General features: G+C 36.1%; 1 protein-coding gene and 1 pseudogene across 3 annotated transcripts; one reads left to right on the top strand and one right to left on the bottom strand.

The window, feature by feature from the left end:
• Positions 1-1,536: 1,536 nt before the first annotated feature.
• On the bottom strand, positions 1,537-1,655 carry LOC122308541 (annotated as a pseudogene).
• A 20,829-nt stretch (positions 1,656-22,484) lies between these two features.
• LOC122307683 (anaphase-promoting complex subunit 5) lies at positions 22,485-54,251 on the top strand. Of its 3 annotated transcripts, XM_043120716.1 has the most exons (22): positions 22,485-23,389; positions 23,519-23,678; positions 23,800-23,921; positions 27,137-27,386; positions 31,700-31,741; positions 39,953-40,130; positions 40,218-40,296; positions 41,229-41,314; positions 42,420-42,549; positions 42,689-42,721; positions 43,216-43,464; positions 43,845-43,922; positions 44,038-44,300; positions 46,021-46,080; positions 46,190-46,257; positions 48,274-48,379; positions 48,515-48,656; positions 49,153-49,251; positions 49,952-50,216; positions 53,088-53,155; positions 53,913-54,036; positions 54,068-54,251. In XM_043120716.1, exons 1-22 carry the CDS (start codon positions 23,219-23,221, stop codon positions 54,097-54,099), a joined length of 2,805 nt encoding a protein of 934 aa, XP_042976650.1. In that variant the 5' UTR covers positions 22,485-23,218; the 3' UTR covers positions 54,100-54,251. The 3 variants fall into 3 exon arrangements, with proteins under 3 accessions (XP_042976650.1, XP_042976649.1, XP_042976651.1); XM_043120715.1 differs by having other exon boundaries at positions 22,486-23,389; positions 53,913-54,251; XM_043120717.1 differs by lacking the exon at positions 31,700-31,741 and having other exon boundaries at positions 22,487-23,389; positions 53,913-54,251.
• The last annotated feature ends 17,838 nt before the right edge of the window (positions 54,252-72,089 follow it).

The following is a 72,089-nucleotide window of genomic DNA, read 5'->3' as shown; positions in this document are numbered from 1 at the left end:
GCCAAGTTACTCTAAGTTTGGCTTAAAGAGGTGGATGGCACAACTAGTGAGGTGGTTCACAGGGAAAGTGATGGTGGGGTTAGGCTTCACAATGGTTTATGCTTGAGGATAAACCAGCAACAAAAATTTGGATGGTTTAGGAAAATTCACGGTGGAGAAAGATACTTCATTTCGGTTGGTGGCTAGGTCACAATGGCTTGGACCATGCTAAGAAGGTGTTGTGTTACAGTTGAAGAGGATGCCGATTGGGTGAATTTCTTCATGGTGGCTAAGATGTAGGCTATGCTGCTGGACTTCAAATGAGTGGTGCTCAACTTAAGGAGGAGTTGTTGTGGCCAGTGCAGATGATGGACGTGCAAAGCTAGACATTGCTTTGGGATGTTATTTACTGTGGTTTTGATTTTTCTGGTGGCAGTTGCTGCTTGTGTAGGTGACTGGTCCCTGGGTGGCAATGGCTAGATCTCACAACAGTAGGCTTAGCAATGGCTGACAGTGATGGGGATTAAGAAATGGAAGAAATAGAGAAACAAGGAGAGAGAGGCTTGGGGTGAGCGCATGACGATGGGTACTAGGCTAAGCTTCCATCAGTTATTACATGTACATATGGCATTCATCCCCAGGAGCACCGAGTGCATGCATGTTGATAGGGTGGACCAAGGTTGATGTGCCAAACCAAGGCTCCCACGTGCATCCATGTTGGTCGAGTGGGCTAAGGTTGATGCGCCAAACTAAGGCACATGTGTGTACGCAACCGGGTTCATGGCCAAGCAACATGCCATGCAGTGATTTTGGACAAGTGCCTGCTACTAACCTCACTTAGGAAACTATGGAAAGTGATGTAGTTTGAGGAGGAGGGATGAACCGAAGTGACACAGGGCTGAATCTCAGTGGACCGTGGCAAGAAGGGCACTCTACAAGGCCAACTGCTTAAAATACTGCATCCCATATTTAATTCATCTCTAAAGGATTCTACCTGATGGTTAATGAGAATTGTACTTCAAGGCAACTCGCACAACTCATCCACCACGAGGGCTTCACCAACGACAGGTGCCTATGGGGGCCATAAGGCCCCTACTACATGTCAACAATTGGGCGTTGGGAATACTCTTCGCTTTTAACCCAGGTTCTAACTTACAAGCGTTCAGTCATAATTTAGTGCACAGTAGTTTCGTGCCATTGCCTTTCCAACCCAGTGTAATGAGAAATTGTGCGAATCAACAGCTCCTCTCATACTAGACTAAATTACTATTGCAACACTATTATCATTAGGGTAAAACTAACCTATCTCACGACAATCTAAACCTAGCTCACATTTCCTGTTAGTGTCTTCAATGCTTGGTAAATTTTGTTTCACAATGATATGAAAAGCTGACATTGAAGGATTAAAAAGAAATGTCTAATCTTCCAGTGATTCGATGTTCTTATCAATACCCATAGCTACGTGATGGGGTCGGTGCAATTTTTCTAAGATTCTAGTCCTAAATCATTGTTTTTCTTAAATCTCACCACAATCTTGTAAGAACAACAACGAAAAAAAGGGTGCAACATGAGGACTTCCGAGGAGGTCACCAATCATTGTACTACTCTCACCCTAGCATGCTTAACTGTAAAGCTCTTATGGGATCTGGGGCATTAGTGCTGGTATGATCACACCCGTCAAGGTTATTGTAGAAAATTCTTTTCCTTTTTTCCCTTCGTCATGTCGCTTCCAATCCCCCTGTGATTTAGAATTCTGATGATGCCCATTGATAATCAATGGGGTTAGTGTATTTTTCTAAACTTCCCTGCCTAGGGTATCATTCTATTAAATTTCACTTGCAAACCTGTGATAATAAAAATGAGGTGTGCATCATGAGAACTTCCTAAGAGGCCTCCAATCCTAGTACTACTCTCACCCAAGCACTTTTAATTGTGAAGTTTATATGAGATTTGATGCAATAGTGCTAGTAGGTTTGCACATGTAAGGGTTGTTACGGACATTTCTTAGAATTGTCATTCTCCTTTATTGCGTCACTTTCGATCCCTCTAGGATTCGGCTTTCTATTTGATACCTATCGTTATGCAATGGAATCAACGTCGTGATTGTTCTAAAATTCCCCTCCTAGGTTGTCCTTTTTTTAAATTTCACTCACAAACCTGTAAAAATAAAAATGAGAGGTTCATCATTTGGACTTTGTAAGAGGTCACCCATCCTACTACTACTCTCATCCTAGCATGCTCAACTGCAAACTTCTAACCAGATCTGATGCATTAGTGTTGGTATGTTAGTACCTGTTAAGATTGTTGCAGACAGTTTTTATAATCCATAATCCTCATTCCCCTTCATTGTGTCCCTTTTGCTACCCTTGTAATTCGAAGTTTTGACCAATACCCATCGATATGTGATGGGGTCAAACTTCGCCTCCTATGTCTCTTTTTTTAAATTTCACTGGTAAACCTTTGAAAATAAAAACAAAGAGTGCAACACAAGGACTTCCTAGTAGGTTACCTATCTTAGTACTTTTCTCACCTAAGCATGCTTAATTGTGGAGTTTTGATGGGATCAGGTGCATTGGTGCTGGTATGATGGCACACATCATGGTTCTTGCAAACAATTCTTATAATCCACATTTTACTTCATCGCATCACTTTTGATCCCCTCTGTGACTCAACATTCTAATCAATACCCATCGCTTTAGGATGGGGCCAATGCAATTTTTTTAAGATTCATCTCCTAAGTCATTTTTGTAAATTCCACTCACAACCTTAGAAAAATCAAAATGAGGAGAGCAATGCAAGATGGGGTTGGGGCATTTGTTCCGAAATTTCCCTTCCAAGTCATCTTTTTTTAAATTTCACTCTCAAACTTATATAAACAAAAATGAGGGGTGCAATACAAGAACTTCCAAAGAGGTCACCTATCGTAAAACTACTCTCCGCCAAGCATGCTTAACCGTGGAATTATGTCAATAGTCAGTGCATTAGTCTTGGTATGATCGCATCCATCAGGGTTGTTCTAGAAAATTCATATAATCTCTGTTCCCGGCCTTCGTCATGTTGCTTCCAATCCCACCGTGATTCAACGTCCTAATCGATACCCATCTCTATATGACGGTGTCAGTGCAATTTTTCTAAAGGTCTCCTCCTAAATTGTTGTTTTAAAAAAAAAATTCATTTGCAAATCTGTAAAAATAAATGGGGTGTAATAAAAAGACTTCTCAGGACATCACCCATCATGTTACTATTCATGCCCAAGAATACTTAACTGTGGAGTTCTGATGGAGTTCTGATTGGATCCGTTGCATTAGTATTGGTATGATTACACTCAACACGGTTATTGCTGACAATTCTTATAATCATTATTCCCCTTCGCCAAGTCACTTCTAAGTCCCTTATGACTCTACATTTTAATTGATATCCATGTGATCGATACCTATTTGTAAAATCATCAACATAAACATGTTATAAGATTAAAACAGAACCTGCATCTATCATTTTCTAGTAAACTCATCACTTACAAGTTAGGAAACACAAGTTACACAACAAACTCACAAATTAACTACTCGAGACCTACATTTTCAAGGATGGACTTCCAACAAATTTCTCCACGAATTCATTATGAAAATTACTAACCATTTTTTATGCCAAAACCAAAATAAGAAAGAGAACAATGTCACTTACAAGTGCAAGGTTTGATGCAAAAAAGAGTTCTCCAACTCTGGCTTTGATTTTCTCTCAAGTGGGTTCACTAACTATAGTGGTGTTTGAGTTATTGAGTGAGTGAGATGAGAGAAAGCAAGAAGGAAGCCCTTAAGGAAGATGAAAATGTGAACCTAAGAGGCTACTGGTTGGAGATCTCACTCTCTCTCTCTCTCTCTCTCTCTCTCTCTCTCTCTCTCCAAGTTGTTTGTGTGTATGGTAGATAGCAAAAAGGTGGTGTGCTGTCAAAATAGTTCTCTCTCTCTCTCTCTCTCTCTCTCCAAGTTGTTTGTGTGTATGGTAGATAGCAAAAAGGTGGTGTGCTGTCAAAATAGTTAAAAGAAAGTGGCTTGCATAAGTTGACCGACCTCTAGGTATATTTTGTGTGGGGTCCTCTAACATGTAGTTTGGGTGGTAAACACTTGGTTTCCAAAATGGTGACCTAACGCACATGCATGCCATGTGTCACATGCTCATTGATCCATTTGGTGTCATATCACCTCAAAATTTTAAGTTATTTGGCCAAAAATTACTAACTAAGACAAGGGTATCATCTAATTATACTGATGTGTCATTCGGGGTAATGAGTTGAGATGAAAGTTGGATAAAATATCGTTAAAATATTATTTTTTATATTATTATTGTTTTGGAATTTGAAAAAGTTAAATTGTATATCATATTTTGTATGGAAATTTTAGAAAATTGTAATGATGCGATAAAATGAAATGAAAAACTATCCAAACGGGGCCTAAATATGCTCCTAAGTTCCTCTAATAGTTCTTTGGGACTACTAGTCCTTATGAACATTCTTGGTCAGTACATTATCCTTCCTTAATAAAAGATTTCAGTCTTTAAAACTCAGAGACTGTATAAGTGGATCAAACTAGCATGCCTATTTACTTACCTTCATACTCACAACCTACTGGGTAGACATCATCAGGCCAGGGTCTACAAACACAGACCCCATCTTCCCAAACAACAAGCTAGCTCACAGGGACAAATGTTGGCTATCCTGGAGGACTTTGGTTTGAACCACTTGGGTGGGGAATTGGTTCTCCTAAGAAGATCAAGGAGTTAAGGACAAAAGTCATCAAGAATGGGAGGTTGGCAATGTTGGCTGTGATGGGTGTGTGATTCCAACACATAATTTACACTAGCAAAGGCCCCATTGACAACCAACCTCTTTTCCCACCTTGTTAATCCTTGGAATGCCACTAATTTTGCTATAAGTGTAGCACTAGATATGACTCCTACATCAACATTAATAAATTTGCATGAAAATAGTTTCGATTGTTTGAGCTAATCACTTATACGATTTGTTGTTGCAGGCTTTCACCCCCCAAGTAAGGAAGAATGCTATATATGACTGTAAGCTGCATGAGATAGACAAGGAGTGATCAATTTGTACCTAAGTAGGTGTTTTAAAAGATGTGTGCTTTTTAGAAGGAATGTTTATATTAGTGGAAATTGTGTTTGATCATGCCTTCCTATAGAATTATCTAACATACAAGAAGTTAATTTCTAGATATCATGTGGCTACTGAAGTTTTCATTGCATTAAACAAATTAAAGCAAATATGGAATTGGATCATTCAGAGAGTATGATTAACAGACATTAATTGTTGTTGTTCATGTAACAAAAATAAAACTGATATATTGTTTGGTATTGTGAAAAGTAATGCACTATTCTAAGAAGAACCTGGCCTACTGGAAGTACCAATTTTCTTTTTGCTTCTAATATTGGCTTAGATCCTAAAGCTAAATATTTGCCAGGCTTCTTTTGAATCAAAATTGGCAAAGTGTTAATTAGCTGAGTTTGGGTTTTGTTGGAAGCATCTCTTTTTGTTTTTTTCTATATTATGTTTGTTGACTTCCTAGAACTTTTGAAGATGCCCATTTATCCATACCATCTAGTAATCATGCTTAATCTTGTAGGCCCAATATGGCATGCCCCGTTGAACAACAAATTGTACAAAATACACAAATGATAGTCTTTAATCATCAATAGAATAATATATTTGCAAAATCTATTTAAATTCAATAGAAGGTCATAACAGTACGTATAGTATACACTTATCAAAAAAATATTAAGCCAAATATCTCTTAAATCAATAGCCCAAGTCAATATTTAAATATTTATGCCACACACTTGTTAAGATCATCAATATGAATCCATGATCCTAGCAAAACCCAAATCTTGTTTTACAATGTTAATACTTCTTCACATAGCTAAAATACATTCATATGCAATAACCACTATTCTTGCTCTCGAGATTGCAAATTGTCAATTCTTCTTGAAGTTTTCAGTACCATAGATGCAAACAAAATTACATGACAATTTATATGGTTATGCTTAAGTGGAAAGTCATGCAACCAGAACATTTGAATTAAGAATCTACCAATTTACAACTGCTATATCTAGAGTAGAAATACAAAGGACAGACTGATCTTGCTCTTGCACCTAATCTGGAATCAGCTTTGTGTTCATGTTGCTAATGGCACATGACTTTTTGTTGTTGAGAAAAACTATCAATGCTTGTATCTTAGGGTGATATATTAGTCTTTAGTATTAATACTTGTAATTCATTGTCAAAGATACATTTTTACTATTGGTAATTTTGTGATTCTGGGAAATACAAGAAGCTTCTAGGTTTCTTTGTTCTGTTATGATATCAGTCACTTTCTACTTTACTCTTCCATGGCGCTGACTACTCTCCCTCAAGATCTAGGAAGTCCTTTAGTCCTTCATATTAGTGATAATCCCGACATTGTTCTCATCATGCAACTCCATATTGGAGACAACTATTGCATGTGGTCCCTATCCATGACCATGGCACTCTCGGCAAAGAACAAATTAAGGTTTGTGGATGGTTCAATTCTCAAACCAGCGGATTCAACTGATCATCTCTTTTCTCCATGGCTATGCTGCAACAACATGGTGATTTCTTGGAATTTTAATTCCGTTTCTCCTAAAATTTCTGCTAGTGTATTATATGTTAGCACTGCCTTTAAGATATGGACCGATCTGAAGGAACGATTCTCTCAAATGAATGGTCCTAGGATTTTCCAACTATAGAAATCAATCTCCATTCTTTCTCAAGGTAAGCTTTTGGTGAGTCCTTATTTCAATCGCTAGAAAGTCTTTTGAGATGAGTTAGTCAATTACAAGCCTAATCTTGTATGTTCGTGTGGTATTGTGAACTTGTTAATAGGAACATATTTTATAGTTCTTTATGGGACTAAATTAGTCCTTTTTAGGGCTCAAATTTTGTTGATGGAGCCTTTACCGCCACTAAACAAGGTTTTTTTCCCTTATTCTTCAAGAAGAGAAACAAAGAGAAATTTCTGTTACTCCTCTGCCTTCTGCTGATGCTCATCCCTCTGTTGCTAAGACTGATAATCCAAGATCTGTCAAATCCTTCTCCAAGAAGAATTGATCAGTATGTCAACATTATAGAATTACTAGTCATGTGGTTGAGAAATGCTATAAGTTTCATGAATTTCCACTGGGATACATGCCAAAGCCACAGCTACAATCCATGGCTAATCAAGTTGTCCTCAGTGATAACTCTTCCTCAACTACATCTCCATTCTCTCTAACTAAGGCTCAATATCAACAACTTTTGGCTATGCTTCATTCTCTCTAATTGGGGCTCAATATGAACAATATATCTCCATTCTCCATTTATTATCTTGTATTTCTTCATTTCTTCACTCCATTTTTTCCTCTGCTAGGCATAATTCCTTTGATCCTCATCGTTCAAACTGGATTCTCAATACGGGGACAGCTGATCATATGTTTCCTTCGATTGATTTTTTCACATCTATTACTTCTATTGTAGACATTTATATCAAACTTCCTAATGGCCAATCTATTTTTGTCACACATATTGGCACAATTCATCTTTCTGAACATCTTGTTCTTCATGATGTTCTCTATGTACCCTCATTTACATTCAAATTAATTTTCATCAGCAAGTTTACCAAATCACTCACTTGTTATTTTCGATTTTCTTCTGACTTGAGCCTTATTTAGGACCTGACCACCTCAAAACTAATTAGAGTAGGTAGACAATAAGGACTCTACATTCTACATCAACCAGGCTCTTCTCTTTATCCTCTATTGCCATTGTTTTCTCATAATAAAGTCTCTAGTTTCAATAATGCCTTATTATCACCTGCTTGTTTTACTTGCAAAAGTTCCTCATTTGATCTTTGTCATAATCTAATAGGTCATCGTTCTGTTTCAAGAATGTTTTTCTTAAATAAATTTATACCTGATTTGGTTATGTCTAATAATCCATGTACTATTTGTCCATTAGCCAAACAAAAAAAGTTATCCTTTCCTAATAATAATCACTTCTCTACGTTGCCTTTTGATCTCATTCATTGTGATGTTGGGGGACCTTTTTCCATTCCCACTGTTGAAGGTTACTAGTTTTGTTTTTAACAATTGTTGATGATTGTTCTCGGGCAACTTGGATATATCTTTTCTAGTATAAATATAAAGTTCTAGTCCTCATTCAAAATTATTTTAAGATGGCTAAAACTCAATTAAAAAAAATCGCACTGATTATGGTACATAATTTTTTATCACATCATTTCTTAACTCCAAAGGAATAATTCATCAACATAGCTGTGTTGAAACTCCACAACAAAACTCTGTTGTAGAGAGAAAATATCAACATATTCTTAATATTGCTTGTGCCTTATGGTTTTAGTCTCACATGCCTCTTAAGTTATGGGCTGGTGCTATCTTAATAACTACCTACTTACTTAATAGGTTGCCTAATTCTTTCTTACAAAATAAATCTTCTTTTGAGATACCATTTCATACTTTTCCTTCATATGAAACACATGAGAACCTTTGTTTGCTTGTGTTTTGCTCCTAGCTTACAAAAATCTCGCACTAAATTCGATCCTAGATCTCATACTTGTATTCCCTTTTGGTATCAAGGGTTACAAACTCTTCGATGACAAAAGAGTGTTTTGTGTCAAGACATGTTATCTTTCATAAACATGTTTTTCTTTTCAAATCTCCTAATTTATTCTTTCATCAATCTGATTTGTCTCCCTCTTTAGAAGTTTCTCTTTCATGTTCTATTCAATCTTCAACACTTGAATCATTTATTGTGCCTTCAACATTACAATCACCTAATGTCTCTTCTCCTTCTAATCATACCTCTTTTCCTATCTCTATTTCTGAACCTGAAGCTTCCTCACCCTTACCCCCAAGAAGATCAACCAAAATCCAAGGAGCTCCTGGTTACCTCCAACATTTTTATTACAACTCCTCTATTGCACACTCTAAATCAGTTTCTCCAACAAGTTCTATCTCTCATTGCTTTCCTTCAGGCGCTAAGTATGATATCCTTAATTTTCTTTCTTATAATCGTTTTTCTTCTCCTTATAAGTCATTTGCTCTAGCCATTATTACTAATATTGAACCTGATTTCTATTATCGACTAGTCAAGCACTCTCATTGGAGAGATGCTATAGTTGTCGAGATTACAGCTCTGGAACTAAATAATACATGGACTGTTGTCTCTTTGCCTCTTGATTAACAGCCCATAGGATCTAAATAGGTCTATAAAATAAAGTATCATGCTGATGGTTCTATTGAATGATACAAAGCAAGATTGGTTACAAAGCATTCTACCCAAAAAGAAGATTTGGATTATTCTGAACTTTTTCACCTATTGCAAAAATGACTAATGTTAGAACTTTGCTAGCTATTGGAATTGGCATCTCATTCAACTTGATGTGAATAATGCGTTTTTACATGGAGACCTATTAGAAAAAGTGTCGATGAAATTAGCTCCTAGTTTTCATATTAAAGAGGGTTGGGTCCAAAGTACACAAACTGAATAAGTTTTTTGATGGTCTAAAATAGGCCTTATGGTTGTGGGTTTCTAAGTTTTCTAAGACTCCCCTTGATTTGAGTTTTGTACTATCACTAGCTGATTATTCTCTTTTCACTAAGTCTAAAGGTCTCTCCTTCATTGTCCTCCTTGTTTATGTCGATGGCATCTTGATAGCTAGTAATGATTTACAATTTGTGGACTCTTTGAAATGCTTGCTTGATGCTAAGTTCAAGCTAAAAATCTTGGTCAACTCAAGTACTTCCTTGGCTTGGAAGTAGCTAGATCCTCACATGGCATATCTTTATGTCAGAGGAAACATGCCCTTGAGATTTTACAAGATGTTAGTCTTTTGGCTTCTAAACTAGCATCTTTTCCATGGAGAAAAATCTGAAACTCAGCAAGGATGACGAAGACTTGTTACCAAATCCAACAGTATTTTTTAGGCTCACTGGCAGGCTTTTATACCTTACTCTTACAAGACCAGGCTTGTCTTACTCAATTCAAAGACTTAGTAAATGGATCAACCTAGACATCCTCACTAGCAGTAGCATATCAGATTTTGCAATATGTTAAGAATACTTTTGGTTATGGTCTATTATTTCCAGCTAATAACTCACCAAGTATTAAGGCATTTGCAAATTCAGATTAGGCATCTTGTCCTGACAGCAGAAGATCAACAAGTAGATATTGTATTTTCTTTGGTGATTATTTAGTTACAAATAAAACTAAGAAGCAACAGACTATTTTTCAGTCTTCAACTGAGGCTAAATATCGATCCATGACCTCGACTACTTGTAAAATTGTTTGGCTTCTTACATTTCTTTCTGATTTTCACATATCTCACACTCATAGTGCTAAATTGTTTTGTGATAGTCAGTGATAGTCAAGCTACTTTACACATTGCTGCCAACCCAATTTTTCGGACCAAGCACATTGAATTGGATTTCCATTTCATACATGACAAGATTCAAGCTTGAGTAATCAAAGACTTTTCATCTTGCTTCCCAACACCAACTTGCTGGTGTATTCCCCAAAGCTCTTGGATATCAACAATTTTAGAAATTAGTAACCAATATGGAGGTTTATTCCATTTACTCTCCTTCTTGAAGGGGGTATCAAGTTGTAAAAATGTATTTTTAACATGTATAAGTTATACATATTAAGATATATATTATGTTTGCTTGTATCTTAGGATTAATTATTAGTCTTTAGTATAAATACATATAATTCATTACTAGAGGTGTTTTTTTACTACTAGTATTTTCGTGATTCTGGAAATATAAGAAACTTCTAGGTTTCTTTGTTCTATTAATGGGTCTATTAGATTGTGGAAAAACTGGGGAATCAGGTGACCACTAAGGACCAATTCCATGCATCATCCCATACTATTTGTAGAGGGGAGTAATTTCAAAATGTTACTGCCTTTGTTGGTTGAACTTGGAGATGAACAACAAATTATCTACTATGAAAAGAGATATATAGTAAAATCAGTGAGTGACGCTGAATTTATATCATGCAGCCCACTATGAAATTATTCAAGTCAGGACAATTGTTTCAAGAACAACAAGAAACAAAGTGACTCAAACATAATGATATAAATATTGAGATGATCAATTTGTTGTTAAACTAAGATTAGAGTTTAGTGGATCAAACCATATTTGACTAACTCTACTATGCTAATTATTGTTGTTAACAGAGTACGAAGATGTGTTGCAAGAAAATATCAACTCTCCATGTGTATGAGTTGGATCTATTTTATCACCTCTCCATGTAACAGCTTTAATATACATAGTACACAAAAATGTCTTACATCCAGTTTAAGATTGATAAGAAAAATACAAGGTACACGTTACAATGTATCTAACATGTAAAATCCGTAATAGATCAGCATAATGGCCCTATTATATATCTCCAATGGTGTTCTGTTCACCCACCTTATCGCCAGTGTTCATCATTTTCAAGTGTGTAATAGAACATAAGAATCTTCTTGGTTTTTCTTCAATTGATCAAAATTTTGAGAAAGTTTGGAGCAAAACAGCCTAAACCACTCCGTTCATATGGTTGAGTTGTGCCAACTATTTGTTCTCACCCAAATCTTTCTAATGTTGTTTGTGAAGGCTGAGTGAATCAAAGCTCTTCACTTCCTCCAATTGGATGCCAAGGATGGATCTTAATCAACCCAAGGCTGATAGATGGAAACAGGAATGGATCTTAATGTAATGCCTGTCCTTCTAGTAGAACCTTTTAGAAAAAGATTTTAAGAAAGACAACGAGAATCACTATTTGTTTTAAAACTCTTTCATTTCCTTCCCAGGATACGAAAGACTCCGTATTTATAAAATAAAACATTTTTATTAATTTAAAAACATATACAATGGAAAATATTAAACTTTATAATTAAAAGTCTTTTATACAAAACATTGTGCCTAGGCTTCCATACTCTTCCCCTTGGGTTGTGTCCGCCCTGACGTGTTCTGCTCATCTTGTCCCTAGGAGGGCACAAATAAAAACTAAAATGAGTCGAAGACTTATAAGCATTACTTCACATAGTTAATATATATTAACATAGGTTTTCGGTCATGCAATCACATACTTCAAAAGTTCTTTCTAAATCTCCGACCCACTTTCCAGCCGTAGTGGATCTTCTTCTCCCGTGAAGGGTGGAGTTCTATGCGCTAGAAAGCGCTCATAGGTGCATCCAGCTTGCACCACTCCACTAGGCCCTCCTTGTAGCCAAGGCCCTCCTTGTTGTGGCCTAAAATTCTACTGTATGAACTCAATCATTTGTCTTAGTGCTTGGGCTATGGCATCATCTCTCGGCGTATTGTCTCGAGACCCTTGAGTAGACTTTCTTGGCCTAACCATCTTCCTGTCACAACACAACCTTTGACCCCCTTTAAGAAAAACAAATAAAACCAACAACATAAAACCAAAAACCAAAACCAAATCACATAACAAGAAACAAAAAGAAACCAGCATGCAATAACACAACCAAATAAATAAATACAAGCAAACTAGCTCAAATAAATTCAAATCAAATAAAACAAATCAAATAGCAACTTACTTAAAATAAATTTTAAAACACAACTTTAAAAATATTCTGATACTATCTACGAGACATGTGGTTTTACCCAGAGCCAAACCGCTCTGATACCACCTGTGACGCCCCCAAATCCCCACATACGGATACGGGAAAATCGAGACGTCCGGATGATGACAACAGGGGTCACCACCCTATCGACGAGTGCCAAGTGTGTGTATAAACAACAAATGTGCAAAACGAAACACAAAGCAGATAGCAAAAGTCTCATAACTAAGTACCAGAATTTTTTTTGGTTTAATACAAAGCTGTTCAAAACATACATAATAAAATATTACAAACTACAAATATCGTTTCAAACCCAACAACAAGGCATAAACTCCAACTCAAAACTCCGGCGGAGCTGCCTCCTCAAGCTCAGCCTCCTCCTCCTCTTCGATCTCTACACCAAAATCTACGGTACCAAAATGGTGCCGCAGGTAAGTAAAGATCCAAATGCTACAAGATAAAAACATATTAAAACTCAAACAATATGTTTGAAAGAATGCCAATGCACATAACCCATAAAAAAACATATTTTTTTCCACGCACGCCAAAAAACCCATTTGGCCCCAAAAATGTATTACTTTCCAACTCACGCCAAAAGTCTCATTTGGCCCAAAACATATCTTTTAAACATAACCTCGCCATTATCCCCGATAATGGCTCAAAAACCAGACCGTTAGAGCACTGTAGGTAGGAATCACAGGCGGGACTCTACCACCATCCCTACGCATGCACCGTAGGTGGGAATCATAGGCTGGATTCTACCACTGTCCCTGCTTACCACCATCCTTACGCGTGCACCGTAGGCGGGAATCACAGGCGATATTCTACCACCGTCCCTACTTACCACCATCCTTACACGTGCCTCTGACTCGAACCAGCCAGTCCAACCGTTCACATATACCATAAATCATTTCTCGCTTACAAGCCCAGTTTCCATTTTACAAATACATGTACATGCATGCAACTACACGAAAACCCGATTTTTCCTTTTTTAAACATGAACATGCGTGCACTACACAATGTAAACATCAAGGCACAAGTATCTCAAACAAATATCAACATCAACCGAACAACTCCGTCCTCAATTCATCCGACCCTCGAACTCCTCAGACTCAGTCTGGAATCAACCAACCAGTCCAATAATTTATTGTAAGAGTAAAATATATTTAAATCTAAAAGTAGAGTTTGAAAAATACTTACAGCGCTATAAGGTATTTTTTGAAAGCTTACGACGTTGCAAACGGCGGAGAAAAAGCAACGTAACAGTGTATTTTACACTGTGACCGTGGGTAGTAAATTACTCACTTTCAAACGGGGGCAAATCAAGACATGAAATTGATAGGAAATGGCCTTGAGATATTTATGAAGTTAAAGGAAGTGAGCTTTGGCCGTGGGTGGCGGTGAAAGCGGAAAAAGACCAAATCGGAGTTGAGCTTGTGGGAGCTGCTCCGGCAACGGATCGGGGCCGAAATGGGTGGGTTAGGATGGCAAGAGGTAGGGGAAGAAGTGGTGAAGAGAAGGTGGCCGGAGGTGGAGCGACGGCGCTGAAAACGGCTCAAAACCATTCGGAAAGAAGAGGCTTTAGGGGGTTAACAGCGGCTCGGATGGAGGTGGTGATTTTTGGTGGGCGTGTTCACCGGCCGGAGGGGAGTCGGAGGGTGGTGGCTGTGTCTGCCACGTCAGCAGGCGGTGGCAGGTCTGGGTGAAGAACCGATTGGCGACGGGAGATAGGAGGGAGAGCTGGGCGTACGCGGGGAGAGAGAAGGAAAAAGAAGAAGAAGAAAAAGAAAGAAAAGGAAAGAAAAAGAAAAGAGAAAAAGAAAAAAGGGAAAAAGAAAAGATGAAGGAAAAGAAATAAGGTCCAGTCCCCATCTCCGGAGTCCAAAAATGGACCCGACGAAAACGATTTTAAAAACCATAATATGACTAAAATAAATTAAACACCACATCAAATAAAATAAAATCAATTTAAAATACAATAATTTAAAATAAAAAAACCAATATATTAATTAAATTAAAAACAACTCCTTCAGTGAAAATACACGTAGAAACGGGGTATTATACATCATTTAAAAGTATAGGTTTAAACCTTGACATTTAAAACATTTTTTAAGAGCGTAAACATGAGCATCATCTTAAACATCAGTTTATAGAATCCTTAAACATCAATTCATTGCATCATTTAAAACATTAGTCTATGGGAACATTTAAAACACTTTCTTCGCAGCATTTACATTATAAAGCATAAGCCTTACATTTCATTTCATGAGAATATATACAATACTTACTATGTATATGATGAGTGTGCGAAAGTGCACTCTAAATACCCTATTATTGGACTAAAATGCTAAAATGTGAATAGAAATAATAGGAATTAATGTGTATTCTTAAATTGAATTTCTATTTACGTTAGGATACTCCTAAGTAGTTTTTTTTATGTCTAATTTCATAGTTTATAAAAGAGCAAGTCAAGTCCAGTCAAATTCAAAGGAAGACATTCATGGGGTTTGAGAGCAATTTAGAATAAAAAAAAAAAAGAAAAAAAATCACAAAATGAAACCACAAGAAGTCCAAGTCTGAAATTCTCTAGGAAATAGTCTGGACATACTTTAGTCTTTTGACTGTATCTTTTTACTCACATATCGGATTGATGCGATTCTTGATGCATTAAAAAGCTATCTTAAAGGACTATAACTTTATCTCTAATAAGGATTTCCAAATTCAAAATCCTGAAGGGCATACCTGGCTGCTAAGATAAATCCTAAAATTTAGGCGATTTTGTTTATGCGGAAATTAAGAGAACATTAGGGTTTCTTTCTTACCCTAGATAAGCATATCATTAGCACGAAATGGAGGAGGGGGTAGAGGCACAAGAGGCAGATCTAAAGAGATGAGAAAATCACTTTCATGGCCACCGTTTGTTTCAGTTTTTTCTAAAAATTTTTGTTGTCCATTATATTTATGGGTAACTAAATTCTCAAGTAGGACTAGGGATGAACTTGCACATTAAATGGTATTTATAATTTATTATTAATTCATGTATTTGATTTTCAATTGCTAAAACTCTTTTGTTTTATCATTCTCAATTCATCGTTGATGTTTTCTTCTCCGAATAATAATAGAATTTATTCTGTTTATGAATTCAGTCATGCTTTTTCTATTGAATGGATTGGTTCTTTGATTATATTTAGATCAATTATTTATCTGTATTGATTTAGTTTTTTGCTGCAATATTGCTCTCTGAGTATATTGTCGTCATCAGATTTTATCAATAGGGGTAGTAATTTACGTATTTTAAAAGTGGTGAATGTTTTTTCAAAGGGTTAAATTTGATTTAATTTTGGTTTATAAATCTATACCTTCCGATTGGGAATTTCGTAAATTGAGTTTCTAATTGAGTTATCCAATGAATTAAGAATAATTAAAATACCGAATTTGTACAAGGGATTCTCAACGCTTTACTGTTCGTCAAATTTGAGTACTTTTTCCGTTAATTACTTTGCTTCACTTCAATTTACATTTAAAATTAATCTTTGTTATCCATTATTTATTTAATATGTTTCTTTAGTTTCTTTATTCCTCTTGCTATTCTTTATTATACTAAAACATTCAAGGTCCACTTACAGTCACTACTTCTTCCAAACTCGATGTTCTACCTCGAGTGCTCATCCACTAAAGTGAACATTCATGATTCACCTTAGGGTTAAGATACTAAAACCTTCATCTTACTCTTCCTATTAACTACATTCCGATGCATGACTTAGACTGACTAAGTCACACATCCTAATTCTAGACAATATAACTGTTATTACCTTCATGCATCCTCCTCGCCCACACTTCATCCTTATTCTCATTCATACATGCCACACAACTTTAAGCCAACTCCGAGGCTTAAACATCGTGTAATCATGTTTAGGACAGATTACTCATTATATATGGTAAATTCGTCTAGTACATGTGTCTCACTAAATACACATGTACCTTACCCTTTTATCACCTAAGATCAATATATAATCCATTGAACACCTGCTTGTGTAAACAATCTCCATACTCTGATACCAACTTCTACTCAAACCTGGTCGGTAGGACTTTCTTACTTCCCAACCCTTTACAAGTTCATCCCAACACTTAATACGACGAGATTCCATTCACAATTACATCTTCATCTCGTCACGTAGCTCAAGAATAATTCCAAGTTATACAGTGACACTTGTCATTACGGCAATGTCATGTAGCAACACTTCGAGGCACTGTCCTACAGTTCCTGACACTACACCACACGTTCTATGCTCCTCGACTACGCCATCTAACCCTTCATGACACGCCATCCGATGCATCATGATATCACACAAATTACACTTTACGTGAACTCTCTTCTATCCACACTACGCCATATATTACTACGATGCACACCACATGGTGCATCGCCACACAACATGGAGTACGCACCATGTACTCCCTTCCATTATGCTACACCACACACTACTACAATGCATACCACATAGTGTGTCGCTACACGACATGGAGTACACACCACACGTACTCCCTTCACAATACTACGCCACATCACTACTACAGCACACACTTCACACCTGCACTTCACAGCACACTATATAGTTACGCCCAACACTTCACTACACAGCGAACTTCACAATCAACCATCTAACATCTAACATAAATAATGAGTGAGAGAGAGTTATACCATCGTCGGTATTAACTTGTGCATTGCCCTCTACCCATCACAGTTGATGACGTCGGAAGAGTCGTACATGACGGCTAAATCGAGTACGGTGGCTATCCACCTTGTATGGTGGCTGTCCACCACGTAAAGTGGTAGTTTGAGCTTAGAGTTGGGCTAAGGGATGACAACGGAGGCTCATGGTGGTAAGGGTGGTGGAGCACGACAAAGCCATAGATTTCAAGGGGTAGGCCGTGGGTCTCACACAAGGGAATTTGGAGGGGAAGCTTGGCTAGTTGTTGGCTGGCCATGGAGAGGCTTGAGAGGTGTGGTGGAGTTGTGGTGGTGAGGTGGAGATGGCACGGTGGCTGGAGGGCCACAAATCTAAGCCAATGGGTGGAGAAACCCATGAGAGAGTGAGAGGGCGTGAGAGAGATGGGGGCCTTGGTTGGGCATGAGGAGGCTATGGGGAGGTCGTGGGTGGCCAAGGATCATGGTGGTGGTGGTGCGGTGGTGTGGGTAGCAGTGCACAGTGGCCCATGGAGGAGTCTCCATGAGAGGGAGAGAGAGCATGGGAGAGATGGGGATTTCGGCTAGGCTATGGCTAGGCATAGAGGTGAGAGGAGGTGGTCGTGGTGGTGTTTGGTGAGGCTAGGGGCTAATGACGACGACGCATGGTGGAGAGAAATTGGTGAAGCCCATTTCAAGTTGAGCTACCATAGGAGGAGAGAGAGCTGTGCGGGGGTTGGTTTCCATAGTGGAGGGTTGCCGACATGAGGGAGAGTCGTCGATGGTGGCAGTGAGGCTGGGCGGCGCCGGGTTGAGTTGAAAGGATTCTGTGGAGGGTAGTGGAGCTTTCAATCGGGCTTAAGGGGAGAGGGAGGAGAGAGAGGGAAAGAGAGGAAATTGGGGGAACAGACTAGGGACTTTGGTATTTAATCCAGACCCTTCATCTTGACGAATTCAAAACAATCTAACGGTGATGATTAAAACACTAATTTAACATAAAATACTTAGATGAATTAAGATAAAATATCATTTAAGTAAACTTTATTTTATAAAATATAATCTTCATCGTTAATTAAATGATAAAGTTTTGCTCATTATGTGTAAGAGAATAAAACCACTTAATTAATTTAGAGTTTTCAATATAATTTAAATCTCATAATATTTTTAAATGACTAAAATCATTTAAATAAAAATGATTTCTACAATAATAATATTTTTGGAACTCTTCAAAAATATTATAATTATTTTATTTCAAAATTAGGCTTGATTCAATAATACTGAAAATATCTCATATAAATATTTTCAGGACATTTAAAATATTCAAAGACTTTAAAATATTAGGCTTACTTTAGAATTCACTTGATATCTTAAAAAATACGCCATCAAAGTTTGACACACAAAATGAGACTCGTGACCATGAGAAGGAGAAACAAGCGGGATATTACACTTAATGTATTAACCCAAAACTGAAAAAAGGGAAAAGTAATGTAAGTATATTAATTAGGATATTATACATGGAATAACATAAGCTTTATCGGTGTTAAGAAAGACGTCAAAATTAGATTTTATTTACCACCAACCTTTTCACATACACTAAGTATCCAAATAAATAAATAAATAATGGTATATCTCGGATTTCGAGTTCATAAATTTTCTAATGGCATACTAAAATAAATGAATATATCTCAAAGGTTTTCTTTTTTTTTTTTCCTTAATGCTTAATTGTCATATTTGGGTCATATTATACCAATACGAGACATCCGTATGCAGATCTATCGAAGTACAATATAAAAGCCAATGCGAAAACAAAGAGTGAACACCGTGCAATTGATGTAGAATTAATGACACGGAGAAGAGCAAATGATGGCTTTCCAAATACCAAACACAAAAAAGGCAAACATCGTTATCGGGAAAGGAAATTTTTAATCAATAAATCGTAAGATTTAAAAAATAATTGAGATAAAAAATTGGAGCAAGAAAAATACAATGATACCCCATTTCTAACCACTTTATTCCCCATTCTAAACCCACTGTGAGGTTCAAATGCTATGGGAACTACATCCAAAAAACACAGTGTGAAATAATTTTATCATTAGCATTTACAGAGATCTATGTTAATAGAAACGTACATGTAGGAAATAATGTAACGAGGGTGGAGAGTAAGAGAGAGATTATGTTTCTCAGGTAATCCATTGATTCGATGAGACCATGAAACGTTTTTATGCAGATTTTGATCTTTGATTCTCTTCCTATTTGAGAATATGAGAATCTCTAGATTCTCCTCCATATTGTAGCTTAAATGTCAAGCAAAAATTATACAATGCCCTAGCTTTAGTGCGGCAGATCATGAAGACTAGTCGGACAGTGAATCATTGAAGTTGTATGACCAATGCCTTAGCTTTAACTCTCTGAATTCTGCATGTTGCCAAGTGCATGGAGGCCATAAATAGAGAGAAGAAGTTTCAAACCATGGATTTAACCTTATCTCCACCTGCCTTTTAAACCCAAACAATATAAATGAATATAATCTCTACAGATTTTATATAATTACTTTACTTTCTCCAAAAATTTAGAAACTAATGGGATTATCGACAAGGCATGGCCTTATGGCGTTCGAATGTCAGGTCTAGCTCTAATAAAGTCGTAAAAAATTATTTCTGTTCTTTATATATATATATATATATACATAAATTGATCCATGAAAATTATATAAACACAAGAAGTTGTTGAATAGAATTTTAATGACTAATTTTGAGATTTGAAAGCAATTTTCTCAAATATACCGAAAATTATCCTATTATTATAAATTCTCTCTCTCTCTCTCTCTCTCTCTCTCTCTCTCTCTCTCTCTCTCTCTCTCTCTTTTCATAACCAAATAATATAAATGAATATATTCTCCACAGATTTTATATTTGATTATTTTACTTTCTCCACCTGCTTTTCATGTTACATGAACTGGACTGAATACTCTCATTTAAGCTTGCCAATCATATGGTATTTGGGTTCTAGTCACTCACTAGCTTGTTAAATGTAAACACCTAAAAAAACAAACAAGAAGAAAATCTTAAAAATTACAACACAACACGTGATTGAAGTAGAATATAAAAACAAAGGTCTGTAGATGCCTCAAGAACATGCTACAACACTTTTTGGGTGGACGGATCAGGGAAGCGGCTTGAATTTATTCACCATAAAAACCATACATGATTACATAGTTCAAGAATTTGCCCTCTAATGTATGGACAAGGATGCTCTCCATTTCAAGTTAAATTAATAATTTTCTTTAGTACAAAACTTGTGATATTTTTGTCATTTCCTTCTTCAACGTAATGTGAAATGATTAAAATAGCTATTATTATATATTGAATGAAATACTCTCCATTTCACTTGAAAATTAAAATGGTGAGGATCCAAGTCCCTAATGTACAACTCTTTGAGCAATAGATTTTATGGAAAAAAAAACCACCATAGAAAAGATTATATATCAAAAGTTTGAAACCATAGAAGAATCCGCATATCCACAAAAAAACTCTATAGAGAATATTCAGAACCAATCAGGTGCAACTTCTTGTATAGATCAAAGAGTATGAGAAGGAGAGAGGTGGGCTATTTTCTCGGTTAGGTGCAACATTACATTCTGGTCACTCACTGATTCGATGTGATTTTGATATGCAAGAGATTTGAACAAAATATTTTGGAATTTCCTCAATACATTCATTTGGATTTCCTCCATCAGTGCACAAATCCATTCTTTTGTAAAACCCTCAATATGTAAAAGGATGACAGCAAGTAATTAAGTATGAGAGGGGCTAGAATTATTGAAGAATTCCAGACAACCTCTAGAGAGAGAGGCTAGGGTTTCTTTTTTGTGCAGACTCAAATGATGTGAAGTGCATATTTATAGAGTTTGTTGGTGAGTATAACATGCCTTGGTTTCTCCGTGGTTGGCCATTTCCATAATTATGCCTTTTTCAATAAACAAAATTTTATCTAGAATTGTAAATTATCACTTTATCTTAATATTTTATTAGGGGTGGCAATTCATATACATAGGTAGTGTTTGTGTCTTATCAAGTCAAGATCATTCAACTATATGGATTAACTTAAACATGACCCATTAAGCTAAACGGGTAAGATCTTTAAACCTTAATATGATCCATTTAAATAATAAATTGTATCTTGTCGTATTACCCGCTTTGACCCGTTTAATAACTAATTGGAAAAGAGTCAGTACGACACGATTCATTTTAAACCCTTTTCATTTAAATGGATTGAGCTAACTTACATAAGTCATTTGACTTGATTAACATAATTTTACATAAAAGTTAAAATCTATATTTATTAATAATCACATTATCTAAAAAAATGATAAGACTATCTACTAACAAAAAAATCAGTATTTTTCAAATTTTAATCTTTAATAAAACCAATGTGGCAAACTCAATAATAAAGAATATGAGCATAGGTCCAAAATTATAATTTCAAAAAATATAAGTATATAAAGAAATATCAATATTAAAATCTAACAATAATAAAATTTTTGTTTTGAAAAAAAACTTTCGATGGTTTATTACAGATCGATTTTAGGTTAAGCAGGTTAACTCGTTTAGTAATCATATCTTAACAGATAATATGTTTTTATTTGAAATCATTTATATTAAACTCAAACTTGCTAATTTTGTAACTTGCCCGTATTCGGTTCTTGTCACATATGATCATTCTTATATTTTATTAGAATTTATGTCGACAAAAATTGATATTAGGTTGCATTTGAATATTGAGTTAAGCTGATTTAAGTTGAGCTGAGCTGAATTTTTTATGAATAGTATTGAGTTGAGTAGGTAGAGTGAGTTATGTAAGACCTATTTAAAATGAGTTTTATTGTTTTTAAATGTTAAGATGAGTTTAGTTTTATTTATATAAAATTAAAAAAAATTGTGGGTCTCACTTATATAGATATGTGGAGTAAAAAAATATTGTGGATACCATATGTAAGAAGGTTTTAAATTAAAATAAATTTAATAATTTAAGAATCAGGTATTTAAATATTAGATTTAAATTAAAATTAGATTAAATTGAATGGATGTATAGTAATCACTCGATGTCTTAACTTTTGTTTTAAAACGTTGGATAATTTGGTAATTTTAGTACACCATCCCCTTCACTCAGCCCGATACCCTCTTCTTTTTCCCCTCTTCCTTTCCCATTTCAAATTCAGTACCCAAGATTTCGAATTTGGAGCCACTCACTGCGCAGCAACGCTGGCTCTGCTCGACCCGATACCCTCTTCTTTTTTCCGCTCGGAGTATTTCCTATTGCAAGTCCCACAACGCCGCCAGTCTCAGTCGGGGCACGTAGCCGTCCGCCTAGTTTATCTGAATCTCTCTCTCTCTTCTCGCGCATTCTCTCTCTCAACCCCTTCTCCCTCCACGTCAAATCCCGTTGAGCTGGTGTCTGGATTTCCCCAAATTATGCAATTACGGAATTGTATATTTTGGGCCATCTGTGCAAAACTGCGTGCTTGATGTTCTACCACTGACTTTTTGGGTTCTGGAAGTTTTTGTGCATAATAAAAATAAATAGAGAGTAGGGACCATATTCTGCATTGTATTGTTTTAACTTGTTCGTGACTCAGCTTTGTCAAGTTGAAATGTGTATCTGTCGCCACGGTTCGACGAAGCTTTGATGATTTTGGCTGAGATGAAGCTGGGGCAGTATAATCATTTGTGCTCTGCCTGATGTATTTGCATAGGCTGATAACAGTTTCTGCAAGAAATAGAAATTGACTTTGATGCCTGAACTCTGAACTGGGAAGTAGATATCCATATATCATCCTCATGAAAATAAAAGACTAGAGCTTTTTACCCAAAGAGCTTTTTACGCGAGGCGAGGGACTCTTGCAATGGCCGGGATTGTGAAACCGCCAGGCGCGTTCGCAATTACCCCGCACAAAGTCTCCGTATGCATACTTCTTCAGATCTATGCTCCGTCCGTGCAAATCTCGCTGCCGTTCCCTTTCTCCTCCGTCGCTCAGCACAACCGCCTTGGCCTGTTCCTCTTGGCTCTCACTAAGGTACACCCCTACTCAAAAATCAATCTCACCGGGGCTTTCATTTGATATCTGATTTCAGTTCAGAGCATTCGCTAGGAGCACAGAAACTTGCAAGTGTTTAAAGTTGTTTGGTGTTGATATTCTTTGCAGTCGTGTGACGATATTTTGGAGCCGAAACTGGATGAACTCATTAGACAATTGAGGGAAGTTTGCGGCTTGTTACATGATTGGTTTATTGATCATTTAACAAGCAGGTTATCGTCCATATCGTCACCTGATGATTTGTTTAACTTCTTTACTGATATGCGAGGTGAGTTGCTCGTCATCAGTACTGCATCTTCTCTTTGTTTTTCCATCTGCTGCCCATTATTTTTCATGTCCTGTTTTTTAATTCTTCTCTAGGTTATTGATTTTGGTATAACTTTTTTTAGGGATCCTTGGGGGCCCGGAATCTGGCGTTATGGAAGATGACCAGGTTATTTTGGACCCTAGTAGCAATCTGGGGATGTTTCTCCGTCGTTGTATACTTGCCTTCAATCTGCTATCATTTGAGGTATTATGTCGCTAGTTATGTCTTAAGAGTTATCGTTTTAGGACTTAAGAAATTTTACTTGTTGGTTTTGTCATGGGTCTAAAATTGATCGAAAAGCCTTGTAAATGTTGGATATCGATTTGCTTATACTCTTTAACTCCTAAGAAAATAACATTCCTTAACCTTTTAGAATTTGACGGCCATGATTACCCACTTTATTGAGACTAACCCGATGGTAGTCCTTCTCTATTTTTCATTTTGTCATGGGTCTAACAATTGATATAAGATCCTTGGAAATGTTGGATATTGATTTGCTTATACTCTTAACTCTGATAGCCACGATGACCCATTTTATCGAGACTAACCTGATGGTAGTCCTCCTTTTTTTGCAGCCCTATTTCATCTATCAACATTTAAATGCCTATACTTATTGACAAGCCAATTTTATTCTAGTTTATAGGTCGCCTCCTACCCGAACTTGTGACATGAGACCTTGCTTTGATGCCAATTCTTACAGGTCTAACAATTGATCAAAAAGCCCTAGGATTATTAGATATATTTTTTTTTTAATCGGTGAAAAATGAGGGGTGCAACATGAGGACTTCGTAGGAGGTCACTCTGTTAGGGACCCCGGTCAAGTCCCTAGACAATAAGTCCTCCACGCCAATGGTGGTCTTGTGATGACCGGATCCTTGTTCCTTTCTTGCTTGGTTCTCGAGCAATGGTGGTCAAGATGACCACTTGGGTATGGTGAGGTTCGGTGTTTGGGCAAAGATGGGTGTATGGAGTGATGAAAATGGGCAAGGGATTGTGGTGGGTTCAATGGTGATGGGCGCACGGCACTAGAGTGGGCTAGGGTTGGCGCCACTTGGAAGATGGGGTTTAGGGTTTGGAAGATGTATGATGGACGGCTAGGATGAAGGTTTAGGATTTTTCTTGACTTGAGGAATTCTAGGAATGGAGTGATTTTAGGGATAGGGTGGTTTGAGTGATTGAGTGATTTGAGTAGATGGAGGATAGGGTTTTGGGAGGATTCCTAAGTGGTAGGAATCCTTGAGGGTTTGGTGGGGCTAGTTTGGTAAGTCAAAGTGGACTTGAGAGATTTAAGGGATGAGAGATTTAAGGAATTGAAGATGATTGACAATTCCTTAAATTCAGGAATGAGAGATTTAAGGGATTGGAGAGGATTATCAATTCTTTAAATTAAGGGATTGGAATTGGAGGGAGTTAAGGCTCCTATAAGGACTGAGTTTCCCTATAGAACATTGGGGGTGGACTAGGGCAAACACTATAGTGGGCGGCACTAAGTGTTTGGATGGATCAAATGAGGCAAATGAAGAATGAACACCAAGAACAAAATGATGAACACTTAAGAACAAAATGGTGAACACTCAAGAACAAAGTAAAATGCTAAAGAACTTGAATGAACAAAAGGTAACAAATCAACTAGTGATTTACGGATTTCACAATAGTTGAAATAAACCTCATGAATTGGTAACTTCATAAAAACAAGGATAACAACAACTTGAATTCACGAATTGCACCAAGTTGCAAGAACAAGATAAATGAATCACACCTATTCACGGATTGCAAGGTGTGATCCTCTCTTTGGGATTCACGAATTGCACCCAAAAAGCCCAAGTGCCTAGCACCGATTGTTGATCTCCTAAACAAAATAATCCTCCTCTAGGGAATTTGCCAAAAGATGTAAATGCAAAGACTAAGGGTCCTATTTATAAGGATTACAACTTGGAAACCCCTAATAGGTCCCTTAGAAAATAAATAATTAAATTAAAATAAACAATAAACAATAACATAGTTAGCATGGGCCAAGTTGACCCATGGCATGCATGAGCCCATGGGTGGGCTAGGTTGGCCCTTCTCTTCATGGGGTCTTATCACACTCATCCTAGTACCACTCTTGCCCAAGCATGCTTAAGCGTTGATGGGATTCGGTGCATTAGTTCTGGTATAATCGCACCTGCCCTAGGATTATTAGATATTGCTTTGGCTAAACCTTTAACTCTTATGATCATAGCAGGTTTGCTAGGATTATCAAAAGGCACCTTCTAGGCTCTGCCGCCTTTTTTAACAAAAGATGGCACTTATGTGAAGGTGGCTCCTAGCTTTGTTAGAGAGAGAGGACCAAGAATTAGGGCTCCCATTCTACTATTGTTTTGTTTATACTAGTACAGGATAAGGAACAGTTGGACACATGTCCTTCTAGACAATTTTAATTAAATAAAAACAGGTCATTAACAATATACATAAGGATATTGCTTATTAAGAATAGTTCCCAAGCATGTACAAATTTGCTTATGAAAAAAAAAAAAAAAAAAAAAAGAATAGTTCCCAAAAGAATCAAGAAGGTGGCAGTAAATCTGTAAAAGATGAAGGTCAGCTCTTCTATCTTTAATTAAATCAAAGGTTGTTGCTTGTTGGCCTTGAATAGAAAGATTGACTTATCTGTTGCCATACATCGATAGAAAACATGTCTTACTGCCTTCTGGATTCAACTCTTCAAACTGAGTGTTTTCCCCATGGATGATAATTATGGCTCTAACAGACCATTTATTTATGCAAAGCTAAACAATTATGCGAAAAGGTGAATGGTTAATAGTTTTAGAATCTTTTGCCACTGCTATTTGCTGAATTTCTAATCCATTGATAGCACTGCTTCTGATGTTAAAGTAACATTTCCAGACGCTGGTTCTTATTGACTTTGAAGATAAGAGAAGTACACAGTAAGAAATAATCACCCCCCACAAACACACAAAAAAAAAAAAAAAAGGAATGCTTAGGGTTGTATAACAAAAAAAATTGCTACTAATGGGTTATTGACAGAAAAATGACCTAATCATTGGCAATTTATGATAAACTTGTATATGTTAATAGTTTTTTCTATTGTTATTGATTAAATTGTATTGATATGCTAATTTATTGTTTTTGGATAATTACTTAAAGCTATTTTTTAAAATTGTGATAGTTATGAAATCGTCTTTCCTTTGTTTGGTTTCTAATTATTTTTTATTAATTAACGAAGGAATACATAAATAATGATACTCACTTTTCCTTGGTAGCATTCTTGTTCAAGTATCTAAAATACTAAAAAATTTTGTCACACAGGTGGCTGCTGTTGCTTTGACTTAGCTTTTTATTGGATAAAACATAAAGTTGAATATGCTTTACTCTCTCTTTTCATTTGTAGAAAACTAAGTTTTAATTTTGAAGTGCAGGGTGTGTGCCATCTACTGACAAATATAGGGCATTACTGTAAAGAAGCCCTCTCAAGTTGTCCTTCTTATGAGGCAGCTTGTTCAGAAGATTCCAATAGCAATTTGGAGGCGCTTTTAGAATATGAAAACATGGACCTGGAGAATTTGGTCTTTGAAAAGGTCACGGAAGAAATTGAAGCGAGAAAAAGTGCCAGTGAAACAGTTCCGTTTCATCTTCATGCACCACAAACATTTTTTGGGTTGGTTGAAGGTATATATACTGAAATGTTTTCTTGACAAGCATCTGCATATGTTCTAAAAGCATAGACACCCTTTTGCTAGACATTAAACCCTCCTACGAAACAAAACTTTTAAAAAAATCAAGTAGTTCGTTCTCCTAAGTTTTCTTTGAGAAGGTATGCTATAATTGAATTATGCATAGCAGCTTGTGAATATGCTTGTTGACTCTATAAATATCTACAGGGTGAATGATTAATTTATACCAGATGCTATAACATTAGATTTGGAAGCTGTCATCTCATTTCTCTTTTTATTTTTTGGTAGATAGCATCAGAGTTGGAATCAAGGGCTTTCTTTGATAAGAATAGAGAATTGAAGTTATACACATTCCTCTTGATTCTCTCTTTTGCTTAGCAAAGAAACTATCTCAGAATTATATAAAAAAAGAAACTATCTCAGCATGTTTTTTGGGATCAAAGTTTTTTTGTTCTTTACAAGTCTTCCTCTTGTATGGAAGAACACAAGTGCTACAAGAAATGATGGAAAAGTCTTCATTTCAATTTGCATCAACTCTATAGTTTTGCATTTGAAATGGTACTATTTCTTTTGAGTGGCAAGTTATACAAGCACCAAGTGGGTCTTGAACTGATGATTCACTTTTACACGATTTTTTTTATGAGTAAAAAATATTATATATATAAAAAGGAGTAACCAAGTACATTGAACGTATACAAGAAAACACCTAGCCCATATTAAGAGCTCCTAATGACCCAAAAAAGCCCGTGAAAAACAACCCAAAATACACTAATCCCAAAACAATCCCAAATACCCAAAAAAGTACACTGAACCTCAACCCAAAATACACTTTTACACTATTGTTTGAGGGAAGTAGGTGCTATGTAAGCTAGAGCTCATTCACAATGATTGATTTTGTTATATCCTGCAGAGACAGTGACATTGACAAGTATATAAGTATTGTTAATTCTTTCTTTTAATCTTTTTGGAAAGAAATTGTTTTCTTTGTATTGAAGATGATAAACAATATCGGGATGCTCAATGGAACATAGTTTTACTAGAGCTCTTCATGCTTGGGAAATTGAAGAAGTTCCTTCATTTTTCAGTCAGAGTGTTGTTAGCAATGAAGGGGATATGATGCTTTGGAGGTCGAATGGGAGAAAAATGTTTACAGTTCGTTCTTATTACAAGCTTTTGGCATCATAGAGTCATATTTCTTTCCCTTGGAAGTGGTGTCAAGTGCCTTCCAAAGTATCTTTCTTCATTTGGACTGCCTCTCTTGAGAAAGCTTGACTATGGGCAATTTGAGGAAGCGTGGTCTCATTACAATGGACTGGTGGTACATGTGCAAGAAGAATGGTGAATGTGGGGATCAATTACTTTTCCATTGTGAGGTGGCAAATGGGCATTTAGTAGAACTTGCATTGCTTAGGTGATGCCTTCGAGGTTGGTGGATCTCATAACTAGCTAGAATGATCTACACGGTTGTTCTCAGATGGTTGCAATTTGGAGGATGATTCCTTTGTGCCTTATATGTGTATCTGGATGGAAAGGAATGATCGGTGTTTTGAAGAGAGGGAGTACACATTGGAGGAACTTTGAAATCCTTTTGTGCACACCTTATTGCTTAGGTTTTTTGCCATTGTGCTCAATGGAACTAGTGTTCAGGATTTTCTGTTTCTTTTAAAGGTTCCTAGAATGTATTTAGGTGTTTTCTTTTGTATACTCCCTGTACATGGGCATTGCCTATTTCATTTGTATTAATAAAGTTTTTTACTCCTAAAAAAAAGATGATAAAAAATATTTCCATCAACACAAAAATATAGGAAACAAAATTTTAGATATAGAGTGAGAGTTATGCATATACAAAAATGTAGGTGTTCTAGGTTATATGACATGCTCTTATAATACAGTTTAAGGTTTTAGAGATGGTAAAAGAAGAATTGGCAAAGTGGAAAATGGTGGGTCGATGCAAAATCACACTAAACCCTCTTAGTATAATAATTCAGTATCGCAGAGGATTTTTACGAAAGCTTGTTTTTAAGAAAGTTGAAGTAGTTTTGAATGAGCTTTTGCTAGTGTTTATGGCCTGAATTTGGATGACAAGAGGAGACACCATTGGGTTGAATTGGTTGGGCTGATTAGTTGGTGAACTCTTTCATGGTGTATATGGGTGATTTGAATGTTATCCTTTTCTCGAGTGAGATCTATGAGACCCTACTATCCTTACCTTTGGAGTTATTTGAATTATCTGAGTGCATATTTGACATAGCATCTAGTGGATATCCCCTTGGTAGGTGGAAGTTTTACGTGGTTCCACAATTGATACCCCTCAACATGGTCTAGAATTGACAGATTTCTCATCTCCCTTGGGAGGCCAAGTTCCTTGATGATTCTTAGAGGCAGCTCCCTAGATTGTTATCGGATCATTTTCCCCTTGAGGCTTCATTGCACTGGTGTGGCTAGGAGTAGAGGGTATTTCAAGTTTGAAAAATGTTGATAAAAGCCGATGACTTTAAGTGATAAGTAAAACAATGGTGGCTGTCTTATATCCATGGTTTCTTGCTTTGTCTTGGCATGTAAGGTGAAAGCTTTGAAACAACCTAGAAAAGTGGGTGAGGAGTTTGGTCGTATTGAGAACTGAGAAGCTACTTCTGAACGAACTACAGTAGGTATCTGATGAGATTGTCGGAGACAACGACATTTGTATACATATATCGTCAACACCCTAGATGAGAGGAGACAAGAATGCTAAATTCTTCCACCTGTTGGCTTCTATCCAGTCCATAGAAGTAAGAGAGCACATTGAGCATTTTTACATACGACTTTATTATGAACAATTCATATGGTCCAAACTGGATGGGTTTACTTTTGATGCTACTGGAGTGGAGGAGGCCACGTGGATGGAAAGAGAGTTTTAGGAAAGCAAGGCTCATGAGGTTCTAAAGCCCTAAATGATGATAAGTCATTTAGTTCAATGGTTTCTGAAATCAGAATGTTATTTCCATTACTTTCTGTACATGCTAGTGATCTTTATTTAAGATACAAGGGAAATATCCAAGAAGGAAAGAATTTCCTAGAATAAGAGCAGGAAATCTGCCTAACTAATTTTGTAATACCCAGACCCAAAGTGAGATTATTATTTTTATTGTATTTATTATTATTATTATTATTAATTTGAGATATGTTTTAAGATAGGCATTAAGATGGTGTTTGTTTCTTATTGGGTTTCTTCCCCTATCCCGAGTATTCCCCTGTTGGATTCCAATTTGAATAAGACCCCTATATCAAAACCAACTCCCAACTCCAAACTTTATCCAATCTCCAGTTCACTCACGTATCCTCCCTTCTCCTTGCCTATAAAACCCCCAAGACCCTTCAAGAAATAAACACAAAAATATCTGGAGAAAAACTCACTCACATAGCCCCTTCGTTTTTCCCAGCCACTAGCAACCACCACAAGGACGTCGAACCATCTCCCAGCTGCACAGAAATTGCCGACCAGCCCAACCCCGTCAAACCCACTCCTTTCCAGTAAGTCCCCCGATGGGATCTCTCTCTCCCTGTGATTTCCAGTTCTTGGTCTATCTCTCTCTCTCTCTTGTGTCGCCCCACTGCCCAGAGGACCTAGTTGAGTCGCCGGTCACTTCCAGCCACCTCAGAGCCGCTGTCGCCTTAGCCTCCTCTCTCGGTGAGTTGAAGCCCTTCCGTCGTATGTTGCTGCTGCCCCTTCCTGGTTCTACAAATTCACAATCTATTTACTTATTTCCTTTATCTTCAACTTTCCCAAAATGCCCTCCTTAGTAAATTGAGTTTTGGTGGGGGCTGGGTTTAGATTGTAACTGGACTTGGTTTATTTCAGAAACTTTCATAATTGTTTAAGTGGGTTGATTTCTTGTGGGCTTGATGATTTTAATGGGGTGGTTGTGTTTGCAGAAAACTGTTTTAGTGTATTTGAGTGAGCCGTTTTCCTTAATTGGGGCTGGGCTATTTTACCTAAATAAATATATTAGTCATAGACTTATTTTTATAGAAAGTATTTAAGGGATTTTAAAGCATAATTTTAAAGTATATTTTTAGGTATCTTTTGTAAACCATTTTTGAGCCTATTATTTAGTTAATATTCCAATTGACTTTTTAACTAGATTTTTATAAAATTATTAAGTTAAATTTTTAAATAGAAGTTAAGGAATATGTTATGAGTTTTAAATAATATTAGTATGTAGTAATCTTATTGTAATTAAACTATCTCTATATATGATTTTAAGTATTTAGAATGCTACGACACGTCTTTCTAGAAAAGTTAGTGATGATGAGTGCCTCATGTAGGTCACGACCTACGACGTAAGATTGTGGAAGCAGCACTAAGAGGTAATTGGTATGATCATATAATTGCATGTGTACTGTAAATGTTCTAATGATATATGATAATATGATGTTTGTTTATGCTATGCTACGAGCTAAGTCAAGGTTAGATTCCATTCACGATCTTTGATGAATTATGACATTATGCTTGTATGAATGAATTTGTTGTTTGATGGAGTGAATGATTCTAAAATCACATGGAAGCCATGAAATGTTCAGGAAGTAATTTAAGTCAAGTATGGCATGTAATAAAATAGCCAGATTATGTATGCCATGTTCATGTAGTATTTAGATCATGTATGCCATGTCCATGTAGTGATTAAATCATATATGCTATGTAATGTCATGAAATATTTAGATCAAATATGTCATGTAAAGTTCATATAGAACTTAGATCATGTGTGCGATGGAAAGTTTATATTCAAATCACATTATGCCATGCCAGAAAAGTTCATGAAGTCCAACAAACTTCTCATGCATTAAGAAAGATAAGATGTTAAGGGTGACACAGACCTAAGCGTGTTCACTAAAGGTTATGATAAGGGTGATACGGACTTAAGCATGTTCAGTGTTTACCACAAGTTATGATAAGTGGTGCCATGGACCTAAGTGTGGTTCACCATATGTTAAGCGAAACACTTATCCAAGTGCTTTTCACTCCATGATACGTTCAAAAGTGACACGGACCTAAGCATGTTTACCACAAGTTATGATAAGAGGTGCCACAGACCTAACCATGGTTCACCATGTGTTAAGTGAAACACAGACCTAAGCGTGTTTCACTCCATGATAGACACGGACCTAAACATGTTCACCACAAGTTATGATAAGCGGTGCCACGGACCTAAGCGTGGTTCACCATATGTTAGGTGAAGCACGGATTCAAGCGTGTTTCACTCCATGTTATGACAAGTTATGTAGTGCCACAGACTCAAGCGTGGGTCCCCATATGATAAGTGAAAGATAAGATAAACAAATCATGTATAATTGTTAGAAAATGCACGAAGTCAGTCATTTATGCATTCATGTTACATGTTTGCGATGATTGTGTATGATTCTGCTCATGTTAATGATGAATAGATGTGCTATGTGAATATGGGACTATATATGTATGAATTAAATTAAGTTATGTTTATAGTAAGATTGTGAATCTGTGATGATATATGTATGTTATGAAGAGTCTTTCAAAAATTAAGTCTATGCTAAGCTAAGTTAGATTTTACGGTATGATGTGCTATTTACTGAGTATTCGACTCATTTTTTTGTTTGTTTCTTTGTTTCCTCCTACATTTAACTATCACAGATGATGATTGTGAGGATGCAGAGTTGGAGGGTCAGGAGTAGATCTAGTGCAAGGACATAGTTTTCTTTTATGTTATTTGAATAAAAAGTCACACATAGGTTTAGTTTATGTTTTTACTTTACGTTTTTAGTTTCATGTTTCAAAAATAGTTACGTTCAGTTAGTTGATGTTTTCAATAAATGAGGTATTTCAGGATATGAACCTCTTTACCGGTTATTATGCTATGTATGTTAGTAATATTTCTATTCTATGGGAAGGGGTTGTTACAAATTTACAGGAAAACAGAAACTTCCTAAACAATATCTACCGTAAATTACTCCACTAATACAATATCTCAATATCTACCACCAATTACTCCATCTCCATATTTATCGGGATTTCTACACTCCCCCTCAAGTTGGATCTTGTAGAGGAAATCATCCAAACTTTGTCTAGATAGCCCTTTGGTGAAGATGTCCATTGTTTGCTCTTTTGTAGGAACATAAGTCATACAGATGGTTCCTTCTTCGACCTTTTCCTTGATAAAATGTCTATCTACTTCTACATGTTTGGTCCTGGCATGCTGAACTGGATTAAGAGCAATGCTTATGGCTGCTTTGTTATCTTAGTAGAGTTTGATAGGAAATTTTACTGTGACATGTCGTTCTTCCAAAATTTTCCGTAACCACAGTCCTTCACACATCCCTTGTGCAACTGCTCTAAACTCAGCTTCAGCACTACTTTTGGCCGCTACATTTTGTATTTTGCTTCTCCAAGTTACCAAATTTCCCCATACAAAGGTGCAGTACCCTGTGGTGGACCTTCTATCTTCTGCTGAACCTGCCCAATTAGCATCTGTGAAGACTTCTACTTCCTTGCTTTCACATTTTTTGAAGAATAGTCCTTTGCCCGGACAACCCTTGAGATATCTGAGGATCTTGTGCACCGCTTCCAGGTGTGTTTCCTTTGGTGAATGCATGTGTTGGCTCACCACACTCACTGCGAATGCAATGTCAGGTTTGGATTGTGATAGATAGGTTAGTTTCCCACTAATCTCTAATATGTTTCTTTTTCAACAGGTCTTCCAAAGTCTCTTGTTCTTTTCCCTACTTTGATGGGAGTGTCACTTGGTTTAAAACCAAGCATGCCAGTTTTGGTTAGGAGATCAAGAACATCCTTGTGCTGAGAGACACTAATTCCCTTCTTTGATCTAGTAACTTCCATTCCCAAGAAGTACCTCATTTGTCCTAGGTCTTTTACTTCAAACTTAGTGGATAAGACTTTCTTCAACCTCTCCATCTCCACTAGATTATCTCCAGTTAGGATTATATCATCAACATATACAATTAGAATTGTTTTCTTTCCATCTTTGGACTGCTAGAAAAACATAGTATGGTCTGATTGTCCCTGTCGATATCTGTGATCCTTTATCACCTTTGCAAATCTATCGAACCATGCTCTTGGAGACTATTTGAGTGCATATAGGGATTTCTTGAGTTTACATACTCCGTTTTCCTCACCCTTCTTACAAAAACCTGGTGGTACTGTCATGAAAACTTCTTCTAATTCGCCATTCAGAAATGCATTCGTAATGTCAAGTTGTTAAAGTGACCAATCCAAATTGGCTGCCAAAGACGAGTATCCGAATTGTATTTAACTTTGCCACAGGTGCAAACGTCTTAGTGTAGTCATTGCCATAGGTTTGTGTAAAGCCCTTAGCAACAAGATGGGCTTTGTACCATTCTACTGTCCCATCAGCTCTATATTTCACAGTGAAAACCCATTTGTAGCCCACTGGTTTCTTCCCTCTCGGCAAATTCATCACATCCCAAGTTTAATTTTTTTCCAAGGCCCGCATTTTTTCCATAGCTGCCTCCCTCCATTTAGGAATCTCCAAGGCTTCCTGAATATTCTTTCGAATTTTTATACTATCAAGGTTAGAAGCAAAGGCACGACACCTTGTAGACCAAGTATTGTAAGACATGAATTTTGAAATAGGATAGAGAGTACATGACCGAGTTTTTTTCCTGAGAGCAATCGGTAAATCAATATCGGTAGGCTTAGATTTATTAGAGGAGAACTCATGACAATTTTGAGCTATTACCTGGTCCGAATTGGAAAGACTCATGGTTGCTTGGATCTATCATCGGTTCCTCTTGGTGCCTCAGGTGTGAGATTCTCCTTGTACCTTAATTTTGGCTTCCTTGAATAAACAAGTATCTCCTTGTCATTTTGTTTTTCTACATCTCCCCTTGAGTTTAAGTTTTCTTCTGTAACTGGCAATTTAGAAATGGTTGGGACAGATTTAGCAATAGAGAGATCGAAGTCCAGAAAATCCCAAGGCCGAGCTTCACTCAAATTCTCCCCCTAAAGAGAGGGCTTTTGGAAGTAGGGAGTGGTTTCAAAGAAAGTAAAATCAAGGCTAACAAACATTTTTTTTGTGGCTGGATCTTAGCATTTGTAGCCCTTTTGGGTAGGAGAATAGCCAATAAAAACACACTTAAGAGCTCTAGGGTCCAGTTTATTCTGATGGTGATCATGAATATGGACAAAGGCCGAACAACCAAACATTTTGAGAGATAGACTTAAGATGAGACAAAAGGTAGGAAAGAATTCCTGGAATTTTTTTAGAGGTGCTGCAAAAGAAAGGACACGGCTAGGCATTCTATTAATGAGATATGTAGTTGTTAAGATGACATCTTCCTAGAATATTTTTGGCATGTTTGTAGTGAACATCAACGCACGAGCAACTTGAAGAATATGTCTATTTTTTCGTTCGGCAATTCCATTTTGTTGGGGGGTGTCAACACATGAACTTTGGTGAATTATCCCATGTTGTTGAAGATAATTTCCCAAGATACTATTTTAATATTTTGTGCCATTATCAATACGAAGAATTTGAATTTTTGTTTGGAATTGTGTTTGAATCATGTAATGGAAATTGATAAACATAAAATGAACTTTAGTTTTGTCTTCCAACAGGTAAACTCAACAAATATGCGTATGATCATCAATAAAAGTAACAAATCATCTTGTGTGGGAACGATTAAGAGTACGGGAAGGTCCCCATAAATCACTGTGAATTATAGTGAACAGTTTGGATGGTTTGTATTTGGATTTTGAGAAAGAAGTACGCTGATGTTTAGCAAATTCACAAATTTCACACTGAAACTTAATAGATGTTTTATTCGAACAAATCGAAGGAAATAAAGTCTCAAATTCTGAAAATTGGGATGACCCATTCTAGAATGCCATAACAAAAATTCACTATGCTTTGGCATAGATGCAGAATCACAAATAGCAATGCTTTGGCATAGATGCAGAATCACAAATAGCAATTTGATGTTGCTCACTCACATTAGCCTCCTCAAAGTAGTAGAGCCCCTCACACTCCTTAGCACTGCCAATCGTCTTCCCTGATGACAGGTCCTGAAAGACACAATGAGAGGGAAGAAATTTAGCCGAGCAATTGGAATTTTTTGTCAACTGGCTAATGGATAACAGGCTGCATGATAAATTAGGGACATGAAGAACAAATTCTAGTGTTATAGAGTCAAAGATTTGGATACTTCCTTTGCCTGCAACAAATGAGAGTGAGCCATCTTCAATTTTAACTTTCAGAGTTCCAGCACTAGGTGAGTATGGGGAGAAAAGATGATAAGAATCAATCATATGATTGGAAGCACCAGAATCAATAATCCAAGGAGTTTTGTATTGAGAGCTGGTACTTAACGCTTTCAAAAAATTACCTTTGTGGGCTAAAGAACTAGAAGGGAAACTCGTGGAGGACTGACCCGATGCATGAAGGGTAGAAATCATTTTATAGAATTGCTTCAACTGTTCAGCATTAAATGCACTGCTTGGAGTGGGATCTCTGCTCTTTTCCCTTGAAGTTGCTCGGCTTGATGATCAACAGCAACTTGGTAGCCACGGTTTCTGCTGTTTTGCCTTGGTTTTCAATCAGATGGTTTCCCGTGTATCTCCCAACATGTCTTTTGTGTTTCAAGGTTTTTGGCAATGCTCACACCAAGGACATTTCTTCTGTTGTCTTGAACCTGATCTAGCAAGAGTGCCCTGAGACACCAAGGTAGACATTTTAGGTCCAGTATGTCCAGCAGAGACAATCTCCTTTAGCATTACCTTACGCCTATTTTCTTCTTGCCTTACCTTTGAGAAGACTTTACGTGTTGAAGGCAGGGGACGTCGGCTAAGAATTCTTCGAACATTATCCAGGTCTCGGTTAAGACCTGCAAGAAATTAAAAAACTCTTTCATTTTCGAATCGCTTCTTGTATCGCACACTATTGCCAGTGCACTCCTATTCTTCTTCAAAACTCAAATTGAGTTCTTGCCGGAGGGTTGTCATCTCCATGTAATAATCCGTGACCTCCCTCTCCCTTTGCTTCATCTGCCATAGCCGAGTCTTAATCTCAAATATTTGAGAGGAGTTTTCAACATCAGAATATGTTTCATTGACAGTGCTGATGGCAAGAATAGATAAGTCTTGCTGATGGAGGGCTTCATGGAATTTACAAGCCAAGCAGTCACCATCGAATTTTCTGACTTCCATTTTTTGAGGAAGCGTCGGTTGAGGCTGGCTGTTTTGTCTTGCCGGTAAGATATCCCAGTTTTCTGTTGCCGTCAATTACGAGCTTAATCGATTGGGGCCATTCACGAAAATTCTTCCCATTTAGCTTCTCCACTGTGAGTTGAAAGGATGAATTATCAAGTCCAGTTGAGCCCATGGTGGAGATAACTTCTGTTTCACTTTCGTGAGTTTCATAGGTCATTGACCCTTTGCTGTTGACGGCAATTTCTGTCCTTGATAGCTAGGTTTAGAAAAAACACTAGCTCTGATACCATGAAATCAGAATGTTATTTCCATTACTTTCTGTACATGTAGTGATCTCTATTTAAGATACAAGGGAAATATCCAAGAAGAAAGAATTTCCTAGAATAAGAGCAGGAAATCTGCCTAACTAATTTATAGGAACATAGAAACTTCCTAAACAATATCTACCATAAATTGCTCCACTAATTACTCCACTAATACAATATCTCGATATCTACCACTAATTACTCTTCTCCATATTTATCGGGATTTCCACAGTTTCTCTATGGCCTTTTTCAAACTTGTTGGGAGATCCTCAAAGTAGACTTAATGAGTGTCTTCTATGATTTTGTTTGTGGGAAGTTTGGAAGAAGCCTTAATTCCACATTTATTGCACTTATTCCTAAGTGCATATAAAGGATTTTTGTCCCTAGTCTCACGGGAAGTGTCTACAAAATTATATGCAAAGTCTTAGCTGATAGGATAAAAGTAGCGATGGAGAAGGTTATACCCAAGGCTCAAAATGCATTAATTAGGAGGAGATAGATCTTTGACTTGGGCCTTATTGCCAAGGAAAGCCTGGATAGTAGACTTCCGTCAAGGATCTAGGTGTGTTATGTAAAATTGAATAAAGAAGGCTTATGATCTTGTCAATTTTGATTTTCAATTGTATATGTTGAGGTGATGTGACCTTGGAAAATAAAGATGTGAGTGGATAGTGCACTTTTTCTCTTCAATGCGTCTCCCTGTCTAGATAAACGGTACACCCTCAAGTTACTTCAAAACTATTGCAGCCTGTGACAGGGGGACCCTTTATCCTCCTTACTCTTTGTGGTGGTCATGGAGGCTTTGAGTTGGATGCGATATGCTACTGTGTAGAGGAACATGGTTGTGCCGTATGTGTCTTTTTTTTTTTTTTTTCTTTTTCTTTTGCAGAGGACCCATTTCTTTTCTTTGAGGCTAGTCTATAGCACTTCCGCCATTGACTGTGTCTGCTTTTATGTTTGGGGCTTTATATAGGGTTGGAAAATTAACTTGGTTAAATCAAAATTAGTCCCTCTTGGTGATGTGGAATATTTTGGAGGTTTGGCTCTTATCCTTGGTTTTAGGGTTGTCCTTCCCCTTGAAGTACTTGGGTCTTCAGTTAAGAGAGTCATACAAAGAAAGGATAGTATCCTTGAGATGATGGAATGGTGATTTATAGGAATACTACGGAAATGTTAAACTTGTGCAGGTCTTGTAGCGATTATTTTGAACCTGTTTTTATTTTTATTATTATTATTTTTTTTTAATCCCAGGGACAAGTTTCAAAAAATGATCAAGGGACCACTACAATAATTTTCTCATAGATCTCGTACTTTTTTTTATATGTATCATAGATCTAAATTAACAATCTGTTAAAATGCTATAATAGGTTGTGCTATGGTATGCTAGTCTAGATGAGGTGTCCCTAAGACAAATTTTTTACTTACAAGTTTCAATAATTCTACATATTTGTATGGTTTGAATAATTTATGTTAATTTCTTTTTTTTACCTATCAAAAAAAATTTCTCTCTCCTCCCTCTCAGACTCTCTCTCTCTCTCTCTCTCTCTCTCTCTCTCTCTCTCTCTCTCTCTCTCTCTCCCCGAAGGCACATTTATGTTAGTTTAATTATAGTTTTTTTTTTATTTATAAGTTAATTTAACTATAATTTGTTTATTAATTAACATATGATAAGTAGAATTGCAAAATATGAAAAAAATAAATTAGAAAATAATAAATTAATAATATTTTAATATTATTTTGGTTAATAGATAGATAATTCAATGTGGGAATCTCTCTTTAATGGAGTAGGAAAAAGGCAAAGCCAAATTTTGGCTTTGCCTTTGCCTTTTCCAATGCTAATACTCTTAAGTGGTACAATTAACCAAATGGAGTAGGAAAAAGGCAAATTTGCCTTTGCCTTTTCCAATGCTAATACTCTTAAGTGGTTAATTACCTGCAACATGAAAGAAGTATGCCCTTCATCTCATATTATGCTTGGTTAAATTTGGCGTCCTAGTGAGACTTGATGTTTTATGCTGAGAAGTATAATGTTAATCATATAACAAACTAAGCATGCAGATATTGAGGTTCTTGTTGATGTGAAACCCAAACAAGGGGACAAAGATAGAGAGGCTTCTTCATATGTGCATCCTCCAAACGATACATCACGAGATTTTGAGCCCAATTGTGGGATATTCCTAAGATCAAACTGGCAGATACAAGGATACTTACAAGAGCAGGCTGATGCAATTGAAAAGTAAATGATACTTTGACACTTTTCACGCACGAATTTATGAAATTGGACCTTAGGTTTTACTGAGACTCATTAATATTCTTCTGGCAGGAATGGAAGCTGTGTCTCTTTAAATTCTTTTGAACTTATTTTAAGGCGGCTTCATAAATTGGCACCTGAGCTGCATCGTGTAATTTAGTCTTCCTTCTACATTTTAATGCTTTTATTGTTTTGTATTTTGTAATTTTGCTTTCTTCACTTTTCTTTCTATAGCTTTAAATCTTGGGAGAAAAAAGGGGGAGGGGGGGGTGGTCTCCGCCCTCTGCCTCCATTAAAATAATATATTGGAACTATATTTCACCCCACAAAAACCCAAATCCTTTTGTATCTTATAATAATAAAAGCCCAAAAAAACCCTCTCCCATGCCTAAAACGTTTTTGAAAAATTCCTCCCTACAATTTAAAAATAACCCTTAGCCCCTCATAATCTTACAATTCTCCTATCTTCGGAAAAGGTCTTTAAAGTTCTTTAGTTTACAAAAAGTTCAAATTCAAAATAATCCCTTAACTCTAAGAAACTTGAAAAAACTGATAATTCCTTTTGAAAAATATAATTAAAAAATACATAGAGATTTTTTTATAAAACTAAAAAGTTTAGCCTGAATCTTTAATAAAACTGTGACCCTTTTAACTCAAAAGTTTGACCACAAAATGTTTCTAAATGCCGAAAGATGTAGTTTTCTCAAACCAACGAACAATATATGATTTATTCTCTATGTATTCTTATTTTCTTCAACCTTTTTCTTAATCTTCTCTACGATCATAATTTCAAATCGAAATATATTTTTTTTGTTGAAGAGAGAAAATAAAAATTTGTAACTAATAATCTGTTACAACCATGACATACTTTAAGCATCTTTAGGTTGCTAAACATGTTGATATTTTTTCACATATTCAGTTATGTTTTATGCGTTCTCTTTTGTATTATTATCTATGAAAGATATACATTATACAAAAAGTTATTATTATTATTATAAGATACGTTAGTCCCTAAAGATAAATTCCTGGCTCCACAACTGTTTAAATCCATTGATTTTCCGGTTATGTTGGATTATGATGTAGGTCCATTTTTTGCGTTACTTGAATAGTCTTTGTCATGATGATTATTTTGCTGCTTTGGAGAATCTTCATCGCTATTTTGATTACAGGTAAATCAAAATTCTATATCACTATCTATTTTGGAAATGTTCTTAAAAAATTCCCTTTGTGGTTGCTAATTTCCATGTAGTAACCTAACTTTAATAATGTAAACTGAAAATGGAAAAATGTGGTCTGGCCGCTTGGCATTTTTATATCGACAAGAGGTTTACTAGAAAATAGGTTATCAGAATGATTTTCATTACTTCAATGACCATTTACAAGTACCAGTGGCATGCTTTCGATGGGTGGGGATGCAATGGTGTTTTTGCTGGCACTGACATTTTGTGCAGCAACGCATTCTTGACTAAATTTTTCATCATTGTTTTCTCAAGTTTGCTCCATCTGACAATTCTAGTGACATTTTGAAGTTTGGTTTTTTTGGCATCTCATACTCTTAGCTGAGTTTTTCAAAATCCTGTAACCAGTTATCTGACTTGTTTATCTCTTCATCTTGAATTAGGAGGACTTTGAATTTCATCTCTATTATTTCAGATTTTTTTGGCTAACGATATTGCGAAACTGTACACATTGATTACTTGTTTTTAAATTTTACAATGGTACTTGAAAATTCGAACAACCACTTGTCTTTTGCCAGTATGGGCAATGCCAAACCAAAAGTAAATTTTTGGGCCAGTACAAGTTTAGTTCCTTTCTTCATTTGAAAATTTTCATTCACTCTAATTATCGAAACTTTTGAAACATTTTTTTTGCATGATTTGTTAGGTTTCTGTTGCTCCCATTATTTGCTCTCTATAGAAAGGTTCCATTGTAATTGGTTTATCAAAGAAGCGATATTTCTCTACTCTCTTTTCAGTCCATTGAGAAATTTAGCATCTTCTTACCAATAATTAGATGAAAAATAGATGTTGTGTCTACATGAAGGCCATAAACCTTTCCTCATCTGATTTTTTCTTCTTTGAATTTTACTTTTTTTTTTCCCAGTACCAGGGGTCTCAAATTAGGTGCTTTTGGTAATTTATTTAATATTTTGTTTTAGAAAGAATGTATCTCTAAGAATTTGTTCTTTCTATGATCATTATCCTCTTTCCTTTTCTAAATCCAGCCAGAAAATGTATAAAAGATGATCTGATCTGAAAAATGTTGGCACAAAAGTGCAGGGACAGAAGGAATTGATATTGTTCCTCCTGCATCTGGTTGCAATAATTTTGGACGATATGAAATTGCTTTATTATTTCTAGGGATGATGCATTTCCGGCTTGGGCATCCAAAGCAAGCTTTGGAGGTGAGCATGGGGAAACCATTGCCCCTTCCCAAATATATTCTTTCTCATTTTTCTGTATCATGTGTGAAACCAGACTTATTGTAGTTCGGGTTCATGCCGCTGCATTTATTTAATAATTGTTTTGCTTTACTGTGTTTAGGTTTTGACTGAAGCAGTTTGTGTTTCTCAACAGGTAAATTTCTATTTCTGTAATTCTCTGTTCCTTGACTGTCATCTATTGGACTATTACACTTGCATATCCTTTCTGGTTTTATCTTTTGAAGTTAATTTGTTTATAGCTTTGATCAGTTGATGAGATGTCTGGAGAATTTGGGTACTATAATGTTTGTATGGTGTTTCGTAATATGTAAACCAAATCCTTAATTTAAAATACGATTTGGCTGAACAGGATTACAGTTTCTGGTCTTATATGACTAGTGTGGTATGGATTTAGTAATAGGGCTTAGTTTTCCTCTCCCTATGTTTGTTTTTGGGTAACATAGGGAATGGAAGACCAATTCAAACTAAAGAAGGATTGTGGTCTTAAAAAACATGACGTGGACCCAAATTTTGCAGTTATTTAAAATATGATGCGGACTATTCGTTGTAAAGCGCATATTGGTTGTCGCATTTTTTATTTTGACTGTTTGTTTGGTGAGGAGCCCTTATGAATTTCTGTTTGTGCAGCAAAGCAATGACACTTGCCTTGCATTCACTTTAGCAGCTGTCTGCAACATGTTGTCTGAAATTGGTGTCTCAAGTACATCTGGGATACTTGGATCATCATTCTCACCTTCGACCAGTATCGGTATTTCACTCTCTGTCCAGCAACAATTGTTTGTCCTTCTCAGAGGATCTCTGAAGAGAGCGGAAAGTCTAAAGTTGAAACGCTTGGTGACTTCTAATCGTCTTGCAAAGGCTAAATTTGATTTGACGGTAAGAATTGGGGTTGCTATAAGAATTTTCACTTTGCAAGCATTTTATTCTATGTATGTCTTCCCCTGAATTTGGTAGCCTTTTTGTATTGCTTGTATGCATTATGTCCTCTTTGAAAATGAAATACCATGCATGGTACAGCTGCAATTTACTCCACATTGTATTGGTGCTTTGAGTACCTGTTTGTCCGTGTGTGACAGCTGTCACCTAAGGCACCAAAAAAGGGTTTAGGAGGCAACAAATCCAGTACTCAATCTATTATCTCAGTGACACGATGAATTACCTGTTAGATATATTTAGAGAGGTGGCTAGAATTTTACTCATCCTATTTTCATATTATGATGTCAAGGAAATATAAATTTTTATATCAACTTGTGCAGCATGTGCAAAGACCTCTACTATCATTTGGTCCCAAAGCTTCCATGAAGCTTAAAACATGCCCAATCAATGTTTGCAAGGTATATGAGGCCTTTGGTGGTTATTCTTTGCTCTTTGTACATTTCAGACAAAATTCTAAGTAATTTGGTTCCTTAGAGGTATAGTCATCCTTTTCTCATTAGTTTAAATTTGCAGGAGTTGAGGTTAAGTTCTCATTTGATTAGCGAGTTTGGCTCAGAAAGTTCTACAATGACAACGGATGGTGCTTTTAGTACTGTCTGGCTTAAGAATTTACAAAATCCATTGGGTTCAGTAGTATCGTCGCAAGAGAATGGATCTGGAAGCAATACCAATGCTTTCCAGTTTTATGCACAGCCAAGTTCCATTCCTGGATCGGTACTGCAATTAATAGGTTCTTCATACTTACTCCGAGCCACTGCATGGGAGATATATGGCAGGTGATCTTTATTTAATATAGACTGTATTTCTCTTATTTTTTCTTATGCTTATTTAACTTTTAAGGCTTTCTGTTATTTTTGTTTGAGTTTTCCTGTTAAAATTGCAAAGCATGAGGGATCCTATTTTGTTTAAGTCAATTTCTGACCTGGATTATTAGGTTGGTTTTCCCTTTGTGTTTTGCCATTAATGAAAGTCATCAGTTCTTTTGTACTTGCCTGTAACTGTCCATGTACATCTAGATCTACTATTCCTCTAATCTTTTATTTCTATAAAGAATTATTGGCGTTTTGTTCAGTCTATCAGAAAAAATAAGGGTGTCGGTCACACAGCACCAACAAACGTACGTATATATCTATGACTCATGCATGCATGCTGCATGTATGTATTGATCTCTGTGTGTATGTATGCATGCGTGCTTGTATCATGCATATATGAATATATATATGTGTGTGCGTGTAACTGTATTTTTATAAAGAAAATTCTATACACTTTACTACCATCCTACTTGCATCCCACTAAGTAAGATGTGGCATATTTACCACCATTGAATGATCATTTATTGCATGCTTCTTTATCATCAAATGGTGATAAATGTGCCACATCATATATAGTGTGATGCAAGTGGGATGGTGGTGTAGCGTATAGTATTACTCTTTTTATAAATGTAGTATATATATGCTCTTTCTATATGGATTCTCCTTGCAGCAAATTTGCTTTTACATGTGCATCCGATCACAAGAATGCACGTTTAGACGCACCATGACTTGTATCAAAGGTTTCCCGATAAGGGTGTATCAAAGGTCCTTGATAATGGTCCCCTAATGGTGTCTACCATGAGGGTTCCTAAACTCAAAACTTTCTGCATAAGAATAGCCCTAGTGATGAAGATATAGTCTCAAAGACCAAGTTCTTGATAGGCAAACGGAACTCAGTTACCAGAAGTAGCGTTTACATGATAATCGGTGCGAATAACTCCTAAACTCAGTTACAGGTTTTTAGCTTTCTGCTTCGAGTAGATTGGACTGTAAACCCCCTTTATCTAGGGGATTGGGCAATTTTCTTTCTCCTTTACCTTTGGAAAATGAAACTACTATAGCCGCCTTTCGGCATCCCCTAGGCTCTCTATTGGCAAATGTCTGATATTGAGAGGCTGTCCTAGCTGGATGACATTGAATTGCATGCGGGCATGAGAATAATATAAAGAGGGAATGCCTCTTCATTGTCTCTGGTTTGGCCCTTGGTACATCCTTCGGCTTGTATGTTTTAAAATGGTATGATTAATTTTCCATTACCAAACTACTTAAAAACTTTTTGAGGAAAGATGCAACTTAATATTGTGTTATGGCAAGTAGTCCTGTGTCAAATTCTTCTCATCTCTATTCCTCCCATTATGTCCACATGTCCTAGCTTATTAATGGGGGGTCTTTGGCCCATCTCTAAGGAGTGTGGGAGCAGTAAATAAATGACTAGATTTTCTACTCTTGAGCTTCTTAAGCTTTTACGATATGTAAGAATTTAACATATAAGTTTGAATGAACTCAATGAAACTGAAAATTAACATGAATCCAGCATACTTTTTTACTTGACCATTTTTCATGTGTTGTTATATGTAAGTATCTACTTTTATGGATATATGTAAGCATCTATTAAATTAAATGTAATTTTAGTTTTGAGGGAAGCATCATAAAGCTCACTGATTTTTATGCTATATGTTATCAGTGCTCCTCTTGCTCGAATAAATGCGCTGATTTATGCAACTTGCTTTACTGATGCTTTGAGGTAATTAGAAAGTATCTTTTGTTGATTTTCATTGTCTCTTTCACAAGCCATGTTATCTTCTTTCCAATAAAACCTTAATTTAAAATGACATTTTCTTTGATGTTCTCAGTTCATCTGATGCTGCTCTAGCATATGTGAAGCTTATCCAACATTTAGCAGTTTTTAGAGGATACAAAGGTCAGATTAAAAGCTTGTTCATCCCTTAAATGAGATTGGGTTTTACTTTTATTTTGTTTTGTTTACCATCTTTTGACATGAGATTGTCCTTTTCTTGGATTATTGTTCTTCATTTCGTATTTTTTTGATTGTGCATTTTCACAATATACTTAATATTCAGGAATAGTTAAGAGTCAGTGGCTTCTAGAATTATGAGGGTGGTGCGAGATTGATAGTTAAAAGAGTCATTGGTTTCTTGATAGTGTTGTAGAAGATAAGATGGCTTAGTTACCATCAAACAGTTAGAAGTTAGAAGTTAACTGTCTAGCAGGTGTTTTTTTTTTAATCGGTAAATAATAGTTTATTGAACTTTCTATCTGGTGTTTAGAGGGGGACTGGGTACAAGATCCCCTTTGAAAATATCATTTGGTGGGTGAAAAGTAACTCATCATGCTGTAGCCATTGCATGGCTAGAGAAGAAACATCTGGGAATGCCTAAAACTAAGGCAAAACCAAATGAGTCCCTGCGTACTGTTTGCTTCAGAAAATGGTCTCTACCTTTACCTCCTTTTTCTGAAACGTAGTTCTTTATACAAACCCTAAAGGTGTTCTTCTATAGTCTGTAGCCCTAAATCCCCTTTTCAGTCCTGAAGTCCATCACAAAACACATAAACAGAGAACATTGTTTTAATTGTTTGATGGAAACATTGAAAATGACGTCCACCATTGTGATACCCCATATGATAAGGATAATGGTAGGTGGTGTATGGGATCCCACATTGCTTGGAAAGGAGAAGTTATTGCTCTTTATAAGGTTCTAATGGGACTCCAATTGTATCATTGACTAGTCCTTTCGGAGTATAGGTCATATGGTTTGGGCCTTCCATTGGGGCGTTACAACCATATTTTCAACATTTCTTCTTGTGCCAAAAGTTGTAACCCATCATCTCACTGGAACCAAACAAAAACTGGAAATCAACTGAAAAAAGAAGCTACAATTTTACCCAACATGCATTTGCTTTGGAAAAGTCCTAATACACACCCCCCAATGGTGACCACTACGAACTGCCACAAGACCTATGTTCTGCCATACTCCACCCAAACCACCAGCAACTGTGCCCACACCACAATCTCAGATATCCAAAGCTCGTGGATTCTCCAAGCACGTCCATCACCAGTCTAAACTGGCAGCACTAAGATTTATAGATGATCAGCTCCCAAACCTTCCCAAATTGTTTTGAAACCGCATCCAATGTCATACCTAGCCACATGCAAGGCTGATCTATAGTTAATTTTATAGTAATCGCTTCAAATATTAGACCCATTTGATAGTCATAGAAAAGACCCATGGAAATCAATTTCATTGGCCGGAACCTTATATCGACCTTGGTCAATAGTTGGGCAGCAGGAAGTTTTGGTGAGTCATAGAGGAACTGAGGGTGCTGCTAGAGGGGGGATTAGGATATGGATCTCATTGGTGAAAATTGGAAAGAGAAGAGATGGAGGAAGTCAAGCTTTCAGAGAGTATGACAGTTTTTTGGGTGGTTTTGTAACATTTATCCATCAGAAATATGTAGAAGCCATTATGGTAGCTGTTGATTTTAATTGTCTTGTTTTCCTTTACACAAGTTTTCTCTCTCTTACCTGTGGTTGAAATTCCACTTCCTGAAAAATGTTGAATCTACTGCTCCTTTCGTTTGTGCACACCTCCATAGTGTGCAAAGGTGGTGGCCCTGTAATTTCTTGTGTTGCAGTTGGTAATTTTCATAATCAGACTTTGTTGTCAGAGGAGTGAGCCATGCTATGCAAAACTTATGTTGAAATGATAATGATTTTTCTCTTCCAAACTGCTAGTTTCCTTGAATGTTTGTGCTTGTTCCAGATTTCTAATGGAGTTTTATGATATGACTTGACTGTATATAATGCTATGTCATTTAATGTGGTAAGCAGAAACTCTCTCCCATGCACACATCCATCCACGTATTAATGCTTTTCATCCTTGATGACCTTATGTTCTTTGTTTCTCTCTATTTCTAGAGGCTTTTGCCGCTATTAGAATAGCGGAGGAGAAGTTTTTATCTGTATCAAAATCACGAATCTTGCTACTGAAATTGCAGTTGCTCCATGAGCATAATTTACATCTGTAAGTTGACAATGTGCATTCTTTTCATTATCTTCAATTTATGTTACGGATCTATTTCTAATCAATCTGCCATATGGAGCCTGTCCTTATTGCTCACAACCTTTGATCCAAATTCAATGTTGCACTCTCATATAGAGGAAATTTGAAGCTGGCACAAAAAGTATGCGATGAACTTGGAGTTCTGGCTTCATCAGTCACTGGTGTGGACATGGAGCTGAAGACAGAAGCAAGCCTTCGCCATGCTCGTACATTGCTTGCTGCCAACCAGTTCAGTGAGGTTTGATATTTCAATACCTAACATATTTTGTTCAGCTAGTTTGGTCCATCTGCAATTTATAATTACTTCTGCTGTAGCTTGTGTTATAAATGAGGAATTATTGTCTACCTGCACAGATTGAAACATTAGTTCCTGTACAGATGGCATCAGAAGGATAGATGTGATATATATTGCAAATATCTGTGTACTTGCCTATACTTATTTATCAATACAATTTTGTTTACTGATAAAAAAGAGATCTATATTGCAAATAGAAATAGCAATGGCCATGGTACACATTGAAATAATTTTTAAACAATATGGAGATTTCAGTGAAAGTTTCTGGATACTTTAATTAAGTTGTCTAGGTTTAGTTAGCAAATTAGTGCTTGGTTTGGTGAAATACTAATTGCATAGTCTGTCATGAAGACTGAAAACCCTGAAAGGTGTCCTCGATTAATGTAATTGTTTGTGTTGCCCATGTTTTTTATGTCTGCTTTAATGTGATGTTATGCAGGCTGCTGCAGTAGCACACTCCCTCTTTTGCATGTGTTACAAATTCAATCTGCAGGTTGAGAACGCTACTGTTCTTCTTTTGCTTGCCGAAATCCATAAGGTAAAGTGGCATATTTTACCGTATGCATGGTGTTTATAGTATATTAAACTGTCCTAACTATTATTTTGTTGGTTTTGAGTTGTTTTCAAGAGCCAAAAAAAAAAAAAATGGTCTCACTTGTCATGCATGCAAAAAAGAACGAAAGAACAATCAATTGCATAACAGTGTATTGCAATTGCAGGCATGGAATTTTTTTAATTAATATGTTGATTGAATTTGTTAGCATGAAAGCCTCCACAAATGAATTTTTTTGTAGAAGTATAGTCTTATAATAAATAAATCAACAGATGCTTTTTCCATACTTGATACTGTCCCTATGTTCATAAATGACTATTGTTGTGGTGGTTAACTGTTCTGCTGTATTAGCAAAAATAATAAAGACACCACCTTTTTGTACAAAGTTTTTCAACCATATCCTAAATTGTGGGTATTTTGTAGAACATATTTGTAAGAGTATCATTGTTTTACAAAATTTCCCTCCATTTACAAAAGAGCTTTGTTTCTATCATTACTCATTAGCCTATATTTAATATTGTATTAACTATCTTAAATATATCTATTAATCACTGATTTCTACTTCTCTCCTCTCAGCCTTGTGGGTGTGGAGTTATTCTCAACCCTATAAGTTTGCTATGAGTTCTCTTCCAATTCTTTATAAACTTAACTGCTATAAAGGGTAAACCTTAATTTGTTTTGTCAGCGATCGGGAAATGCTGTTCTAGGTTTGCCATATGCATTGGCAAGTCTCTCATTTTGCCAGTCATTTAACTTAGATCTTCTAAGAGCATCAGCCACTCTCACTCTGGCAGAGTTGTGGCTCTCACTTGGATCAAACCATGCGAAAAGAGCTTTAAGCCTTATACATGGGGCTTTCCCTATGATTCTTGGTCATGGAGGTTTGGAGCTTTGTGCTCGGGCTTACATTGCAGAAGCAAAGTGTTACCTGTCTGATCCAAGCTTTTCAGGTAAAATTGGTCTTTCTATTTTTCACATCATTAATATCTTTTGATGATAAGAAACTCCGGAGACTGCAAACACAATGTCTTTACCCAGTTAAACCCCAGACTTGTGTAATGTGCCCATCTCACTAATCAGGTAAATCATCGGCTTTTCTCCAATGGGACATAACCCCTAGAAATTGTTTGGACCCAGAGGTTAGACCCTTAGACCTAGGGACCATACCCCTAAGACCAAGGCCTTTACCACTCGAGCCAACCCCTAGGCATTTCACTTCTAATATTGAAACCTTTAGACTTCTTTTTTACCCCATTTTCATAAACTTCAGTAAACTTAGTGTTGTCTGTGTGTGTTCCCTGTTGCAATGTTGATTAATTTTTATGCCTGTATGTAGGACTTTTATCCTCAATTTTAGATGTTACCAATCTGATTTTGCCCAGGTTGATATATTTGTTAACTTTGGCTCAAAATGCGTGCTTAGCTTTACTGTCATGCACGTGTAATTTTAATCCTCAAATTTGGATAGTTGACTATAGACCTTAAATTTATTGCCATCCGGAGTCTTCAAAAGTTTGGTCATTTCATTTTTGCTAAACATCACATTAAATATAGAGGAATCATCTTTCAAACTTTTTAATTTATATGATTTCTACAAAAGATTCCGCCATATCAACCTCTTCAGGGGCAGAACCCACTGTACACCTTAAATCTAATCTTAATTATGTTAAATACCTCCGCCTACAAGTCCTAGCAACTCAGAAGAAGTTCCGACCTGAACAAATTCAAAGATATATTGATATAAAACTTGTTTCTTGCAACTGCAAATAGTCCAATGAATTGGATGGAAAAACATTGAAGATGTTTTGTTGATTTCATGGTCATTCTTATGCAAATATATTCATTTTTATTCCATGCTCATATCAAAGTAATATGAGGTCAAGTTGCTAATCTGTTACTAGCTCAACAACTTTATAGGGCTTTGAACTACTGAACAAACTTCATTCTTTGTAAGCATTTTTTTCCTGATTGGTAAAATAATTTTATGGATCATAGAAAATAGACATAGCCAAGTACATGGGGCATATAAAAGAGCAACACCTTGCTTGGTAGGCTAGGGATACAAGAAAGTCATGAATATTCATGCTATTTTTTTTTATAAGTAAGAAGATATTTTATTGATATAGAAATAGGCATAGCCCTAGTACATAGGAAGTATACATGTGATTCACCTAGTTAGGAACTAGAAACGGTTACAAGGAAATCATGGAAGCTGAGACCATTTAAGTCTATAACAATGGTCCACATAAATAAAGTCCAAAAAAAAAAAAAAAAAAAAACACACTCTTAAAACTCTTCCAAGGATCACTCACGAACCTCGAAATTTCTATCATTTCTTTTAACTCCAGATGCACCAAAGTAGACAAATTGAGACATCTTCCACACAGCTGCAATGTGTGATATCCCCGTGATCCCTCTCCAACTAGCTAGTAGATCAACTGCCCTCCCTGGCATGATCCATGCTAATCCCACTTTGCTGAAAAAGTAATTCCATATGGCTCTTACAAACTTTTTTTTTTGATAAATCCATATGGCTCTTACAAACTCACAATGTAGAAGTAAATTATCCACTGTTTCACCACTATTTCTGCAGCACCAAACAATGAGGATGATCCCACATTTCCTTAGATTGTCAATGGTCATATTCTTCCCTAGGGATGCTGTCCAAACAAAAAAAGAAGCCTTAGGAGGTGCTTTACTTACTCCGCCAAATGTTCTTCCAAGTAAAGTGATTACAAGCTTGAGTAGTGAGAGCCTCATAGAAAGAGGGTACAGAAAACTTTCCTGTGCTGGAAGGCAGCCACACCAACTGATCCACCACTGTATCAACAGCTCCAATGGTGTAAAGCAAGTTAAAGAACTCAACAAGAACACCTACTTCCCAATCATGTGCCTCCTTAATAAAACTGATATTCCACTGCTGTGAACCATTAATAATTTCGCTCGAGTCAGCCACCAAAGCATCTTGTTCCCATGCAATTCTGAAAATAGAAGGATAAGCATCTTAAGAGCCGTATCTCCAACCCAAACATCTTGCCAAAAACTGATAGGTCGTGTTTGATAAGTCAAAGAAAAAATGTATAAAGCAATTGACTCTCTAAAGTTTCAGATAAAAAATTTATGTTTTGTTGTCAATTTCAATTATGAGAACTGATACGTCCACAAAGAGAATCACAGAGGTAGTTTTTGTGATTCTCTTTGTGGAATTATATTTTCCTTCAATTACCTATAAAAAAAAAATTATATTTTCCTTCAATTCTCTATAAATCAACAAGTGCTAATGTAGAAAGTAAATCTTTTTTCCATATGTAGTAACAACTTAAAGCATAGGATAATTATGTTTTCAAATAGATTCATTGGGAAATGCATGTAAGAGCATGAAGACTGAGAAAAATAGGTTAACCTGAACTTGACACTAACCCAAGTGACATGCACTTGAATGACTCATTTTGTTATTCGAGTCGGTTAGGGTTGGCTCTTTCATGACAATAATCTGAATAACCTGACACAAATCTGAAAGACACGACATGAATTGCCAACACTAATTATAGCAAATTCTACGAAGGCTTATTTTGACGTTGTATGGGAAATTATTTATAATATGGGGAGGATGGAGCTGAGAATGTGTAGCTGAGTTTAGCATTAGTATCTCTGAGCCGGTTGAATTGGACATAGCACAGTGGTTTTGTAGATAAAAATTAGTGTGGTCACATTATGTGCATAGATGCCCTTTTGACCTAGTTTTGGTTTTAGTCAAGTAAATTATATTTTAAAGATTTATATGTAAGTTTACCCTTTTTTTTAATCTTTTTTCTCTCCAGTTTTTGATAATCCTGAGGTCGTACTCGATCCTTTGAGACAAGCTTCTATTGAACTTCAAGTGTTGGAGGTAAAGCTATCTTATGAGGTTGAATGCAAGAATATCTATGCATTTGTCAGTGAAATATGAGGTTTCCCTTTTCTTTATTCTTCTCTTAACTATGTATGCCATGACTCTGTATCCTATAAAAATTGAAATCTGCAACTATCAATCTTTCTAGCTATGCTTAAACTATGTAATTGGAATTTGCCGAGTTATGCAGATTAGGCAGAGGTGAGTTGAGGTTAAATATTGTTTAACATGGAGTTGCTCAAACTATGATTCTCCATTCTTTTGATTTTGTGCCCACTGTGATGTTGTGATGCTATCACTGTCAGAAAATAACATTTTGAACAATTTATAATGTTGTTACTTTTATGGTGGTAAATAGACTTTCAATTCTTGAATTCCCATCTATTTTGCAATGGGCACCCAAAGTATCAACTTCGATACATTTTTTCCTCAAAACTGTTCAAAAATTTTATTGTGCCTTTGATTAAGATCTTTATACCAAGTCAAAAATAGATCACGTGACATAATAACTAAATCTTAGTGGGGGTGTATATTAGAACCTTTTGATAGGTTGAGGATGCATACTAGAAAAGACATTATCTTGAGAGTGCAAACTACAATTTCACGTACAAATGCTTTAGCACAACGTTTCCTAATACATGGCTCTAACAAGAATCCAGTTTTCCAAAACTACTATGATGCATTGGTAAATTGTTCCTGTTCTCTCTCTCTCTCCTATTCCTGAAGGTGAGATTGAAATGCTTGTGTTGTACAGTATCACGAATTGGCCGCCGAGGCTTTCTATTTGATGGCCATTGTATTTCACAAACTGGGACAATTTGAGGAAAGGGAAGAAGCCGCGGCTTCATTCCAGAAGCACATGATGGCGCTGGAGAATCCTCAACAGGAGCAACGTTTTCTCTTCAGCATCTGATGAAGGCAGACAAAGTCAGTTTTTTTAAAATCATTCTTGTTCATTATTCGTGTATAAAACTATGACTACACACCGTAATTGGTAGAGAAAGTATTTATTTTGTACTTATTTTCCATAGTATTATTTTTACGAAACATGTCGATGTCTATTGCCTCTATTCAAGAAATCTTCACTCTGATAGCTCCTCTTCAAGTCCTTAAGAATCAACCCGGTCTCTCAGGTCAAGTCAGTTTGTATTTTAATGCTAAATAGCTAACATTTGTATTCCTTGTAGTTTTCTTTAAGATGGAAACTCATGCAAAGTTAGGAATAAATCCATTTTAAATGGCTTTTCATTTAAATGCATGACATAGTAAAAATGGTAATATATTTAGTATTAACCAAACACTTTGAAATAGTTTTTATATCGTTTCAAGATTTAAAAGAAGACCAAGATATATATAAATATATTTATATATCCGAGATGTTTTTCAATTCATTTGTAGGAGCAATCTTCAGTGCTTTAAAAATAAATTTTTTTTATAGTATTTGGCAATTTGCAAATTGGTGTGCTAATACATTATTTAATATAGTGTCCGTTATTTATTTATTATTTTTATAACACTATAGTGTCTATTATAGTTAATAGAAAGGGTTAAAAATAAAATCAATCCTTGAGTTTCACGGGTTTGTAAAAGGTTTCCGGTTCTCGAACCCTCGGCTCGGTGGGATGGGTCGAAACAAGTACATGCTCCAAGACTTAGGTCCAGGTGAGACCCGGACTGAGGTTGAGGTGGAAATCTATACGTGTAGGGTGGAATATCAAGAGGTAATATAGAGTACAAATTGACTAGCCTACAAAGATTATCATTGGATTTGAAATAAGAGAAATGGTACGTGTCGTTATAATTATATTTTAATTTTTACTTACAAGTTTAAGGTTTAGGTTTGTTTGGATAATGAAAGTGTTTCATTTTATTTTATTATTATAACTGTTTCAATTTTTAAAATAATAATAATATTAAAAATATAATATTTTATTTAACTTTTAAATTTTATCTTAACTCACTATCTAAACGATATATCATTTGATTGGTTGTATTTGCAAACTCAAATCTTGAATTTTAAATTTCATAATTTTTTAACATATCAATACTTGACATGTCAACAATTAAATATTTTAAAATTTTTTCTTAAGTACACAACATTTCTCTTCAAATATTTTGCAAGTAACTCCTGCTCTTCAACTCGTTGCTTCCACTACTGGAGCGTTGCTACGTAGACGTAGCATTAGTGTCATGTGCCAATTATTCTGAACCTGGCACGTGACACAACATGCCACGTCACTTACATGATTAAAAAAAATTATAAAAAACAATTCAGGTTAAAATGCAGAATTAATCCTTTGATTTTCGAAGCATTGAAACCAAATTAGAATTAAACACTCGATACAAAAGTGTGTCATGAAAGAGCAATGCTTGAAAATATTACAAAGTGGGTTTGAGTTATTGTACAGTTAATAAAAAGATACCACATATAGTTCAATTCAAATATTTATAATAGTTTTAAATATTAAATCATCGAGTAGCTCAAATAAGAGTGCATCTCATGTATTTAACGTCCTTGTCATTTTTTCTCATATACTCTTGTTTATGAAAAAAACAAAAAAATACTACCTCAGTTATATTTATCCTTCTCCTATCATCTACTCATGTAAGGATGACGGTTAAAAAAATGATGAATAACATTTCTCTAAGTTATAGGGATGTTTTATGCATTATCATAAATTTAATACAAACAAGTTATTCCTCCTATTTTTTTTTTCTCTTTAACAAAAAAAAAAAAAAAAAAGTAAACAGTTCCATATGACATCTTTCCATTTTTCTATCATTCTTACCAAACACAAATATAAAAAAGTTAATGTATGTTCAATATTATCATATTTTTTTTATAGAGAACAAAAATTCTCCAACAGTAAAAAGCAAAATTTTGAATACGTTCAAATCAATCTAGATCAGTTGGAATAGATCATAGTCAATCAATTGAACCAAATACGTGAGCAATAACAAAATTATACTAAAATTGATTCAATTTCTATTGAATCGACTTTGAGAGTATGTAGTATAACATAAAGAAGAGTGTATATTCATGAGAGATAAAGATACTGCTCATCATGTTGTAATGGTGTTTTAACATTAAGGTAAAGATGAACACATTTGGCTGTAAAAAGCTAAAACCATACCAAGATATATGCACCATTGCATGTCCATACGTCTTCTTCAATGTACTTTTTATCCGGCTTATGATGAGTTCATTCATCCAGCAACATATACACAAAGTAAGATTAAACAGCTCTTGAATACATATATGATTAATAATTGATATAAGTTCAAACATGCAACTTACTAAATTCAAACTTTGAACCCATGAATATCAACAGGATGATAGAGTTTTAGTTTATGCCAACTCATATAGTGTAATTCTAAAATATCATTCAATATAATACCATAGAAGTCAGTTGACTTTGATTGATGTTCTCCACGAACAACCACTCCATTATTTTGCATTCAGCGATGAATCTTATGCTCCTTTTTGTGAAACTTAATTCCACTTATTATGCATCCATTGTATGATGCAACCCATGGGTCAAGATCACATGCTAGTACATAGATTTATCATTAACTTGGGTTGGATTCATCGAATGCAACTCTAAAAATAATGTTACGCCATAATCAAATACAATTACATTATATTTAACTTAAACATACATTCCTATTGGAATTTAGTTGAGCATGCACACACATTTTGGTACATGAAAAATATTAATATATAACTACATATATAATGATCACTTACGTTTCTCATTAACCATCTTAGAAATTGAGCCTAGTGCCTTTTTGTTTGGTATTGTTATAATGATCACAACAAAATAGTGTTATTTTTTGCACTGGAAATGGATTGAACTGGTAATAAAGTAACTAAAAAGATTGTTTACTTGCTCTAGTCAATGCTCAATCTTGGTACAATTATTAAGCACATACCTACGAGCTCTTGCAAAGAGTGTTTCTTTTCATTTGTGAATGTTAGATGACCTTAATGGACACACCTTTTTTGAGATACGAACTTCAGTAGAAGGTTGTGGAAGGTTTGAGTTTTTTTCCTTTCAATGATATGTGTGGTCTCAATGTCATATAAATACATAGAACAAAATGTCAAGCACTCAACATGAACATATGCTTCAGCGATTGAGCCCTTAGGACAAGCTTTGTTTTAGATGTAATGCTTGAACTTGTTCATATACCTTTCAAAAGGATACATCCACCTATATTGTACCGGTCCTACAATTAATGCCTCATTTGATAGATGAATTGCGAGGCGCACCATTATTTAAAAGAAGGTAGGTGGGAATATCATTTCAAGTTTATAGAGGATGATAGAAATATTTGCCCGAAACCGTTTCAACAATTCTAAGGTCAATGCATGTGCACACAATTCTTTGAAAAATATACTTAACTTAGTCAAAGCTATGCTTGTACCAGCTTAATGATCACCATCATGCTGTAAATGTAATTCTTTCCTTTGTTCAAGATGGCCAAATCCCTATGTGCATTTATAGTATCATTACTTTTCCTTCGATATTCATTAATGTTTATAATATACTATGTGACGTCCCTAGTCTCCGCTTGGGATTGGATGATGATTGAAGCATCAGAACAGGCAATGCAAGACTACATACCCCTCATGCATGATAGTTAAGATGCATATTCCTAGAATGTTTCTAGCAATATGCAATAAATCGTAGCGGAATAGGTCATCTAATAAAATTTTGTTCCAGAATAAAACTAATATCCCAATTTCATTCATAGCTTTAAATCACACTTCATAGTAATGGAGTATCAAACTCCTTTTTACACTTTAGCATAAGCAATTATTGTCTAGAAAGGTCTTATCAAAGAAAACATTAACGCATCCTTCTAAGCTCAGCTATCTCTAAGTAGGTCATAATTGAATCCGTTCATTCTCTAAATTAAGCACTTCATTAACCTTGATCATCATCCCGACTCACTACTCTTGGTTCTATCACAACTTCTACCATTCTAGAAGGGGAATGGTAGTAGTAACTACCACAGTGAGATTTCGAGAAATCTGAGCAAGCAAGCCGTCAACATACAACGATTAACATAAGCATACAAGTGGCAAATCGTGGAATGCATGCATGCACATGTACTTGACACTTGATGTGACTGAAAACTTGACTTATGCACTCGACCTTTTTCAAAAGACATATAACATAATTCTTTGACTTTTTGGAAAAATGTACTTTTGTCATCATTCGTATCTTAGTTGATCACATGATTTGGAACATATCATATCATATCACATGATTCCTATCATGTGATCTTTTTCATATCATATCATATCGCATGATTCACATCATGTGATCCTTTTCATGTCATGTAGGGACATTGCTTTGTTCTTATAACACATGGGGATACATCATGGCTCCCCTATGTACTGATTGTTTTTGCTAGTTACCGCATCAACTATCGATCCCTTTAATCGAGGTCACCACGTCTTATCATAAACATTTTCTTTTACTACAATTCGCTTTCTTCGCCTTCGTCGTACGACACCCACTAGCGTTAGGTGTTCCCTCGCTTTGGCATCCTTTAAAAAAAATCAATTCGAGGCACGTTGACGGTTCTTTGTCGACCCAGGGGTTACCATTCTATTTTTAAGCACTCCAGAGTGGATAGAAGAGTTCTACTAGAACAATTCCCCGTCTAGCATTTGGGGTTGTGATACAATTTTTTGACTCTTTTCCTTGAAAACACTTTTGTAAATACTTCTCCCAAATGCATATAAAATGTGACTTAGACATACATTCTTATACATGAAATATGACATATGAAATGTCATACATGAAATAACTAAGCAGAACATGTGTGATTCATAGCATGATAACATAGAACACATGGCATATCAAAATACATATATGGAACTATGAAATTAAGCCTTGGCTGAAACATATAGGTGCAAAAACATGAAAAATCATCACTTAATCATGCTCCAAACTTTAAACATATTACTTGAAAATTAAAGCATAACAGAGCAAAGCGTGAAATCATAGTATTTAGTAAAGATCCAAAACCTCTAACACATGGTATAACCGAATCATCAAGTATCACAAATTAACACCATTGTTTTCCTTAAAACCGAAACATGCAAAGGACATTCTTGCCATTTTCATTTTAAACTGAATCATACCATTCTGTGATAACCCAAACCTAGTAGAGCATGGGTCATAGCTTTATTTTTAAAAGTCATAGTATTTTCAGGCCTTAGTGTTTTGGGTAAAGATGAGGCTTTAGAAGTTTAGTAGAGAAACTTGAGCCCAAGAGAGCTAGCCCTAAAATCCTTAGTGAATTTCTGCCTCTACAAAAAACCCAAGCCCAATGGCCCAAAGCCCATGACCCAAGCCTTTGTCAATGGTGCCATGTGTCGTACATGCAAGGCACTATGTATCTAGACTCGATAGTGGACTAAGGGGGGAAAGAGAAGTGTAGGAAAAGCCAAGGGATGGCTTGCATGCCTACCTTAGTGGGATTGACACTTTTCTTACATGCATGAAGCTTCTAGAAGAACTAAGTGACAAGATGACCTAGGAAAAACCAAGGGATTTTCGGATTTGTCTTCCCCACATGCCTAGGACCACCCATTTGGGCCAAATCTGAGTTCACATATTAATGCTTCTAGAAAAGGGAGCTTAGGGAAGATACAAATAGAGTTCCAAGGAGATTTGCATAGGGAAACTAAAGGGATGCAAGGGGATTAAGAATATCTTGGCTTACACTCAAAATATTTTCAGATTTTGCCATGTGTCAAACATGCTATGGGTTTCTAGAAGATTTGAAGAAGGGACATTTGTACAATGGACTGATTTACCCTTGAATTTTTGGCCACCACTAGTCCATGTTTAACCCTTGCTTGCCACTTGTCATTCAAGCCAAGAGTTTGCTTGTTGGAAAAAGGAAGATGCATAAGCTATTTTACCCAAGTACCCTTCAAGGAAGTTCACTTGCTTATGAAGGAGGAAGGGCAAAAGAGGGAAAAGAGGATTTTCGGCTAAGGGAAGGAAACCCTAACACACCACCTATGCATGCCCATTCCTAATGCACCCCAATGAGGGAATTCTAAGAAACTATTTTGGTAATGGAGGAAGACAAGAAGGAGATTAAGGGACCAAATATATAAAAGGGGAGGAGAACAAGCCATTTGCAGAACTTGCAAGTATCCTCATCCTCTCCAAATGAAATTCACACATTCACTTGAAGATCCTTATGCTTTCTTACATTTTTCTCTTCAACCAAACAAGGGAAGTTCATCTGAGAAGAGGGTTTCGACATCTTCAAGAAAGAACAAGGTAAGGCTTAGTTTTCCTTAGCTCTTTTCACTCACTCTTCATCATTCTAACTCAAAGATGATATCCAAATCTCAAGAGAGTTCAAAAGTAATGAAGCACACACATATCCTTCACATTTTCTCAAAAACTGAATTAGGGTTTCTTGGAAACCCATGGAGCTGATTGATGGAAGGTGTCTATCCTTCCTATTTTCGATCCCCATCATATGTTCTTATCTCATTTTAAGTTTGGTCCAAGTCTAAGAGTGAAACAAGGGATTTCTTGACCCAAAACCCTACAGGCCGAATGGTCTAGTTTTGTTTGAGTTTTAGTGGTAACCCTAGAAACCACACACTCACAAATCACGGATTAGGGTTTTTATAATCCTCATTCTAACTAGTTACACTTCGATTTACAGCTTTCTATTTGTTAATCTTCATAGATTTTTGTAAGTATAAACTCAACTTACTTCTTGTAAATGCATGTATGCTTTTGTGTAAATCTTTGATTTGTTTCTATGACTTTGGTTGCTATTCATGTTTGCTTAATTGAACACTCTTACATGAACTTGGAATATGAATATGAAATGACTAATATGAATTGATTTATGATATGGTGGAAAGACTCCTTACATGTTTCGATTTTGAGGAAAAAGATATTGATGTTTTAAGATTTGTGATGAATCGGTTTTACCATACCTTGAGTGACTCGGATCTTGTTCAAATACCATGACTTCATGTCATGTTTTACAATGCCATGAATTCTAAGTATCTTGGATGAAGTTTGAAGCATGTTTAAGTGATGATCTTCCATGTTCTTGTGTATGTATGTTTTGGCCAAGGCTTAATTTCATAGTTCCATATATGTATTTTGACATCTCATGTGTTCTATGTTATCATACCATGAATCAAACATATTATGCTTGGTTATTTCATGCGTGGTATCTCATATGGCAATGTCAAGTACTAGCACACATGTTTTAAGTCTAATGCCACATGCATTTGGGAAAAGTGATTGTAAAAAGAAACATTTTCTAGAATAAAAAGGGTTTTTGGAAATAAGTAATGTTTTAAGAAGTTTTATCACAACCCCAAATGCTAGGGCGAGGGAATGTCCTAGTAGAACTCATCTATCCACTCTAAAGTGCTACTCTAAAGTGCTTAAGAATGGAGCAGTAACCACTGGGTCGACAAAGAACCATCAACATGCATTGGATGATTTTTTTAAAAGAATGCCGGAGCAGGGTAGTGTCTAATGCTAGTGGGTGCGCAAGGCATGTAACTCGACAAAGTATTGTTAGGTTAATAAGTTAAGTTATGTTAAGACGGAGTCATCACGGTGCACAGATCGGTGATGGTGCAGTAACTAGCAGGAACATGTGATGCATAGGAAACCGTGATGTGTTCACAAGTGTTATAAGAATAAGGCCACGAGCCTACAAGATATGTTATGAATCACATGATGTGAATCATGCGATATGATATTGTTGCGACTAAACTTTGACTCAAATTAATGAATCAAGAATCTAGTGCAGTTTTACCTGCAAGTATACAGGTGTTGTAGTATCTTACAGGATCGAATCCACAGGGATTGACTTTTGTGATAAAGAAAATAAATTCAGACAATGAAACGAAATTACTAAAAGAAACGTGCAATCAAATGAAGATTGATAAAATGAATCAAACTAAAATGATAAAATGAATGGAAAAAGACTAAGGTTTCGAGGATCCATCTAATAATTTATGATATTGATTTCGATCAATTTACTTCAATTAAACTAGAATAATGATTCCGTTTAATTGGTAGATTTAGCATTTAAGATCGAGAAAAACAGACGCTTATGATTGAGCGTGAACGATTGATGATTAAAACATTTACAAATCTATTTGAATACCACAGGGATTCCTCAAGCATTCACTGTATTCGGAAATCACAATGAATCAAGATGAGTATATAGATAATCAAAATATCCAAATAAAATCTTTCAATCAATCAAGCTTGCAAAATAGATTTTACGTGGATTCGGTAACAATATTTAAATCATTAAACTTCACCTCTAACCTTAGTATAAAAATTTAGCCAAACATATTCATTGCAAATACTATAGAAATCACATAAGCATTCTCCATTAAATAACTAACACAAGAAATACTAAGCAATAATTTAGAAACAACAAAATCTGAAATCCAATTGATACAGAGGAATAAAGCTCACGATAAAACAGAAATTGAAATTAAAAGATATTGATCAAGAAGAAGCTGCAGCCCCACCAGATGCCAAACGAAAAACATGAAGAAGCAAAAAATAAAACTCCAACCACTTCAACTCCACGTTAAACTCAAGCATCAATCTCATCATGTTCCTTTCTCCACCAAAATAAATCCCATCCAATTAGATTACTCCAGCTGGCCTACACATCTCCAAGAAAGAAATAATTCCAGCCGTCTCCCCTTAACTCTCTCAATCCGTGTCTCTTCTCCCTCTCTTCAACCGACCTACACGTCTCTCTCTCCCTCTCTTCACACGTCCTCAACTTCCTCTCTATCCCCTACGTAACCCTTTCACTCTACACCCACCGATTGCTAATTCCTTTCAACCCCTTCTCTCTCTTTTTGTCCAGCACACACCGTCCCCCACTTAACTCCCTCAATCCCCAGGTTCTTCAGAAATTGCCTCTTTTTATAGCAGAAAAATCAATAGCCGAACAACTCCACTTGCCTCTTGAAGAATCATTTAATTGGTTGTTTTCTCTAATCTTGCACCCACCGGTTGGTCCCTCTCAAATCATGCACTGAATAATTAATCCCAGCCAACTACTCCACTAGCTGCCTCTTGAAGAATCATTTAATTGAATCAATTTCCTCAATTCTGGTTCCACGTTCCCCTCTCCCTCATCCGTTGCTTTATACTCCCTTTTCTTTATTCAATGAATTTCCATCTTTAATCCCCTTTCTCTTCCACTAACTTTGTTGAAAATTCATATACACTCATCCACTCTCCTATCCACCGTTCAGCCTTTCTTCTTTCAACTTTTGCACCCACCGGTTGGTCCCTCATTCCAGCACAAATCCAGCTCCAAACTCATGCACCGATACCTCAAATCCATTGAATTCCTTCACGTCTACCCCTGCCTTCTTTCACTCACCTGCACCTTACTTTTCAGTACAACACCAAGTTTGCTTTCACTTTAATCATGCACCGGCTCTCTTCTTTCTTCCAGACGTGGGATTATGTTTCAGCCAACTCAAAATCCTTCCTCGCCTCATCACTTCTTCCCCTCAATGATGAACCGACTTTTTATTTTATTTTTATTCAATCATGCACCGCCCATGCTCCAATAGAGATAAATTCAAAAGCAACCAATGTTTCTTTTATAATATATCCAATGTGCTTTCATGCGTCCACTTGGTCTCCCTTGTGGTCTCTTTTATTTATTCCATGGGGCCCCGCATAAGCCTAAAGAATAAGCTTCAACAATTCTTTTCAATAGCCACCTGTTTTGATTCCGTAAAAATGCTTCTGTTTGTGTGTTTCCACCAATGTTGGTCCCGCTTGCATCTATAAACAACCACTGAAAAGTCATCTTGTCTTGGATCCCATGTGAATTTTATTCAAGCTGAAAATAAGTAGATAAAAATAACACTCAAACATAAATTAAAATGAAAAATAGATTATCAAAAATATGTTATATATGTGAGGAAATATTGCCCAATTACATCATAGTTGTAAAATTAAGCATAAACATGATATCAATCAATTAAAAATCACAACTCGTATTTATGCTTATTAACCATTTTCCCATCTAAAACTAATAATAATGTCACGAAGAATTTAAAATACATTGGTTTTAAATAGCTAAAAATATGTAATATCTCAGCTCAATCAGATATGATATATTCCAGATCATGTGATTAATTAAGATATGAATGATGATGAAAATATGTTTTTCTGAAAAAGCTAAGTCTTTGTTACAAGTGTTAAGAATGGTCAAAGCATGGGTCTCAGCTTAGTCTCAATTATGAGTTAGATACATTTCCATGCATGCATTGCATGATATACCTCTTGTATGCTTGTGTTAACTATGGTATGCTGTGTGATTACTTATTGAGATTTCTCAAAATCTCATTGTTGCATTTTTTTCACTATCATTCCTGATAGGCCCCAAGGCGGACTAAGTCTTAAGGATCAATTACAAGATTAAGAGCCAAGAAGATCAAGAAAGCAAGGCAAGGAATGGTGCAATCCACTTGGGATGAAGTTAGGAAGAGCCCAACACTCAAGATGGGCTTGGAGGAAAGAAAACCAGTTTTGATCCACTTGATACAAGTTGTGGAAGACATGACTTAGAGATAGGGCCTGTTCTTGTTAAAGCTTTCAATTTGTTTAAAGGATTTTTATTATTAGTTTAGAATAAGTGGGCTTGAGGATGCTTAGCTCACATATGTGTTATTTCTTATGAATTAGGCTTTCTGGGAAGGCCTTGTATTTTGGCTAAGGGCTTATTTGGAAAGTATTATATTATTTGAATTAGGGTTTTAGAAGTTAATACAGTGCGACACTGTTCACGTTACAGTACCTACAATACTATTCACTTAGGGTTTTTAGGGATTGTTTATTTAAACCACTTGTAGCCTCAAATGAGGAGGTTAGAAAAATATGAAAGTTTATGGAATTGATGAATTTTATTCATTGTGAGTTGAGTTTATCTCCTTTTGTTCTTCATTGAATGTTTGAACTTATCAATGGTAAATCACAATATTTGTGGCGTTCCTCCTTTGTAATCTGGGTTCTTGAGATTAATTCTTCAACGAGTCTAGATTTTCATATAATCTAGATTTTTGAAACGAGTTTCTCAATGGGTCTAGGTTATTCCATCCAATTGACTTGATTTTAGCTTTCTTGGGTGAGTTTTCAAATTGATTGTGGGTTCAAGGGATTCCAATTCCGCGGGTTCACATCATTTGATATTTAGAGCAAGGTTTCCAATCAAGTTTGATTCTATCTTTTATTTATTGCATCTTTAATTCTAGGGCTTCAATGTTCTAGCGTTACCAAAAAAAAGAAAAAAAAAAAGTGTAGAAATTTCCTTTTGTTACTAGGGCTGCGAAATTATTCTATCATTAGGGTTCTTTTTGTTTTAGTCTTGGGTTGCCATATTGATTAGGGGCTGAAAATTGCATAATCTAGGGTTTCAAAATTCTAGGGTTTCTTGCATCTCCAAGTTTGTCAATTGCTTGGAAAGCTGTTTCATTGATTCTCTTCTATTCCTTGTTAATTTCGTGTGTTTGAATTCAATTGTTTGATTTTCACAATTGAATCAATTATTTGTGATTAAATTAGTGAGAGAGAAAAAAAAGAAGCGGAAAGAAAAGAAAAGAAAAGAAAAGAAAAGAAAATTTGGAGGAAAAAAAAAGAAGAGAAAGAAAAGGATTTTGGGTATAGTTGTTTGAAATAGTTGCAATTTGAAAATTGAGTGATTTGGCATTGATTGAGCTTTATCATCAAAGGGGCTGAATACATCTTTCTAGTTGATATTTTGTTTTGTAAATACTCTATCCCTCGTATAATTTATTTGATTCTCGTGTCATTTTATTCCTTTCATGTTTATCTTATTCTTGTTTCTTGGATCTGATTACTAGTTGGAATAAAACAAGGTTGTATTGCCTTGATTAAGTTCAATTAGTTCTTAAAGAACTCGAGTGGGAAAACTCTTGAGGTAAAAGGCAAGAGAGTGTGAGATTATTATCGGAAAAAAGTCAATTAAGAGTGAAACACGAGTGGAGTGCTATTATTAGAGTGTAAACACATAAGGGAGCGTGTGAGGTTTTTTTCTACTAACAAACTTTTTGTGCAGCGCATACGATGTGTCATAAAAGTAACTTATCACCAAAGGGGATGGTAGATAACTCTTTTGTGTTGCAGGCCATGCAACTACAGTTTGGGAGGTTGAACATGGTATTAGGAGAAGTGAGAGATATGATAGATCATCGAGATATAGTGATTAGAAATCTACAATGTGGGAAGATATAGGAGGAGACGTGAACATGAGTATGAGAATGAAGGGCATGGTGAGTCTCTTATTACTAGGTGTGCTCTCAATACCCAAATTAAAATAGATGATATGGAGCAGCAGAGAGAGAACATTTTTCATACTAGATGCTATATCAACAACAAGGCATGTAGTATGATCGTTGATGAAGGAAGTTGTACTAATGTTGCTAGTACTACTTTAGTTGAGAAATTTAATTTACCTACTTTGAAACACCCTAGACCATACAAGTTGCAGTGGTTGAATGATTGTGGAGAGGTTAGGGTAAGTAAACAAGTGTTAGTGTCTTTTTCAATTGGGAAGTACAAGGATGAGATCCTTTTTTGAAATTATAACATGAAAGTGGGGCCAAAATTATAACGTAGCATATTAGAAACCAAGTTCATGAAAGCCCTAGATTCCGAAATGTGAGTGAATGTAAGGGTAAGGGTATTTTTGAAATATTTTCCTTTAAACCAAAAACCCTAGGGCTGAAACATCTTGAAGTTTAAAATCCTAGTTTCCTTTCTATGTAAAAACCGAAACACAAATCCCTCTAATAAGTCGAGTTCACACATTCAAAAGGCCAAGAACACCTAGGGTTCCATCTTTCTTGAAGAGAAAACCCTAGTTTGTAGAGTGAAAGTGTGTGATTGTGTGAAAAAACTAAAAACCAAAAATGAAGTAGTGATTGTCTTCTCTTTGGCCGTGCAAGCACAATATGAACAAGTAAAAAGGACCTTACCTCCGAGTGTTGAGCTTCTACTCGAAATATGGAGGATGATTTCTTAGTGATATACAAAAATGGTGATGTTTGTGAAAGTGTTTGGCTAGTGAGAAAGTGGAAACTTGAGAGAGTGAAATGGTGCTAAAAGAAATCTAGAAATTTTGTGCAAAAAAGCCCTCCCCAAATTTGGTTATGTCTTTATATAGTAGCCTCCTTCCTTCTTTGAAATGCCAAGAGTCATTTGCATAGATGCCACTTAGCAAAAAGACTCTGTCTTCCCTTTGATGGGATTGTATGGAAAATCCAAAAAGTTGCCTTTGTAAGTGGCGTGTGACTCCTCCCAACCGAAACCCTCTCTTGTTTCATCTTCTCTTTTTGCCCTTCATCACTTGTCTAGATACAATGTACTTGGTGGCACAAAGGTAAAAGTCCAAAACCCTAATCTTTCTTGAAACCTTACTAGTGTGCATGGTTCCCATGTGGCAAAAAGGGCACGTATGAGTTTTGAGCTTGCCAAAAACCCTAGGTCACCTCAATGTCTTTTTGCCTTCCCAAGGTGTTCCTCTTGCTTGTGCCATCGCCCCCCTCTCTCTTTCTCCTTCTCCAAAAAGTCTCCTCTAGAACATGGTGATGGGCACCAAGATGGGCCTAGTCATAAAGATCCGTTGCAACTTTTAGATGGACCAATTATAAGATCAAGAGCTAAGAAGATCAATGAAGCAATGTAAGGATTTGTGCAATCCACTTGGAATGAAACTAGCAAGAGCCTAACACTTAAGATAAACTTGAGAGAACGAGATCCAACTTTGATTCACATGATACAAGCTATAGAAGACATGACTTAGGATTACTTATTTGGACTTAATATTAAGTTTATTATTTTAAGGCTTTGGATTTGTTGAATAATTGGACTTGAGTATGTTTGGCACATGTCATATTTTTGTTGAACTAGCGTTTTGGGAAAGCCTTGTATTTCTCCCAAGGGTATTTTGGGGAATACATTTTTAGCCTCGGGTTTTGTTTAGGGGAAGGGTACTGTAGCATGCCACTATTCATGGTACTGTAGTGTGACACTATTCACCAAGGGTAATTTTGAGAAATAGGGACTTAATTTTCAGCCTAAGTTTTGTGAGGGTTTGGTTTAATACTTCTTGTTACCTCATTTTAAACACTATGAAATTTGGTGGTTATTGCATTGTGAGTTGAGTTTTTATCTCTTGTTCTTCATTTTTCTTTTGAAAGAAAAGATCAACTTCATTCATGAGATCAAATGTTGTAAACAAGGAGGATAGTCCTCAATCAAAATACATTCATCTGAGCAAGATAGAGCATGCTTGGCCAAACAATGTGCCATGACATTAACATTCCTAGGAACATGTCTAATGGACTAGCTACAAGTCTTTGAGAGAAAGAGCTTAATATCCCTGATTATAAGGCCTACTGAGTTCCAGTTTTCTTCTAAATGCTTGACTTCCTTGACCACAGAGAGCCACTTCACATATTTCTTTTGGAGAGAGCTTTATTAGAATTTGTTCTAGAACTTCCTTGAAGGGGCCATCTGTAACACTAGATTTTTGCAGTCTCCTCGAGCCTAAGGACCACACAACTTGGGCTGCTTTGCATGACCCTAGGGCATGGGAAATAGATTCAGGACTATTGAGACAGATTGACACATGGGGGAATCCACTATCTTCCTTTTGTGTAAGTTAAGGTTTGTAGGAAGGGACTCCTTAGCTGCTCTCCAAATGAATAATTTCATATCATTAGGGTTCTTAACACTCCAAAATTTTTTCCAGTACTTCGATCTAGCATTTTGCCTAGATGACTGGCCTAACCTTTCCTCTCTCATAGAAACCTGCACGTGGTAGGCACTTCTCACATAGAACTTGCTATTGCTTAAGAGAGAACATCCTAATTTTTGCAAGGACTAATAGCCATGTTGCAAATCAACCTAGCCTCTTGGTCTGAGAATATGGCATGAATGAGAGGGAGATCCCATTGCATGGAGGCTGGGTTGATGAATTCAGAAACTGTTGCTTTAGGATGCAGGATACTAGCTGGAGAGTGAACTCGATAGGAAGAGGGGCTAGGTAGCCACTTATCTAACCATATTCTTATGTTGTTGCCATTGCCTAGTCTTCAAAGGAGTCTTTCCTCTAGGATGTGCCTGGCTGTTAAGAAAGTTTTCCAAACAAATGAGTCACTACCTCTCTTTTTTGCTAAGAAGAAGTCTGAGTTAGGATAATATTTGGCTTGGAGCACCTCGGCAGCAAGGGAAGATTGGTTTTGGATGAGTCTCCATCCTTGTTTGGCAAGTAAGGCAAGATTAAATTGTTCAAAATCCCTGAATCCAATCCCCCTCCATGTTTTGGTTTCCCAAGTGATTTCCAACTAATCCAATGGTTTTTGGATTTGTTTTCCTTCTGCCCCCACCAGAAGGACTGCAAGAGCTTGTTAATTCTCCTCAAAATTACTTTTGGAAGCTGGAAGATTCCCATACTATACGTGGGAATGGCCCGTAACATAGACTTTAACAAGATTTCTTTGCCTCCTTGGGACAGCATGTTGGTCTTCCAATTTGATACCTTACTTTTGATTCTATCCAATACTAAGCTAACGGCCTTTTGCTTGTTCCTCCTCACATAGGAGGGTAATCCATGGTACTTATCAAAAGTGCCAAAAGCTTTAACTCCTGCAAGCTCGAGGATAGCTAGTTGGTGTTTCTTGTTTGGTGTTGCTACTGAAGAATATGGAGGTCTTCTCATGGTTGAGGTGCTGGCAAGAAGCAAGTTCATATGTACTAAGGATGTGGTGCAATCTACTCCACTCCTCTGGGTTTGATTTGTAGAAAACCAAGCTGTCATATGCAAAGAACAAATGATTGACATGCATAGCACCTTGGGCTGCTAGCATTCCAGATATGAGACCTTGTTGCTCAACTTGATTCAAACAAAAAGTTAGTAACTCAAAACAAATAATGAAGAGATAGGAGGAGAGAGGGTCTCCCTGTCTGATACCCCTGGTGGGTTGGAAAGAATCTTGTGGGATGCCATTCACTAGAATTGAATAGCTAACTATGTTGACACAATTCATAACCAATTCAATCCGGCTTCTATCAAATCCCATCCTAAGCATAGCAGTGTGTAGGAAACTCCACTCAACTCGATCATATACTTTGCTCATGTCGAGCTTGAGTGCCATATACCCATTATGCTTCCTTTTCAATTTGTGTTTAATAGAATGAAGAAGTTCATAAGCCATCACCACATTGTCTAAAATTAATCTTCCTGGAACAAAAGTACTCTAGATAGGAGAGATTATATCAAGTAGAATGATAAGTCTATTTGCAATCACCTTAGCAATGATCTTATAGAAGACATTGCATAGACTAATTGGTCTATAATCAGTTACAGACTTAGGTGCTTTTTTGTTGGGAATAAGGGAAATGAAAGTATGGTTTATGTCTTTGAATCCCACCTTAGTGTTCAGAATCTCAATAACTACTTCAATGACTTCCTTGCAAATGGTTGACCAGTGCTAGTGGTAAAAAATAGCTAGAAACCCATTAGGCCCATGGGAGCTATTGGATTCATATCAGAGATAGCTCTTTCAATTTCCTCCTTTTAATAGGGTCTGGTGAGGGACTAGTTCATGTTAGCATTAACACAAGGTTGAAAGGAGTTGAAGATGTGACATCCTGTTTTTATGTGTATTTTCACTGAAGGAGTATTTTAATTTAATTAAAATATTAGTTCTTTTATTTTAAATTATTGTATTTTAATTGGATTTATTTAGATGTAATATTTGTTTTGTGGAGCTTTCTTAATATTAATTATCGTTTTGATTTTAAGTTGTGTAAATTATTTTAATGTGCTTTCTTGTTATTAGTTACTATTTCACATTTAAATTACTTTATGCTTTATATATTCTATTGTTGGGCTTTATATATTTTACTTAAATAATATCGAGTTGTAGTGTTTTTACTTAGCTTTTAATTATTTTTATTGCACCTTTTTATTTCTTGGTTCTTTGTATTTTGGGTTGGACTCTTTTATTTCTCTTTTTCCTATATTTTCGGACCCAAACCCAGCCATTACATAGCCCAGCCCGTGACCCACAAGCCTAGCCCTCAACTTACCCAAAACGGCATCGTTTTAGTGCCTTAGGGTTTCTTCTTCTTCTTCTTCTTCTTCTTTTCCTTCTCCTCCGGCACCGTCCACTTCCTTATCTCTTCTTCTTCTTTCATTTTCATTTCTTCCTCTTCCGGTTGCCATGGCTTCTCCCACTGTTCTTCAGCTGGTTTGATCGCCATCTGCTCCTTCCTATCCATTTTCGGTCCTTCTTCTCTTCAGTTTCCCCTGTTCTTCAGTTGCCGATTTGTGGTTGTAACTCTCCTCCATTTTTTTCGTTCGGTAAATCCGTGGGTGATATTCTGTTTTCTTGACGCATTTTCATGCTCGGTTTTCTCTGTTTCTCCTTAGTAATTTCGTGATTCATCCTTATGATTTATCCCCTTGCTTTTCCTTTTTGTTTTGGTCTGATTGTTGCTCTAGTTTGTACCGAAAATATTCTTTGTTTTCTTAGCCATTTTGTGTTCGATTTTCCCTCTCTTTATCTCCAGTTATTTCGTGCTCTTGATTGTGGGAAATTTCTTGTGATTTCGGGTACTTTCTCTCTCCACCTGTGCCCTGTTTTTCTCTCCACCCGTGCGTGTGTTTCTTGGTTATTTTTCCTCTACCGTAAGCCACTTTTTCAGCCATCATCACCAAGTTTTGTTTCAGTAAAAATCAGCCCTTTAAATCCAAAAATCCCACTCCAAATCATCTTATTTTTGAAATCCATTTTAGTGCCAAAAATTGTATTTTTAGTAATTTATTTTCA

This window comes from Carya illinoinensis, chromosome 4 (assembly GCF_018687715.1).
Source record: "Carya illinoinensis cultivar Pawnee chromosome 4, C.illinoinensisPawnee_v1, whole genome shotgun sequence".
In the NCBI taxonomy this organism is placed as follows: Eukaryota; Viridiplantae; Streptophyta; class Magnoliopsida; order Fagales; family Juglandaceae; genus Carya; species Carya illinoinensis.
The sequence above is the reverse complement of the archived record's forward strand: the minus strand, read 5'-3'. Positions and strand labels throughout refer to the sequence as shown.

Excerpts from the sequence above, each read along its gene's own strand:
- LOC122307683 (XM_043120715.1), top strand. The coding sequence starts at position 23,219 with ATGGCCGGGATTGTGAAACCGCCAGGCGCGTTCGCAATTACCCCGCAC. Across the intron at positions 31,742-39,952 it reads TGTGGAAGCAGCACTAAGAG|ATATTGAGGTTCTTGTTGAT; the intron begins GTAATTGGTATG and ends CTAAGCATGCAG. Across the intron at positions 48,657-49,152 it reads CTGCCAACCAGTTCAGTGAG|GCTGCTGCAGTAGCACACTC; the intron begins GTTTGATATTTC and ends GATGTTATGCAG.